Below are 67,343 nucleotides of genomic sequence, written 5' to 3'. Positions count from 1 at the left end.
TTGTCCACACTCTTTATTTAAAATGTTAAATGTCCATGTAAATATTATTTAATTAATTTTAAACTATTTTATGTAGCCTTAAGTGGTTCAGAATTAAGTAAACATTTTTCAAAGTAATTATTCTGTAGTAAACAGTGAGTTATAAATGATTACAAAACATTCAAAACTGATACAAATGAAGAGAGTGCTTGAAGCTGAACATATCCATCGAGTAAATTGATTCAGATTATACAGAAATAATGAATTGTTTAGAAAATATTTATAAACAAAATAATACAATGTGTAAAATTCCACAAAAAGTTTGATTAAGTTTTAATGTAGACTTTAGAAAAATAAACAATAGTGTTTTTTATAATATTTGAATATATTTTATTAATAAATAATGTTTTTGTTTTTTTAAGGAAATATTCAAATATATATTTTAAATATCTTATGGCAATGTGTTAACTAAATGCTTTACTATTGTTAAAAGGAATAATTTGATATATATATATATATATATATATATATGGAGCAACTAGAGGTTAAGTGTCTTGCTCAGGGACACATTGGTGTCTCACAGTGGATTCGAACCCGGGTCTCTCACACCAAAGGCGTGTGTCTTATCCACTGCGCCAACACCACCCCACATATATAATTTTTCCAAGCACACACACATTTTATTTTAAATAAAATGAAATAGTGTTTTTTTTATGGTATATTAACTGATGGAAATGTCTTTACTCAGTCTGTGTGCATCAGTGTGTGTTTCTCTCTTGGTTCTGTGTTAGATTGTGGATCGAGGGCTGAAGGCGTCTCTGCTGATCGAGGACGACCTGCGCTTTGAGGTTTTCTTTAAGCGTCGTCTGCAGAATCTGATGGAGGAGATCGAGTCTCAGCGGCTGGACTGGGATTTGATGTGAGTGAAGGAGTGTGTGTGTGTGTGTGTGTGTGTGTGTAGAGCGTCCTCTGCTGGACTCCTGACTCCAGCTGTCTGTCTCTGTCTCTGTCTCAGATACATCGGCCGCAAGCGGATGCAGGTGGACCGGCCGGAGAAATCTGTGCCCAGAATACACAACCTGGTGGAGGCGGATTACTCGTACTGGACGCTGGGATACATGATCTCCCTGCACGGCGCTCAGAAGCTGCTGCGGGCCGAACCGCTCCGAAACATGCTGCCGGTGGATGAGTTTCTGCCCGTCATGTACAACAAACACCCCATGTGAGAGAAGAGCTATCTCTACATATAGCCCTATCATTATCCCTAGTGTTCGCTTTGTCTGCTTCTATTTATTGTTCGTTCATTCATTCAGTGTAATGTTTTATCCTTCCGATCAGATACAAAAATATTTTATTATCTGCTATTGTGCAAAAGTCTCATATGAGCCATCAAATAACACACAATCTAATTAAACATCACAAAAATCACATAATAAACCTAAAACAAAATTGTGGAAAAAGAATGTATATTAAAAAAAAAAATCATAGTTTTTATAATTAATTATTGATAAGTTTGTGATAATAAACATAACAATGCTAATAAATAAGAAAATATATATTGTTAAAAATTTATTGTTATTTTTATTACTTGTGATGATGATGATAATAATAAATAACTATCCATTGACATTATTATAAATATTTTATATAATTCAATTTAGTTGGCATTTTTATTGATGGTCATAGTCATCACATTAAATGATTATTATTGATAATAATAATCATATTTATTTAAAATGAATACATTTTTAATTATGGTAATACAAATATAATATTTTTTTATATTTTGATTATTATTAATATTAACAGTTTATTGTTATTTTTAAATATAAAATGACTAATAATATTTTGTGCAAGTTATTAGGAAAAATCATTGTTTTATTGAAGCAGCATAACTAAAGTGGTTTGGTCTCTGTCTGTGCAGCGAGGACTACATGTCTCACTTCGAGCGGCGGGATCTGCGAGCGTTTTCGGCCGAGCCTCTGCTGGTTTACCCCACGCACTACACGGGCGACGAGGGCTACATCAGTGACACGGAGACCTCCAGCGTCTGGGACAACGAGACGGTCCTCACCGACTGGGACCGGGCGCGATCACGCAAGAGCAGCGAGCAGGAGGAGCTCAGCAGCGGGGCACAGAACTCAGACGTGCTTCAGTCTCCGCTGGACAGCACGGCCCGAGACGAGCTCTGAAACACTCGGACAAACTGCACACTCACGTCATCGAGGACAAGTGTTCATCAGATGCCACACTTCACCATCTACTTCAGATACTCCCTGATGATTTCCATGAAATGCTTGACTGGATGCAGGAATAGTAGAAATGATGCTAGTTACAGTTGAGGTCAAAAGTTTACAACCGGTTTTAGTTTTTAGTTTAGTTTTAACCTGATCTGATGGGTCTAGTTTAACGCTTGTCAGGAGTCCTGGCCGGTCCTTTGTGCTTCAGTTAAATTTGTTTGATTTTTAACATTTCATTCCTTTATTAGTTCACTTTGAACATGATTTAAGTGAGCGTAGACTTTTGCTTTGTACGTAAAGCTGTTGTTAAGCGTCCCATATTAAGGTCAGAATCAGATCGGCGTGTGTTTATCTGATAGTTTGCTTGCAGACGACTAATTTATTGCTTGTTGAGCTTGTTCGTAGTCTTCGATGTCAGTATTAACACAGAGCCGTCGGATCTGTTACCCCTGATGTGAACCGCACAGAAGTGTTTTACCTTTGTTTTTTTTCTTTCAGTTGCCATAAGAGATTTGTATGGGAAATAGTTACCAATTAAAATGAATCCATTTTAAAGCTAGCAAACGAATGCTTGTGTGGCAAACTAATGTTTACATGATGCTTAATGTGCTAACTCAAGAAATGGATGTTGTAATATTTAGTGAAATGAGATGAGTGAACATTGACTTTTTTATGTATCAATCCTTTCTGTTGCTTTCATCCTGAATGTGCCTTTTATACCAAAGAATAAAGAATGTTTCTTAAAGTCCGATGCTGTTGATCCAGTCTGATTTTCTGAGGCGTCTGCTGTGGTATACTGGTGCAGTGAATGGGTGCCGTCAAAATGAGAGTACAAACAGCTGATAAAAACATCACAGTAATCCATACCACTCCATTCACATCAGTGAATGTTTGAAAAAGAGAAAAGCTGCCTTTGTAAGAAAAAAAGACATTTATTTAGACGTGGTAACTTGCTTCCAGCTAGAATATGAGTCCATAATCCATAATAACACAACAAAAAATCCATCTCCAGCTGTCTCTCAGATCAAAATCCACTCACATATTTGTTTTGGCTCATTTCGGTGCTTGATCTGTGCAGGCTTCTTTCCTTCATTCATGAGATGACTTTTTCACTGGAGAAAGTTGATGGATAGACAGATTACGGCATAACAAGTCATTAACTAATGGACTGGAGTGGTGTGGATTACTTGTGGATTATTGTAATGTTTTTATCAGCTGTTTGGACTGAAGGCACCCAGTGGTTAGAGAGTTTGACTCCTAACCCTGGGGTTGTGGGTTCGAGTCTCAGGCCGGCAATACCACGACTGGGGTGCCCTTGAGAAAGGCACTGAACCCACAACTGCTCCCTGGGTGCCACAGCATAAATGATGCCCACTGCTCCAGGTGTGTGTTCACGGTGTGTGTGTGTTCACTGCTATGTGTGTGTGTGCACTTTGGATGGGTTAAATGCAGAGCACAGATTCTGAGTATGGGTCACCATACTTGGCTGAATGTCACACCCACTACGAGTGAGTACATTTACAACAAAACTTCATTTTCAAACTATTCCTTTAAAATGTACACTCTATGACAGAAACTTGAAAGCTCATGTTCTCACTCGGGTGAAATAAGATCTCCCTCTCATTATTGGATTAAGGCCTTGGTGTATTTTCAGCCAAGGTTTATGGGATTTCAGGCAAATTTATATGGTCATAATACTTCCAGACAGCAAAACAATATTTTCATGATTAGAGAAAAACCAAACTTAATACTTGAAACTTGGCCATGTGTTTGCATGCTTTGCTTATGGTAATTAGCTTAAGTAATATCAGCATCGTTTTGATGAAACACCTGCGGAAGACTTTTAGTGCTAAACCTCTCTCAACAAGCACTGACAGAAGGATATGAGACTGTGGGTTTAACCCTGTAATCTATGTGAACGCTGCATGTGGTGAACACAGCGATTCTGAGGACAGCGGCACTTCGTTACTGAAGTTCGTAGAATAAATTGTAATAAATTTGTTTTTAGGCGGTTGTTAGATGCGGCTCTACACATGTACACAGTTATGTCTGTGCAATGCATTAGCCTAATTCTATTATGGACCTTGTGTGCCTCGTCCAGATTTTTTTACATTTCAAACGAGACTCATGTTTTGCAAACGTTTTGCAAATGTTCTAATCAAGTAAATACATTACTTTTGAATGCCCAAATGTCCCACTGGGCAAAGTTACGTCCAGTGGACGTCTTTTTATGTCTTTGCAGACGTTGAAAGGACGTCCACTGAGGAGCCAGAATGAAAGTTTTTATGACGTCTTTTTTGACGTCTTCTGTACGTCCGATTTAGACGTTCACAGAACCTCCTTACAAGGTTAAAAACTAGTTCAAAAGTGGTCAGTGGAAATATTTTCAACATCATTTAAGGTTCATTTAGACACAATTTATACTGTTTCAGGACCAAATCAACAGTCTCAGGATGCATTAGATTTAGACTCATGTTATTTCAATGTAATTTCCAGACACTGTGTTTGTCCTAAAATCAAGAAAATAAAATAATATTTATGAAATAATGAGATAACTGATGATTGAGCATGTGGTGAAATCAACTGCAAATCAAAGACATTAAATCTCTGAAGATCTCAGCAGAGGAGGATCAAACATCTCCACAAACGGCTTCACTCATTACATTGACTTTATTTCTGTCAGACATCTAGAGAAGCACATATTGAGAATTAACAGAGGTTTAAATGTTGATACTTGAGTAATTTGAAGTCACCATTGTGGTGATCAATGTTTGGTTTATTGGGATCTTGGTCCTCATACTTCTTGTGTTAGCTTGTCTCTGACTGCTGTAACTGTGTTTTTGTGAAACACTGCAGTAAAGAGAAACAATATTAAGAGAGCTCAGGTGGTATCAGTTCTTTGTTGATGATGAAAAAAATCATTATGGTTATGAAGCTAGCTTTGTTTATTTTTTTTTTCATTCATAACCCCGAAGCCTTTTAAATCTACAGTACAGAAACCAAGAGCAAAACACTTGCTTATTTTGAAGATGGACACAATGCATGAAATTTAAATATTTTGATTAAAAGCATCATGTTCTTACACACAGACATCAAGATTCCAGATATGCATCACAACAATGGTGACAATCAAAACCGCTTCATAGCACAAACTCATCCTTATTTTCCAGCCTTTTTTTGTTTTGATTGTCACCATTTATATGGTGCATATCCAAAATCTTGCATTTTGTAAAAAAATATGTATATAATTTTTTCTACAAGATTTCTATCCAACAAAATAAATATAATTGCAAAAAATAACACTAATATAAGTTTTTGCTATAATTTTGTCAGCATTAACATTAAGACACTAGCACTTGAGCTCACTGCTCTCTGCCACAATAAGAGTGTTTTATAACACACAGTTACAACGGTCAGAGACAAGCTAACACAAGAAGTATGAGGACCAAGATCCCAACTAAACCAAACACTGTCCACCACAATGGTGACTTCAAATGAATCAAATATCAACATTTAAACCTCTGTTAATTCTCAATAAGAGCTTCTCTAGATGTCTGAAAGAAATAAAGTCAATGTAATGAGTGAAGCTGATGAAGCTGTTTGTGGAGATGTTTGATCCTCCTCTGCTGAGATCTTCAGAGATTTAATGTTTTTGATTTGCAGTTGATTTTACCACATGCTCAATCATCAGTTATCTCATTATTTCATAAATATTATTTTATTTTCTTGATTTTAGGACAAACACAGTGTCCGGAAATTACATTGAAATAACATGAGTCTAAATCGAATGCATCCTGAGACTGTTGATTTGGTCCAGAAACAGTATAAATTATGTCTAAATGAACGCTAAATTATGTTGAAAATATTTCCACTGACCACTTTTGAACTAGTTTTTAACCTTGTAAGGAGGTTCTGTGAACGTCTAAATCGGACGTACAGAAGACGTCAAAAAAATAAATCATAAAAACTTTCATTCTGGCTCCTCAGTGGACGTCTTTTCAACGTCTGCAAAGACATAAAAAGACGTCCACTGGACGTAACTTTGCCCAGTGGGGTCCGTTGTGTTCTTCTTCTTCTTCATCTTCTTCTTCTTCTTATTATTAATGTTATTGGAACATTTTATCATTTTGCAAACATTTTGTTACTATTGAATGATCTCTTTTTTTCTTGAATATGGGAACGTTAAGGGAACATTCCTTTTGTCATTTTTTGCAAATGTCATGCAAATGTTGCTTTTAAAAGTTCTCTGAGCATGCTGAAACAAATGGTAGCAATTTAAAAATGTTAGATGAACGTCCAACTAAAATGTTTTAGAAAAAAATATTAGCCTATATGAATGATGTTTTGTGCTTATGTTCAACATTTTAGAGATCAGACAACTTTTGAATAAATATATTAACTTTAATGGAAGAATGCTTGTTTATAACTTTGTCAGAATTTAAACAGAATTTAGAATGTTAGGGATGTTCTATGTTCCCTGTCAGATTTATACAATATTTTATAACAAAAACAATAATAGTCCTCTTGTTTAAATCGGTGAGCCTAACAGCATAATAATTTAAAAGTTGTTAAGGTTGGTCAGTTGTACTTTTAGATTTGCAGCAAAATAAACTAGTTCGACATACAAATTATCATAAAATTGATCTTATATTTTCTAGACTATTTTTATCAGTCTTATATGTTTTGAGATCTCTTTTATTTGAGGTTTAGTTTCAGTCCATGTCGAACACACAATCTGTGACCAGCATCTTCAATCTCATTGTTTGGATCCAAGATTATCTTTCTGTCCAGTTGTTTGTGGGGAAACTATTAGCTTATGCGATTGCATACTTGTTTTTTCCCCCATTTTATTAAAAGTTTTGTCTTTCCCTTCAACTTTATTATTAATCTTTATTCTTAGTACTTTTCCTCTATCTTAAGAGAGTGGTTCCCAACCTCGCTCATGGAGGCCCCCCCAACACTGCACATTTTGCATCTCTCCTTTGTCTGACACTCTGAGTCTCTGTCACTCTGATTTTAGGTCTTGGAGTCCCCACCAATAAGCTGATGATCTGAATCAGGTGTGTCTGATTAAGGAGACATGGAAAACCCGCAGTGTTTGGGGGGCTTATAACACTCATTATGTTTTCCTGCTGTATTCAGCGTCACTTACAAAACAGATTGACTTTATTTCTGTCAGCTAACACTGATCACCATAATAGAGACATCAAACCAAACTATTATTTTCAGTAATATCAGAAATAAAGTCAATCTGACAGAAATAAAGTCAATCTGGTTTAAAGTGAAGCTGTTAATGCTGTTTTTGGAGTTATTTACTCTGGAGCTTGACATCAATCAAAGGTTGGGTTTTCACTTTCAACCAGAAATTGAATTCTGAGCAATGTCAGTCCACATCTAGTGCGATGGGAAGCTTTATTAGAATGTTGTAACAATGTTATTAAAATATATTTTTAGAATGTTTTTAGAGAATGTTATCCTAACTTTTAGCAGAACATTCTGGGAACTAAAATAAAACTTTTAACTGAAAACTTTACCTGAACATGAAAAATCTCTAGATGGGTTTCAAACTGGCCTGCAAGCACCCCAAGCTCTCCCTGTATCTGACACACACACTTCAGGGTTGAATCAGGTGTGATAGATGAGGGAGACACAGAAAATGTCGGTTGAAACTGTTTGTCAAAATGTATAAACACAGGTGTCAGCCTTTAAGCGACTGTAATGTTTCTTATATCAATGAAGAAACTGTTTGTAATTAAACTTATCTTTTAATTCACTTTCAGGTTGCGAGCAGGAACAGCAACAACACATGTGATGGTCTAACTCTCTGTCTGTCTATATCACAGGTAAGTGTAATAGTACTGACACCTAGTGGTTAGTTTCTATATATACAACTATACTATCACTACAGCGACTGACTCCCAGTGGGCAGGGCCTATGGGGCGAGGATGTAAAATGATCCACCAATGTCTTGCTCTAGAATCAATTATATGCAAATGTATTTGCCCATTTGAAAAGGGGGGAAAAGATACGTTTTTAAGTTGGTGCAAAAGTATCATAATCATAATTAGTTATCTAATTTTGTGACTAACATCATGTTTGCTCTCAAGCGCTTTTAGTGAACAGGAATATTTTCGACAGAATTCACGGGAATACACTTTGAATAGCAAGTCCAATTGTTCTCACTAACTTGTTTCACTGGTCTTAGGTGTTTCACGTGACCTCCTTAAAAAGGACATATATTACACATCTCAATTATATATATATATATATATGTGTGTGTGTGTGTGTGTGTGTAATTTAAGCCCTTCTGTTTTTAGAAATGAGCAGATAACCATTATTACTGTACAGAGCTTTCAGATGTATCAAATATCTATAACTATAAATATTTTACGTTCAAAAAAGTAAAAAGTCCTGTCTATTCTTTGATCAAAACAGCAATTTTTTCTTCCTTCTTGGGCAGATGTTGTACACTGTTTTTCTTAAGACTGAACTAGGGCATTGCTTTTATCTACAGCAAAAAACAAAAGTGAAACTGACCGAGATAACGACATAACACGTACCGAAGGTTACATCTTTACATTCAACTTCGTAAGTACATCATTAACTTCATTTAACAAGTCTTTGGAAATAGTTTATATGTCACAAGTTCTCAGTGAATTCTTTAGTATAATTATACAAAGTGTGTGTTTTTACAGAAATGTTGGTTTTAAATGAAAGGTCTTTGACGTTTGTCTTTACACGTTTGAAACAAACATACAAACAACATTCTTTATACTGACAAATATTTGATCTGTAATTGAGGTATGACCCATTTAAATATGTACAAAAGATTTTACCTCACTCTTCAGGGTTAGTTTTTATGAATTTACGGATAAATAACAAACTCCCAATGCAGTCTTAGTCATCGAGGTCCAAGCACAACAAAGGTGATATTGTTTAGTGGTTAAGCTGCTATACGTCTTTCCAAATATTGTTATTCTTAAATCTGATTTATAATATGCAAATGTATTTGTAGTATACAAAAACACACCAGTTAAGAATAAAACATATATCCAGGAATAACAAATATATAGGATTCAAATCTTAACCTGAACCTAGTGGACTGCTCTGGAATTACAGTCTTGGCATGTTATGCACAGCTATGGTTGTCATGCTTGGGCAACTAAAATCGACAAAAATAACTCTTTGGTATTAAAAAAGTTACAAAGTAAACATTTTAGGAAATATGTCTCAAAATATTTTCTTCAATAAACTTGAAAGTGCAGTTCAATCAATTGATTCAAAACAATGGGGTTCAGTTCATTGGTTTCGGTTCAACTGGGTTCGAATCGATAGATTCACTGTGAGACAGGATTTGATTCCACTGTTCTAGAACACTCTGCGTGGTATGAAAATATACGGAAGAAAACAGTTGTGTCTTAAAGGATATTCATTGAGCATAAAGGGGGGAAAACGTGGTTCCGTTTATGCAAATTAACTGATAATCATTATTTCATACTGGCATGGGTTGGCTCGCCATCTTGCATCATCAACTAATTAAAATGCCAATATGAAAAAAAAGATCTGCATATATAGGCAATAAAGTTCACAATCATATCAAATACACTGTTCTAGTTTAATTACACTGTTTTTGTTCAATAACAGTTCAATAACATTTGTCAGCCAACTAATCAATGACATTTCCACTGCATTTGACTCTTATATTACACTTATAAACAAACAAATAATACTCATTACCATCATCACAAAATATGAACATATATGACTTAACACACGTTGTTGCACACAGTGTTTTAACTTATAATGCAGCACAGCTCATCAGAATCACATTGCTAAAGTCTTGAGATTGCATTTTCTCTGACTGAAATATCAGTACGCCTATACAACCAGTACACATTGTTGAATGTCTGCTCACCAAAATCCAGAGAAATAACATAGATGTAAGTGTTATCCTCCTTTTTCCTTTCTTTTGACCCTTGCTCAAAGCTATGCTGCTGCTCATCTGACGCAGAGAAGAAAAGGCCAAAATGGCAGGACTTTTACTTAAACTTAACCTGATTGGACAATCACTGCGATGTCAATCAAATGAAATACATACATTTTAAATGGATTTTATAAATTTTCTCACACTATTTACTCAAAAAGTTTATTTCTTTACCAAACTGTTTAATAATTCAATTATTGCTAATGGATTTTTCACGCTTTATTTATTTATTTATTTATTTTAAAGTATTCCATGTTATCAGAGCTCTGTAGAAAGATAAATATCTTTTTAGACATTATTATAATTAATTAAAATAAGAAATAATGCTATTTAGTATTAATATTATAAATGTTGCATTAGCAGTATGTTGTTTATAAATAATTGTATTTGTTAATTTTATCATTCATAGGTTACAGAATAAATAACCCTGTCATATATAATTCATGACATGAAAATAGTTACGAATTTACTAAGAAATGGGACAAATGTTTAAAATATAGTCCTGATTAAAAATGGATTCCATTCAGGTAATAGCGGCAGATTGTGCAGAATTGTCTAAAAAGTAATAATTGGTTCCAGAGATTTAAATGCACACAGGTAGCAAACAGGCAAATCCTGGAGGAATAGATAAAATAATCAACTGTGTTCTGTTGAGTTGTCAGGTGTTGAAATAATCAGTATGAATGTGTGTCTCTTATTTTGCCACACTGAAGGTGGCAACTCTATTCTCAGTCAATAAGGTTTATAAATGAAATGACAGCATACCGAATCCACTGCTAGGACCACAAAAACAAGTGAAACTATGCAAAGTCTTTGGGCTGGCAATGAGGCTGATCATGTTGTGTTCTTATATTTTGCCCATAGTGAAACGAAATGGCTACAGTGATTTATGATGCTCTTTCTGAGCTGCTGGAAGACGAGTTCACAGAATTCAAATGGCACCTGTCAAATAGCGGGACAGAAGACAACTCTATTGCTCGTGGAAAGCTGGAGAAAAAAAATCGGCATGAGGTCGTGGATCTCATAGTGCAGCAGTATGGCAGCTCAGACGCCGGGAAGGTTGCAATCAGAGCGCTGCGCAAAGTTAAGCAAAATGATCTGGCTGATCAGTTGAAGGGAAAACTTCAGGAAGGTATTTTTGACACTTGTTCATCTACATCTATTAATTTTTGATCTAAACTGTTATGCATTTTGATTTGATCTCTGTCTCTCCTTCAGTTTCAAAGGACGTTTCCGCTGAAGGCAGAGCTTCATCCGGTGCAGCGGCTGCAACAGATTCAAAGACAGGAGTTACAGTGACCATAAACTCTAGCAGTGGAGGAACCGTAAAGGCCCCTGTTCTTCAGGGTGGTGTTTTTCATGGTCCAATGACCTTTAACTAATGCTCAAGGATCTAACTGTCTTATAACAATGATTTTAAGGGCTCTAATAAAGAGTATCTGAAATTATTCAGATCTACTTTGTTTTCAAATGCATATTATGTTTACAGCTCTGTTAAATTTGAAAGCACATTTTTATTTAGTTTTACTCATAGTCTTTGGAGTAAAATGGCATTTAGTTTTAGTCATATTTAAGTAATCTAAATGGTTTTAGTCTTAGTCTAGTTTTAGTCAACTAAATCTACCATAGCTAGTCAAGGTTTAGTAAGAATTCCTCTAAGATTTCCAAACCCATTATATATTCTTGAAAAAAATATTTAATAAACTGGTAATATGAATGATTTGAAAATGCCTCAAACAGATTTAACTGCTGTGACACATAACATGTCTTCATCTCAAAATTAAATAAAACTACAAAGAAACAAGAACATGGTCCTCTTTTCAATAAAATAACAATTGTCATATTATATGCATTCTTCATAAAGAATTAACTCAATCATTATTAGAGTAACTAAAGTGATTCAGTCAAGAGCAGTGAGTGATTTTCTTTCTTTTGTTTGTTAATTAACAATCATGCAGAGGTGGAAAGTAACGAATTACATTTACTCGCGTTACTGTAATTGAGTAGCTTTTTTGTGTACTAATACTTTTTAAAGTAATTTTTTAAATCTGTAATTTTACTTTTACTTAAGTATATTTTGTTTGAAGTATTGTACTTCGCTACATTTTAAAACACATTAATTACCGAGTAAAAAAAAAATAAAAATACAAAAAATAAATCGCTCCCTGGAAACTACGTCAGTAAATAATGGGCAGGAGGGCAAACTGGCGCTAAAATCACAAGAAAGATGCAGACGGACAAAACAGGCGTTAGTGGTGCAGACACCGCTGAAAACGAAACCCCGTCATATTCTGAAGTTGAACTCGAAGGAAATGAAGTGAACCCCTGGTCATATGTAGGCTCTATTATGCAGTGTAAGCTGTACTTGCCTAAAACCAAACTAGCAGCTTATAAAATCTCGACAAGACATCAACCCTTCGCAAGAATGTAGAGGTAAGCTAAATAATTGCATCGTTGCATTGGTGGTTAAAATGAAGCTTTGACATTTTAGCAAGAGGTTTTGCACAAATTAGCCAAAAAGACAGTGGTGAGGAGTGTGCTATTTTTGTTTTAATGATGTGCGCGCGCATTTATATTGCGTTCTTTCACTGTGTGATTCAGTCTCCTAAAATGCATTTAGCATGATCACAAAATTGAAGATATAGGGGCAGAAAATTAACATATTTATATAATTTCATATATTAAATCAAAATCACACAAAGAATGCCATCTTTTCCTCCAAAAATCATCATGAATATATACATACATATATATATAACAGTTCAGTAAACAAGTTAATTAAGAGACTTGCGTTTTAGACACCATATTGCCTTTTTTAGCTCTATTTCTACAACAGAAAATAATTCCAAACACAGCCACCAAAGCACAGTTTTGCGTCTCTGAGCAACGTGACAGTGTTTCGTTCCTGAATGAATCAACCGTTTAAATGATTCGGTTCAATCGCAATGACTCACTTATTAACAGTGACTTGCTGACACATACTGGCCATTTTAATTTCACATTTAAAGTATCTTTTGATTTTTTTTAAATAATTAATTTCTTATCATTTCAAATAAATATTCAACATTTTATGTCTTGTATATCAAAACATTATTCATGCATTTGTAACTGCAGGTTAAATGCATTCTTGTCCTGCACTAAACAGTGTAATACATCTAAATGCCACTTCCAATGAATCTTCTGCATTTCCTCTGCATTAAAAGATGAGTTTGTTGATACTGATTTGCCTGGTAACAGCCCAAATGTTTTATTATTCTAAATAACTGATTCCTTTAATTAAAAACAACTAGTTTGAGATTAATAGACCTATCCCAGGGGTGTCAGACTCAGTTCCTGGAGGGCCGTAGCCCTAACCCTGCACCAGCACACATATCATGTAGTTTTCAAATAAACCTAAATGATTAGATTAGCTGGATCAGGTGTGTTTAATTAGGGTTATATCTAAACTGTGCAGGACTGTGGCCCTCCAGGAACTGAGTTTGACACCCTTGGCCTGTCCCATTTTTGACTCCCTCCCACTGTTAAAATGTAACTAAGTAATTTTTACTCTGAGTAAATTTTAAATGAGCTACTTTTTACTTTTACTTGAGTAGATTTTTAGACTGGTACTTTTACTTGTACTTAAGTAAAATTTCATTAATGTAATGGTACTTTTACTTGAGTAGAATATGTTTGTACTCTTTCCACCTCTGCAATCATGACACAGACAACAATAACTAAATTAGTCTGCTGTCCCTTTACAGCTGTCTGCAAGGATCCAATATGCTGGCAATATTAGAAAAAAATGAGAGGGCCTGTATTACTTACTATTGGAGAAAGCATAACGGCTGACTTGGATCACGTGTGATATAAAATAGCATTTTTTCAAACTCTAAAAATAGTTAAATACAAAAGTAGTGTTTAGTGTAAAACATGTTGAAAATCAGCAGTAATTAGCTCAGTTAATTAAATGATGAATGAATAATTCATTCAGTGTAGTGAAGCCACTCCTCCATTAACATCCATCAAAAACAAAACAAAAATTGCCTCTGGTTTCCGTTCCATTAGCATTAAATATTACGCTTTTTTGGCTACAATTTGCAGACTTGCCTTCTAGTGGCTTTGGCGATATTCTCCCAAGAGTTTACATTCGCTGAATATGTAACCAAGTGTGTTTACGCGACTACTCATCAAAACTGAGAATTTGACATAATTTAGTGTATATTTCTCCATTAAGACGGATTCAACTATTTATTCTTGTAATAGCTACAGTTTGCACCTTGTTGAATTCAACATCTACATAAATTAAGTGACTAGAACTAGTGTGCATGCAATTGCTGATAGAAAACAAAAACCCTTACATAGCAAGTCAAGGGGCAAGAGCCAAACAAAAGCAAATGCTGATCTCCATGATGGTGACTTTAAATGAAACATTTTCAACAAGAGGTCAACATTTAAACCTCTGATAATTATCATAAGAACTTCTGTAGAAATTAAGCAAACAGAAATAAAGCCAATCTGGGTAATAATAACTGTAGCTGGTAATGCTGTTTGTGGAGTTGTTTAATCAGATCTTGAGAGATTTAAAGTATTGGATCTTCAGTTCATCTAATGCTGTAGCTGAAGAAAGTTGTAGTTTGTATGCTTATTTCTCTTTCTATTTTTAGTGCTGAAAAATAACATTGTCGAAACTGGATATTTTTATGCTCCTGGAAAGTTACAATTCAATGTTCCAAGAATGTTGAATTTTAAATCAAAATTAAGTTGACAGAACGTTTGAGGAACATTATACCTTTTAAAAATATTCCTCTAACATCAAGAAAACTCAAAAAAAAAAAAAAAAAAATTATGTTCCTAGAACCAACACTGAATATTTGGAGAACATTCTTGTAACAAAATTATTTTAGCTGGGCTCTTTCCTTCCTGGGCAGATGGCCCAGGCCATAAAAGTTGACTTAGGGATATCAAGAACTCAGGTTACTATACAGCAAAATCTCACAGAAAAAAAGTTAAATACACTCTGCTCAAACTGCATATTGTCGCTAGTGATGTCGCGATGAAGCCTCATGAAGATTTAAAGGGGTCATATAATGCCCATTTTCCACAAGTTGATATGATTCTTTAGGGTCTTAATGAAAAGTCTGTAAAAGTTTGTTTAAAATTTCTCAATGTTAGTGTAAAAAACACCTTTTTTACCCTATCAAAAACAGCTCTTTTCAAAACAGGCTGGTTTGTAGGATTCTCCTTTAATGCTAATGAGCTCTGCTGACTCCGCCCCTTTCTTCTGATATCTCTGAGAGACTGTTTACTTTAGCCACATTCATAGTGAAACTTGCTAATCAGCACATTATTAGGAAAGGCAATTTGTATTAAAGGATTCATTTAAATACATCATACTCACTGCTGGAGGCTGGATCATGAAGGGTTCGCGCAAACATAAACACATTTAAGTAGATCAAGGGTGCATTTCTTTAATTTCTCCAAACGTAAGTTAATCCTCTGTGATTTCAGTTGCTCAGATGTCGGGAGTAAATAACTACTGCTATGTTCATAATGACATTCAACAACAAAACACCTCAATCACGTAAGAGTCATGCTCGTCTGCATCTCTGACTGATGACGGCTCACTCAGGGCAGGTCTGAGGTAAGAAACAAGTCCAGTCTGTGCTGAAACGCTGCTGTCAATCAAACAATCATGGGAGGGGCATCAGACCATGTTCGATTTGAGAAAAGGGAAAACATTTAAAGAGATTACAGAAAACAACACTTGGTGGATTTTTATCATTATAGGGAGGTTGTTATTGGCTGAAATATGTGCCACTAGAAACTGAATTTGAATTGGTAAACTTGAATAATTGCATTGAATAACTGAATTTGAATAACCTAATTTGAAAGTGTATTGTTTAATTTGAATCATTGCATTGAAAATCTGAATCTGAATTGTATAATTTGAAATTGTATTTATTCAAAAACTGAATCTGAATTGTAGCCGAATAAAATTTGTCCAATAAAATTTGATCCTCACTTAAAAATAAACTCTCTATATATCTTCACATTCACTTCTCACAATTCAGATTCAGTTCTCAAATTCAATTTCAAGTTACTGAGACAGACATCCGGGTAGTTGGAGGATGAAGGAAGAGCAATCGAGCACAGATCGATAGATCGCGTTCATTGGCGCACAGGAGCCAATCAGCACCTACGTTTTGAAGCATAGTACGTACCCACCATGAAACAAGGAAGAAGTGCTTGCCTTGCCGACTGACTTGACCACCATGGATCCGGTGTGATAAGAGATCACGAGGTCATTCCACCAGCTGGGCACAGTCTAGGAAAAGGTCAGTGAGAGTGATTTTGAACTTCTTTGGGATGGCACCACGAGGTGTCGTTCACTTGCAAAGCGCAAACTTCTGGAGGGCACATAAGATTTAACCAGTGAGTTTTGGTATGTTGGTGCCGTGCCAGTGGTCGTAATAAGTGTAATAATTAATTACGTTGTTATATATGGTTTTGCTTACAGGCAGTTAATGTACTGTAATTACTGATTGTCTATTATTTAAGAAACTATCATACAGTAATTATCACACTATTTAAATTATGATGACAGAAATTACAATTGTAATTGAGTTTAACACATATAACACAGTACATAAAAAGGACATTATAATAATAATTCTACTGATTTTATTTTTTTTTTACACATAAATTGTCAAGCAATATGCACACTATCAATGTAAGCCATTTATACAGTTTTCGAAATACATAACATTTCAAAGAATCTTTACAGAAAGACATACTGTTGTGTCTATATGGTCAAAAACACCCTCACTATTTTAATAGTTGGTGCTAAATGCTTTAGTCTTCATACATACAGCAAGCAAGCCATAGGCAACAGTGGTTAATAAAGAAAAATCTGCAAGATGTAGATAATGGAGTAAAAAACCTTTGGAGAAACCAGACTAATCAAAAACACTGGGGACCAGTTCTCCTCTGTATATTCAGTTTGAACATTTGGTACAATGTCAATAGTAGTTAACAGTGTTACTGCATTGATTCAGCTGTAAGGTTAAAGGTTAATTGTGCTATGTACAGGCAGTAACATTGTTTTCTCTGTGGCCCAGGTGATGCAGGCAGTGTTAGTGAAGAGTTCTAAGGTGCAGTCATCCATCAATGAATTCTTGCTGTTTTGCTGAAACTGGAAACAGTTCATCCTATGTGAAGTCCATTGTGGAAGATTGGGGAATCATCAGTCTCAACTAGCTCCAGAGTGTCTCGGGACAGAGCTTCTGTGGTAAAGAAAAATATAAAAATGTTTAGGAACTGTAATATAATAACAATAATTATTTCCTCTCTGCCGGTGTAATATACAGTACAGTATGCTGGAAGACTTTCTTGACATCATGCAGAACGGGGTCAGAAGACATCAGAAGCAGGAATCATCAAAAATCATTGTTAACCGTAGAGCATCGGTTTACAAATCTTTCAAAATCAAGTTATGATTTATGTGTATATGTTGTTACAAAAACAATTAAACAGACATAAATGTAATCTGTTCAACTCAGTCTATTTTGCATTCAAACATTGCTTTAAATTCTTTCACCTTCCTCTTGTTTCTCAGAAACTGTGGTGTATGTACGTGAATTATTCTTTCTCTTGTGTGTTAGTATTTGCATATTTTTGCCATTTACTTTTTTGTTGCTTCTGTAGGGTCATCGCTTACAGGTGATCCCTGGATTCTTTGACATGATATGAGGTACTTGGCCCCAAAAGTTTGAGAGGCTTAGGTTATTTACATTTGAAGGAGAATATAGAAGCGTACAAACCTAGAAATGCTCACTTTTGTTTTGAAGTTGAAGGAATGAAGTCAGCTTTGCTGAAATGACAAAACACAAGAATGAAATATAATGTGAAATTAAAATGTAAAAATGTGTACAATAAACTCAGTACAGAAGCCACATATAAAAGTTTAAGTTAAAAGGTGGACTTTTGAGAGAAAGTAATTTTGCTATGGTCAGGACAAACTGATCAATAATAATCATATGGGAACAGTGACAACCAAAAAAAAACCTTTGTACTGTTGAAAATAAATGTACATCACACAGCACAGTGAGCCTTTATGGTAACAGCTCAGTCAATTTAAAAAGCATTAAATCTAACTGGTCAATGCATTAATCCACTGGTGGGGAGACAGATGCTTGGAGGGATAGATCTAACTAAAATGCGACAATATATTGACTTTTTTTATTGACTAAAAAAATATACTAAAGTTTGATGTTGGGCACTGGGCCCAACAGGACCATGGGAAGGTATTGCATCTGTGAGCAAATATGTTGAATTGACTACTTCTGAGTTGTCTCCTTGTCAAAACATAGTGAGACATACAAGCTTACTACTCTCTCTCTCCCTCTTAGTAAGCAGTACCCTGACAATGACAATCACGAGGAGTAGTTATCGTAAATAATCACGCTGAAGACATGACCAGTCTACTTGGCGGCAACAACATTTTCACCGGAGGAAGAGGCAAATGCTTAGAAATAATAAACGCCAAGCAAAGATGTTGTTACCAGAGCTAGTACATAACCACAAAAACGTGGGATAATAGCTACTGTGTTTGCAACACATCGAGAAAGATGTAATTTCCCCCGTTTCTACAAAACAGCTACACCATTAAACTAAAGATCGTTAGATCGTGAAAAAAAAAATTGTCATTACCATATTTGTCCCAGGCGGATCCATGGTGGTCAAGTCAGTCGGCAAGGCAAGCACTTCTTCCTTGTTTCATGGTGGGTACGTACTATGCTTCAAAACGTAGGTGCTGATTGGCTCCTGTGCGCCAATGAACGCGATCTATCGATCTGGGCTGGATTGCTCTTCCTTCATCCTCCAACTACCCGGATGTCTGTCTCAGTAACTTGAAATTGAATTTGAGAACTGAATCTGAATTGTGAGAAGTGAATGTGAAGATATATAGAGAGTTTAACTTTAAGTGAGGATCAAATTTTGTTGGACAAATTTTATTCGACCACAATTCAGATTCTGTTTTTGAATAAATACAATTTCAAATTATACAATTCAGATTCAGATTTTCAATGCAATGATTCAAATTAAACAATACACTTTCAAATTATGTTATTCAAATTCAGTTATTCAATGCAATTATTCAAGTTTAGTAATTCAAATTCAGTTTCTAGTGGCACATATTTCAGCCCATAGGTTGTGTACACACACTGCCAACACACATTTCACTTCAAACAACTTGTAAGAGTGCATGTAGCATTATATGACCCCTTAAAGCTTTTCAGCGAAGGGGTTGAGAAAAGGGTTAATTTCTGGAGGCCTCATTTGCTCACAATACCACCTGGTGGCCAAAGAGTTTAAAACAAGCAGATATATTATAGGCAGAGGTGTAAAGTCCAGGGGTCCGAAAGTCCTGCCATATGTTTATTCCACCCATGAACTCAGCAGATGATTTCACCAGAGGAGGAACCAAGTCATTCCTTTCAAGTCACAAACGAGTCTCGTCAAATTCCAAGTCCTCAAAGAGTTAAAGTTAATGAGATAATTAAGAGACTAATTAAATGATGATTGTGCATTAGTGATGAACAGCTGCTGTTATTGTGTGTTACAGAGAATCGGATGCTGATGTTTTATTGGTTAAAATGATGCCACCATCATGGATAAAGTTATAGTAAAAAATATCTAATGCTTATAAAAATTTTAAGTCCGGCACTACGAAGACACACACAGACATCAAGAAAGAGCATATAAATGCTGCAATGCTGGGTAACACGGTCCATAGTAAAAAGTCCCATCATGCACTGCTGAGGATCATATGATAAGTGTTTATGTCTAAAACCCTGAGCTGTTTCAGTTTTCTTTTTTGGGATTATTATTTTTTTCAGATCAGTAACAGCTGATTAACAGACAGTAAACCAAAGAAAGAGACCCCTTAATTATGTTCATTTGTCACAAAAAGAGCAAGCTCAGCTGCTACTTAAAGGTTTGATTCAGCAAAGCACAAACATTCCACTGTGAAACATTGTAATTATTTAAAAGAAAATTACTTTGATTGAATAAAATGGCCAAGCAATACCTATAGCAAACCTTGACCACAATTATGATGGCATTGTTTTTTTTCTTGTGTTTCTCTTTCATTTAGTAATTCTGCTTGTTAAAAGCAGCTGTTCATCATTAACTCAATTGTGCCCATTCTAAGATTATTTGTACCAAGAATACTAATATAAAATGTTATAAAATTATAAATAAGTGCAGTTTAATGCACTTGACTGATTTGCTTAATTTTTAGATGATAATGTTTCGTTCTGGTTTGACTTGCCATTTCAAAGACTTAACAATACTACACTGTATTTTAAAATGTATGTGATCATTTAACCATTATCATGCAATATTGTATTTATCTTGTTTATGATGGGTCACATAATATGCTGCCAAATCTGGGCCACACTCCTCCCACCAACAATCGGCCCTCATGTTGTTTGCCGGATCCCCGCCGGGCCGTCATTGCCACACATAGCCCAGCTCTGGCTGAAAGGGTACATGCCATTGCCGACAGGAGGCCAGCAGTGCCACCTTGAGGCCACATGTGGGCCAAGTCCGTTTGCTATGTGAGACAGATTAATAAATGTAATGTTCCATGTTCGCTTGTACATCACGTGCAAGGTTTATGCGCATAGTTCATGTCTTCTTCTCTGTTTTAGTGTATTTCTGTGGCATGTATACTACATCGTTTTGTGTTGGTTTTGAGCCTCTGGCTTCGTGTGGACGTAGCCTCAGTGTTATTTTAACTCTCTGTAGATTGGGACAATATGCACTCTGAGCAGAGTTGATTTAATTCTGGAGATTTTGTTATATCATGCATTTACTATATCTTCAGAATCAATAAGCATAACCCTTTCATGTTTGGTATCAATTTTACAGTCTCTGGGCAGTTGGAAATATGATCACAGTCCCATATCAGTAGAACATACCAAAAATAAAGTTCGCTAATCTTTAGAAAATGATGTTCTTGGGTTGTGCCCCTGATAAGGTCCTTTCCAAATGTTTTTTCCTCAGGTTACCTCATGACCCAGCAAAAGCTCTGTGAAGCTTTTATTATGCAAAACTAATGATTGTTTTGTTCTGGTTATTTAAAGAGAATAGACGAAACATTAAAAGAAAGCATCTGTCAACAGATATTCCTGCATGATTGCCTTATGTCTCTCTATTTGCCAGGTATGCTGACTCTTTGAAATTATTTTGGTATTCTAGGTTTGTAGCTCACGCTGATTAGTTGTGTAGCCAAATTTGAACGAATTTCCTGTATACTGATGTATTCTCATTTTTTATTGATTGAATTTCTTCTTTATTGTTTTTTATTGTTGTTTGATTATGCATGGAAAAATAAATGTTCATTTAGATTTTTCCTGGGTTTCCCAGAAATCATTTTTCAAGTAGATTATTTTTTTACCTGCTTAAATTCAATGTTGACACACAGAGCAAAACAAGATGGCAATAAATGTGCACAATGTTAGGATAAAGAGGCTTGCAGGTTACATCTGGCAAAAGGACACAGAGCCACTGTCCACTTTGAATGCTGCATAGAGAGGATCTTTAAAAGCCGCGAGGAAGGTGTACAAGTGTTTGAGTGTGTCAGAGACACTGTAGAAAGACAAAACGCCAGCCATTGTGTCCACATACACACCAACTCTTTTAGATGAACAAGAGGATGAAGCCTTTATATTAATGTCTTCTTCATCGTGAGAAACATGTGGAATAGTTTCAAAGGTGATTTTCCATGACACATTATTGTTTCCAAGCTGACCGGTGGCCTCTACTATACAAAGATCATCATTTTTTCTCAGGATGTTTTTGAAGGTCACCCCGACTGTCCCCTCCAGACCCGTCCATTCGGCCTCCCAGTAACAGCGGCCGGACAGGCTCTCTCTAGACAGCACTTGTTGGACGGATTCAAATCTCTCTGGATGATCTGGATACGGCTGCTTCTGCATTACATATGCTGCTGTTCTGTCTCCATTGGAGAGACACAACTGAACATGAGCTGTGTTTGGATCCAGCGTGAGATTGCATGCATCTGTGAGACAGAAAACACATCCGTTAGTGCCTCAGAGGGAGACAGAGAGAGATGCAGAGTAAGAAACTTACACTTCCTTATCCCTGCTTTGATGAAGTGTTCACCCATAGGCTTAGTTCTGTAGAAATCAAGAAGATTTCAAGAAGAAGAAGAGAAAAGTAAGAAAAGGTTATAATAATGAAAGCAAATAATAACAGGAGGTCATGAGTTTGATTTACAGGGAATGAACTACAATACAAGAAGTAGCAGCACAAATGTATAATCGCTTCCTGTAAGTCACTTAAACAACATTAAAGGGATGGTTCACTTTGAAATACATTTTTTATAAGTTTTAGCTTACTTCAAGGGCATCCAAGATGTAGGTTTCTTTGTTTCCGCAGTATTTTCAATTTTGATATTTTTAGGTCAAACCGTTCTTCATCAAGAAGCACTCACGCGCTCAGATCAGTTGGACGTGATTGTGTACAAAAGGTAAAAAACAATATAAATACTGTTTGTTTTCTCACACAAACTGCTCGTTTCGTGTCTTAGGTCATAAATGTGTACTGACGATGGGGAATTGTTTAATTTGGACTCCTCTGTGCCTGCTCTTTGAGGTGGTGACCATAGACCTCCATTATATGAGTCACAGACAAGAACGGTTTGACCTAAAAATATCAAAATGGGAAATACTGCGGAAACAAAGACACCTAAATCTTGGATGTCCTTGAGGTAAGCTAAAACATACCAAAATTTAATTTGAAAGGGAATTATCTCTTTAACCCCATGTTTGATGTTTTGTCTTAATTCAAAACAGTTCTACAGCTAGATTTGTGTTACACAATTTATTGAGCCATTCTTCTATAACTTGTTGACCACAAAATTACTGACCAATTGAAAAACAAGACAGTGAATCATAAGTGATTCTGTAAGTCCTTTTCTGCCTACACAAGACCATTAAAAAAAGACACAGACACAAAGACATACTTGAATATCTGCAGTTTATATTCTGGATCCTCCAGTTTGTGTTTGAGCAGCTGGACTCCCGATGGTCCTGGGTGATTGTAGCTCAGATCCAGTTCTCTCAGGTGTGAGGGGTTTGAACTCAGAGCTGAAGACAAATAATCACAGCCTTCCTCTGTCACCATACAGCCTGACAACCTACAAATAAAAAAAAAACTGATGAGAATCAATTTGTCAAAGAAATAAACTAAAGCTCCTAGTTTTACCTCAGTATCTCCAGCTGACAGTTTGGACTCTTCAGTCCATCAGAGATCAGCTTCACTCCTGAATTCTGCAGGTCATTGTTACTCAGATCCAGCTCTCTCAGGGACGAATCTGAGCTGATGATCAAAGAAAGATGCTCACAACTCTTCGAAGTTAGGTTACACCAGCTCAGCCTGCAGGAAAATAATTTCATAACAATCTCTTATGATTCATCTGCCTCACACATTGTGTTAAATGCCAAGCATCATCAATACTTTCCTCAGAACCTGAAGTTTTCTCTTTGCATTTTCCATCTCATTTAGGAGCTTATAGAGCCCAGATTCCTGCAGGTCATTGCCGCTGAGGTCAAGCTCTCTTAGATGATGTGAGATATTCTTGAGAGCAGAGACCAGCTCCATACAGCTCTCCTCGTTGAAATGACAAGATGCCAACCTGAACAAGTACAATATCAGTATTACATTTCAGACAGCATGTTCACACAGAAATGGAAACACTAATGACCTGAGTGTCTCCAGATGACAGTGTGGGCTCTTCAGTCCAGCAGAAAGCATCTTCACTCCCGCCTCGATGCTGAAATTGTGACTCAGGTCCAGTCCGCTTAGAGGACAATCTTCTAGCTGAAGAGCCACAGCCACTGTTTCACAGCACTGTTGTGTCAGTCCACAGTCTGAAAACCTGGAAAGATGTTAGCTATTCATGAAGAGTTCACTTCTACACAGTTTCAAAAAACAGATTAGAAAAAATAATTGCCCCTGTTTAATACTCTAAAATTGCAGAAATAATAATGTAATATACTGCACATAAATATTGAAATCCAAATGTTGGATTACTCAAATTGAATCGGATAGAGTATGTTGAAAAATAAAACTGAATATGTTAAAAGAGGTTGTGAGGGAAATAATAATAATACAAAAAGCAATATGTTTTTTTTTTTGGGAGGGGGGGGGGCAAATTTGAATAAAGGGGAAAAAAATCTAGTTTTTGTACTTACAGGGCTTTTCTACAGCATCTCACGGCTGGGACAAGTCTCCTACATCCTGCATATGTTTTGTTGAACATCTTTGGGTCAAAGTTATCCAGTACTTCACCTGACATCAGAAGCACATAGACCAGTGCTGAGCAGTTGGAGTTGGACACTGCTTTCGGCTGGCCACTCTCTGACCTCAGATATTTCATTATTTGTTGGTACAGAGTTCTGTCCTGCAGCTCCAGGATGCAAAAGAAGTGGTTGATGGATTTATTTGGGCACGTGTCATTGTTTTGCAGTTGCTTGATGTATTGGATGGTTTTATTGATGCAGTTTTTACTGTTCAGCGTTTCATCCAGCAAGCCGATGAGGAGTTTCTGATTAGACTCAAGAGAAATACCCAGCAAGAACCGCAAAAATAGATCAAAATGCCCTCGGTCACTCTCCTTCGCTTTATCGATCGCCTTCCTCAGCAGAACATACAGCAGTTCTTTCTTATTAGGACGTGAATTCTCCAGGAAGAAAATCAGCTCATCTTTGTCCTGCTTCAAATAGCAGAGAAACACGTGCAACGCGGCCAGAAACTCCTGCACACTCAAATGTATGAAGTAATACACCTTCATCTCGTGCAAAACAGAGTCCTTCTTGAAGATTTCAGTGCACAATCCTGTGGACTCCTCACTTTCATCGATGCCGCATGCTTTCAGATCCTTCTCATAGAACATGATGTTATCCTCCTTCAGCTGTTCGAACGCCAGTTTAGCCAACTTAAAGATAATTTCTTTGTTTGAACTCAAAAGCTTTGTGCGATCTCTTTCCTGTTTCTTATCATACTTCTGGTTCTTCATGTTCATCTGTATCAGAAGGAAGTGGATGTACATTTCGGTGAGGGTCGAAGGAATGTCCTGTCCATTGTTTTTGACAAGAATATCCTGAAGAACAGTAGCTGTGATCCAGCAGAAGACGGGAATGTGGCACATGATGTAGAGACTACGAGACGTCCTGATGTGTGAGATTATTTTGGAGGCCTGAGCTTCATCTATGATTCGTTTTCTAAAATATTCCTCTTTCTGCTGGTCAGTGAATCCACGCACCTCCGTAAACAATCCTATGTACTCAGGAGGGATCAGATTGGCCGCTGCTGGTCGTGATGTCACCCAGACGAGAGCCGACGGAAGCAGCTTGCCTATAACTAGGCTTTTAAATAAAACATCAACAGAAGAACACGCATTGACACATTTTACTAATTTACAATCAAAATCCAATTCCAGGTGACTCTCGTCAAGTCCGTCAAAGATAAATGCCAGTTTACATTTTTTATAAAACTTGGTGTTTTTCACGTCATTCAAATCAGGATAAAATTCCAACAGAAGCTCGTGGAGACTGATCTCTTTATCATCTTTAATCAAGTTAATCTCTCTGAATGGTAGCAGAAACACACAATCCACATCCTGATTGGCTTTTCCTTCTGCCCAATCCAGAATGAACTTGTGCACGGAGAATGTCTTTCCAATGCCAGCGATGCCTTTGGTTAACACAATGTTTCCCTCCTCTTTTTGCTTCAGTAAGCTGAATATGTTGTTGCAGTCGATCGGTGTGTCCTCAAATTTGGGAGCTTTCAAGGCTCGGTCAAACTTCAGAACCTCATGTTCATCATAGACATCTGTGATGTCCCCTTCAGTGATGAAGAGTTCAGTGTACACTTTGCTGAAGTGTGTTCTGTTCTCCTTTTTGCCCTCAAACACACATCCCATTTTGGCCTTTATGTGTTCTTTGTGACTTTCCAGGATTTTTTGCAAGATGTCTTCCTCTAGAAAAAAAAGAAAAAAAAAGAGAACTGTTGTGACTTCTCCCTAAAATTACTGATATGTTGGGAATCATAACTTATAGACATTTAAACATGGATCTAAATACAATGTATTACAATTATAAGTTGAATGAAGAAGTGGCTATTGTTTCTGTACCTTGGTTCTGTAACATCTGTCCTTCAGGTGGATTTTGGGGCCCTTTTAAGTAAGCATCAGAAAAAAAGCCAGAAAAATACACATATTAAACACAAATTACTTAGCTACTGAAGTGGTAGCAAAGCATATTTATTCAAACCTTGCAAACTATTTGAGAGAGACATAAGCAACCTAGTCTCAAAAATTACAACCCAAAGTAGTGTAAGTGACCATTGGGAAGTTTGAAAAAAAAAAAAAAGATCTTACCCACAGCACCAGTGGTTGAGTTGAAACTGATTATTACTGGGCCTTGAATGACATTTCCAGTGAGTACAGGAACGTTTACAGTTGCACCTGCTTTAGCATTTAAATCAACACTGACTGAAGTCTGAGAGGGGCAGATCGTCTGTATTGATCCATCCTCTCCATCTGCCTTCTCCACTTCATCAGCCGTGACTGCACTTTTTAGTCTCTTTGGTTTGTTTTTATCCAACTCATCCACTGCTTCCAGAAGTTGCTCTGGAACAGACGCCATCTTGTCTACCTTGGTCTCGTATCCACCGTAATGTGCAAGACCTCCGGATCATTAGCCACTGTAAAATAATCAGTAGAATGATGAATTAAACTATCGGTAAGCCCCTCCCCTTGAACGCAGATGAGCCAAAGTCAGTTGAGTATCAGTTGCATGTGGAGTGAAACATCTTCACATATTTTGGTTTCAGCGCCATAGAGAAGCATGGGAAGATCTGAAACTTGCATCATTTTTACAATGTTTATGCTAAAAAAAATGGAAAAATTATGTGCCTGAGGTACTTGCAACACTAACTCCAGGTATCGTGGGTATCTTTTTTTTTTTAATGGTACCGGTGCCTAAACGGTGCAAGAACCAATACTTCAAAAAAAGAAAAAAAAAGCCACAAAAAAAATATGGATAACATTTAAAATAAATCCATAGCTTTCACATGCTCCTTAGATTCTCTCATTTCCTAAGTTGTGCTTTCCTTACTCTAAGGCTAATAAATTTATTTCATGACCTGGATAAAATTTTTAATACACAACCACACATAATGTTTATACTGTATCTCTGCCAGTTACTCTGATATTTAAATTGCAGATAAAATGAGTGCTGTCTGTCAGTGTCTTTAACAAGTTCAGTGAATGACTGTATGATCATTCTTTATAATGCAGACAAAATTCATTTGTAAAGTACAGTACTATGCACATTAGTATTTTCACCCCAAAAAGAGTTTTAAACCAGTTATTTATATCTTTTGCTGTAGTGTGTCATTTTCCAGTTTACATTTCCAAACAATCATTTTGCCATTAATTTTAATTATAATCTAGTGAGATTTTTGAATGCACAAGCAGTCTGACAATAGCCGGTCTGAGATCTGATCTCACCATCATAGAATCTGTCTGTGATTACATGAATAAACAGATGAAACTGAGACAAACTAAATCTGGAAGAACTGTAGCAACTTCTTCAAGACATTTTAAGAAAACGCCCTTCAAAGCTACAGTACTATGAGAAGTTTTAAGCACTTGTGTAAATATGCTGTAAAGTAAGGATGCTTTCAAAAATATTGTCATAAATAGATTTTATTTATCATTTAACTTATAACTAAATCAAATCAATATTTGGTGTGACCAACCTTTGCATTTAAAACACTTGCACATTGTTTTTCAGATAGCTTTGCAGAAAGGTTTCATCTTGGAGATACAACCACAGTTCTTCTGGATTTAGTTTGTATCAGTTTCATCTGTTTCTTCATGTAATAACAAACAGATTTGATGATGGTGGGATCATAGATCACAAAAAATCTCACTGAATTATTATTAAAATTAATTGCAAAATGAATGTTTGGAAATGTAAACTGATATCTTCTACTTACATACTACACCAAAAATATAAATACCTGGCTGAACACTTTTTTGGGGGTGAAAATACTAACGTGTTTAAGACTTTTGCACAGTAGTGCACGTATAAAGTATAATTAAATTAAGAATATTTAAATAAGCGTAATTATATAATAGCCCTTAATATGTGTTAAGGGCTAGATTATTATTTTTTTGTTTCTGTTTGAGTTCAAGCGTGCTGCTCCGCTGAAAGACGGGGAGGAGACAGGTCTAACGCCGTTTTCATATGAAATTTAAGAGGTCTAAATCTGAGACGATCGCGAATTTGTGTACAGTTTATGGAGCTTAATGCTATAGCCCTGCTAAAAAAGCCAAGCGATGCCCATGCTACTTGTGTACATTTCGTAGAACCAGGACAAATATTTCAATCGATCGCTCAGGCATTTAAGAGTCACCGAAATGAGGCACAGAAATTAACGTTCTGCTTTGGTTGGGTGCATTCCGGTTCCATAGGTACCAGTGCCATATTGGCACCGGGTCTCGGTACCCAACCCTACTCATGCAAGGGTAGGAAATGGGATTTATTTTACTATATTTTCTAAACCCAACCAAAACAGGGCAAAATGTCCATAAGCATTCAATCTCAATCCCAATGAAGACAAAAGTGTTTAATTATCTAGTTGTCCATATTAAACTGGCTGACTGGAAATTAAATTAACAGTACTGTGCGGTGTTGATCCTGGATGCTGTCACTGCAAACGTGAAGACTGAAACACGAGGCATCCCATTTGATCTGCATTTTTACATATTTATTTTAATATCTTTTATATCTCGTCATGGCATATTTAAGTCCCAATTGAATGATGGTCCTTCTATGTCCAAAATGTCACAAAAAAAACATCGCGAGACAAGGGTTTCACACTGATAGCTGTCATTGTGACAGCTAGGTACTGAGATTTGATTATCTCACTAACTAAGGAGACGCGGGGAGAGTAGAGAATTCAATGATGAACTGCCTTTAACTGAAAATGTAGTGTTTACTATTGTCCTGTTGAATTGATTCATGTTTTCCCCGTTTAATACTCTAAAACAATTTGCTTTGTTAAATGTGCTATATATAAATAAAGGTGACTTGACTTGACATAAGAAATCATCTATCATTATATGCTCTTGCATTTTTTGTTTTTATTTATTTTATTTTATAATTATGTATTTTAATATTTTTAACATGCTAGTTTTCATTGTACTGCAACAAGTTTACATGTAATGTGCTGCTGTGTTTGTGTTATATATGCAACCTCTGTGAAAATGAATTTCCTAAAAAATTGATAATTCATTTTCACAGAGGTTACATGCAGTATATGTTTCTCTCTCCTATTGTCCCCTTGTTTCTGGGTCAACATATCTGCATGGCCAACATGGCCTTTCTTCTCTAAATGTGGGTGCAATTTCTTATATATGACGCTTGTCAAAGTTTAAGTGGAAATATTACTGAAAGAATTCTATTTATAACAAAAATATGAGTTGTCATAGTTTTGGTAAGTAAATATTTATGGAAATCATGACTATTTTTATATTATATTATAGAAATGATAAATAATAATAAATGAAGTAAATAACAACCCTCTCACAAGTTTACAACCTCGTAACAGAGAAATACATATGTGTTGAGTCTAACGGGTTTGTGGTTTTTCTCCTCATTATTGCCACAAATGTATTATTGCCAGAAATCACAGACACTAAGCAAATTTTGTTAATAAACTACAAATTCAGTGAAGTGCCACAGGCATTACTTTATGTAAAAAAATAAAATAATAATATTCATTATAATAGCCATAATAATATGCATACCAAAGTATTGTGAAAAGCTTCTAACAATTATTTTTGGTAAATACCACTTTAAAACCTTTAGGGACAACTCAGTAAATGCATAGTAAAACTGTTTGGACTACAAACAAAAATGTGTTCAAGATAATACATTAAAATAACATGGCAAGAAACACCAGTTTGCAAAACAGTAAAACAATTGTTTTGTTCAGATAAAAATAGCTAGAAAGGACGGAAGCCAGACACACTAAATGTAGACGGATGTGCCCACAATTACAGGAAAAGGTAGATAAGCTCAGATGAGAAATTATATATAACAAATTGGGTTTGACTTAAACTAATTTCATATTTTTTTATATCTAATAATAATAATAATCCCAATTTGCCTTATGTAACTAGCTAAACATAAAGTAACATACAGATACAAAGAATGAGATATAAGCAGGTTTGTTAATGTTATAAATATCTAGGCTTTTTTTTTTTTACATAGCCTATATAGAACTCATAAACCTTTGTCTTATACAAACATGCTTATAGTCATGCAGACGAAAGTTCAAAGTCTTCAGGCCCATTCACATCAAGAGCGACAGAATATAATAAGAAACATCGACAGCTAAATAACCATGGTTTTATTATAGTAAAACTGTAGTAACCCATGGTTTTTTGGCGGGTTGACTACCATTTGTATAACCACAGATTTACTACAAATAGCATGGTTATACTATGGTTAATTTAGCAAAACCATGGTTAATTTGTGGTTACCATGGATTAACTATAGTAACCATGGTTTTTTTGGTTTTATTTGTAGTAAAACCATGGTTAATTTTTGTAAGGGTACGGACGATGTTTTTTCTTGACAAGCTTCCGTTAAGTTCCGTGAACAACTGCAGAGCGCTTGATGAGTTTGATGTGTAGCCTATTTATTTATTTATTTATTTTGCAGGTAAGTAACAGGTATATAAATATATATATATGAAAGTGAAAGTGAAAGTGAAGTGACATTCAGCCAAGTATGGTGACCAATACTCAGAATTTGTGCTCTGCATTTAACCCATCCGAAATGCACACACACACAGAGCAGTGAACACACACACACACACACTGTGAACACACACCCGGAGCAGTGGGCAGCCATTTATGGTGAGCAGTTGGGGGTTCGATGCCTTGCTCAAGGGCACCTAAGTCGTGGTATTGAAGGTGGATATATATATATATATAGGCTTTGGTTCTAAGAAGCATTTAGGCCTATTGGTTCAAACATTTATTGATACAAGTTACAAACAAGTTAGGAAACAATAAACACGCGGTACCTGTCTCTCAGCTCTCTGGTGCTTCTTCAACAAGCCACAACCTGCAACCATAGACAGTAAAAGAAATGGACACAGCGACCCCATTGGAACTCAATTGAGACAACACTTCCGTTTCTGACGCGCAGACTCAAACTAAGCTTGATGACGTCAGCAACCTGTCTGACAGATGTAAATCTTCTAGTAGCTGTGCGCATAGACATATAAATAACTAGACGCCTCATTGGCTGCTCTGAGCCGTTGCTGCGATACGTCAACGCGTCCGCCATGTTAGTGAGGGCAAGATTGCCTTAAAAATACATGGAAGTAAACGGGGAGCTGCGGTTTTTTTCTAAATAAAAGCACGATAACGTTCACATTTATCAACCGATTTCATGTTTGTGATCTACGTGCAGTTAAAAAAAAGCGTTGCCTCCAGTTATTTAGTTAGGTTTGGAAAATTATAAATTTTCGTAAGGAATTGTGAAAGCTCACTTTTGTCTCACTTGTTGATTTCGTTGATTATTTTCTGTTTACAATTCTAATGTTAATTTAGTATAACTGTGACATATGCATGTAATGTAATTTGAATGTGCATTCAATTAAATGTAGTTGTTTTATTGCTTTCTCTGTGTTCAATCCCAACATTTTTTTTCTTTCTTGTGTCTCAGGTCAAAACACAGCTCATTCCCTTTGAAATACTGGGAAAATCGAAATAATACATCTTTAAACACGAATAATTTGCTATTACTGAGAAAATTGAATAAAACATGTACATACAAATCAAAAAGTGTCACACTTGTAGTCTGCTTTTCATTTGATAGCACTTTAGCCTACAGATGAACTCCACAACAAATGATAACACGTGTAACTGATGAGGTTATGGATCAAGTGAAAATTAAAATATGCACTGATACAGTCCACAGTAGAAATATAGTAAAAGTGATATGTTATATTAAAAAGTATATGTAGTACAACTTGAAGTAAAGTGAATAATATGAAAAGCGATTACAATAACATACGTGATATAATAGATTTATAATAGCACAAATTATATGTATAATATGAATAATACCATAATAAATAACAGAACAACAATAGATTAATAATAGCAAGAAGAATATGTAATATCAAGGGTGGAATAAAACAGAATAGACAAAAATGAAGAATAAATTAATAGAGTAAAATAAATAATTGTGAAATGTAATTTTAAAATACTATTTTTGTAATAATTATTAAACAAATTAAGACACAAAACTAATGACAGTACACAAAAAATTGTGGACATGAGTTCCAAACTGTGTTTAATTAATGAGCTCCTTAAGTATAATATATACATGTACACACACACACACACACACACACACACACATATATATATATATATATATATATATACATATATATAATAAAAAATTCTCTGAGAAATCCTCAAGAAACACATTTTATTTCAGTTTTCAGTTTTGTCTCTCTCTGGGAATAGAGTGGTTTAGTTGTGAAGACAAAACCTGACAAATAAAGATTAATTCTTCACCGCTTCCCTCAAGATTTTCTATTTTATTCAATTAATTAGTCAAATAATGTAAAAGACTTGACGATGCTTGACATTTTGTTCTATAATGCACATTACACACACTCCTGCAGAAAACACACATTCTGAAACAGTGGTTTGTTTTTGTTAACACATGAATGTTCCTGTGTTTTTAATTTCTAGGCTATTTACATCATGTAGTTTTAGTGTAAAGACACACGCAGTACATGATCAGCATTAAACAGCCTGTGTAAAGCTTTTTAAATGCAGTCTATAGTATTGTGATCGACTGAGGAAACTAGTTATATTTAATTATTAATAACTAATATTTCCTTACATTTATATAGCGCTTTTCTGGGCACTCAAAGCACTTTACACAGAAGGATGAATCTCCTCAAACACCACCAGTGTGCACATCCACCTCCAAATATTGGACAAAAACTACAGAAACATTTAATAAGGTAATTATATTATTTATATTAAATTATATTGTTGTAAAAATTATCTTTACAGAGAGAAACAGAGAGGGGGGTGGTTGGACTATGAGCAGGAATTCATTCAGGGCTGCTCTGGGTTTAGTACAAACACAACATTAGTCTGTGGAGGTATAGTCTTGTCTCTTGGAAATGCAGAGAACAGCTTTCCTCAGCTTTCCTTGTCCTGTTTGCAACTGGCTAAAAGGGAAGAGAAAATAATAATAAAATACATAGAATCAGTTCACAGTTTTATGAAAAGCTATGAAATCCTTAAAATTGAGTGATGATAAACTTAATCGGTAACACTTTAGAATAATGGTCCATTAGTTAATGTTAGTTAACTACTTTAGTTAACATGATCTAAGCAAGAACAATACTTCTACAGCATTTATTAATCCTAGTTGATGTTAATTTCCACATTTACTAATGCATTTTTTAAATCAAAAGTTGTGCTTGGTAACATTAGTTAATGCACTGTGAATTAGCATGAACTAACAATGAATAACTGTATTTTCATTAACTAACATTAACAAAGATGAATAAATACAGTTATAAATGTACTGTTCATTGTTTGTTCATGTTAATTAATGGATTAACTAACATTAATGGACCATGATTCTAAAGTGTTACCACTTCATCTTTGTAAATAAGTAACGTTAACGGTAGTGATGCTTTAGCTCCATCACTAATCTAGACAGTCAAATTGCTCACTGTACATATTGTGCTCATAACACCATTTAGTTTATGATATAAACGTAAATAAGAAACTTTGAATTTTTATAAAGTCTCAGCTTTTACTGCTAACTACGTTAGCGATAGATACAGACGGTTGGTCTGGGAATGCCCCCGGGAATGCCCCGTCACGTGATGTGAATTTAGCCCGTGGGGGAAAACATTGCCTTGGCGCCAATTGAAATACATGGGACAATCACGCCGATGAGTGGCTGTGTCGTTTTCTGTACCTCCGATAAACTAACAAATTATGAATTGAAGTTCTACATCCTTTCTTATAAACATACAGAGCCGGAAAGGATGATAAAATGGCTACAAGCAATAAGTTGTGAGGATGATCAAGGGAAGTTGTGGAATCCCAAGACTAAGCATGTGTATGTGTGCAGTCGGCATTCATCACAGGCAGGCTATATTAACATTGTGTTCATTATTAACGCTATCAAAACTGTGTAAGGTTGTTTCAGAAAGTGGCATGCATATATAATTAGCCTTATCATTCTACCTGAAGCAAAACTATGTAACGTTAGCCTAGTGTCGAACATAAACCCACTTAAAAAAACGTGTGGACACGTAACAACTTAGTTTTGTGTCAGAACTCTTACACTTTCATTCATAAATTCACACCGTCTGTGTTTGCGAAACGATTGAATCGCGGAATCCAGTCAAAAATAGAACTTGCTGTATAAAGCAGAACGTCACGGAATTTGGCTATTTTTGAATGAATACATCTACATTAGGGCTGTAAAATGAATCAAATATCGATATGGACTTGTGATATGAATATTAAAGTTAAAAGAGACTACAATTGTTCTACGTGTCTCTGGGAATGAGTGCTCAATATGTGCATTTTTGTCATTCAGATACACACGATGTTCGCTGTGTTTTCCCCCACGCCGACTCCGCCCTCGCCACGCCCCCAGCTATGACTAGATGCCGACTATATGACACACACTAGTGGTTAATTAAGCTGTCAACATAATGTTAAAAATGACCAAAAAACATCGAGAAATAACGGTTGATTCTTACCTATGAAAGATAACACCCCGAGATCTGTTTTTATTATCGTGTGACGGTTTGTAGATGCCCAAGCTGCAGGTGAGTCAGGTATGTTTTCTTCTGTCCTGATGTGAGAGTTATGAGAGGTGCCCGCTCCAATATGGCGGCGACGTTGACGTGCGGTCGAGCGGCCAATGAGGCGTCTAGGTATTTGTATGTCTATGGCTGTGCGTGCAAACTGCCATCGTTAATCTTACAGAGACGGCGAGCTTGAGAATGAATGAGCTTTATTGCCAGGTATGTTCACACATACGAGGAATTTGTTTTCGTGACAGAGCTCCGCAGTGCAACATAACAGCGACAGAACAAAAAACACAATAAGGAATAAAAAATACAAAAAAATACAAATAGGTGGGTAAGGATTGACAATATACAAATTGACAATGTATGGCAGGTATATTAAAATGAGCATTTATGTATGTACATGTATATTATGTGGAAAAGTTTTAACTGTACGCTAAGTATGTGTGTTGGATAAATAAGTGTATGTGTATATAAATATAAATATTAGTAGTGTATTGTGTTCCATGTATGTACATGTATATTATGTGCAAAAGATTTAAGTGTACGCTAAGTATGTGTGTTGGATAAAAAGTGTAGTGTATATAAATATAAATAGTGTAGTGTGTCCCACAGTTATTATCAGCTGTTCATAAAGATGGATTGCCTGAGGGAAGAAACTGTTCCTGTGTCTGGTCGTTCTGGTGCTCAGTGCTCTGTAGCGTCGACCAGATGGCAACAGTTCAAAGAGGGAGTGTGCTGGATGTGAGGGGTCCAGAGTGATTTTAACAGCCCTTTTGCTCACTCTGGATAAGTACAGTTCTTGAATAGATGGGAGGGTTGTACCGATAATTCGCTCAGCAGTCCGGACTACCCTCTGTAGTCTTCTGAGGTCAGATTTAGAAGCTGAGCTGAACCAGACAGTTACTGAAGTGCAGAGGATGGATTCGATGATGGTGGAGTAGAACTGTTTCAGCAGATCCTGTGGCAGGATAAACTTCCTCAGCTGGCGAAGGAAGTACAACCACTGCTGGGCCTTTTTCACAATGGAGTCAATGTGAATGTCCCACTTCAGGTCCTGAGAGATAGTGGTGCCCAGGAACCTGAATGACTCCACTGCAGTCACAGTGCTGTTCATGATGGTGAGTGGGGGGAGTGCAGGGGGGTTTCTCCTGAAGTCCACGATCATCTCCACTGTTTTGAGCGTGTTAAGCTCCAGGTTGTTGAGAGTGCACCAGACAGCCAGCTCTTTAACCTCCTGTCTGTAAGCAGACTCGTCACCGTCCTGAATGAGGCCGATGAGTGTGGTGTCATCTGCAAACTTCAGGAGCTTGACAGAGGGGTCCTTAGATGTGCAGTCATTAGTGTACAGGGAGAAGAGCAGTGGGGAGAGAACACAGCCCTGGGGAGCTCCGGTGCTGATTGTACGGGTACTGGATGTGTATTTTCCTAGTCTCACTAGCTGCTGCCTGTCTGTCAGGAAGCTGTTGATCCACTGACAGACGGAGGTGGGCACGGAGAGCTGAGTTAGTTTGGGCAAGAGGAGGTTTGGGATGATCGTGTTGAAGGCAGAGCTGAAGTCCACAAACAGGATCCTCACATAGGTCCCCGGTCAGTCTAGGTGTTGCAGAACATAATGCAGTCCAATGTTTACTGCATCGTCCACAGACCTGTTTGCTCTGTAGGCAAACTGAAGAGGATCTAGCAAGGGTCCAGTGATGTCCTTCAGGTGGGCCAGCACCAGTTTTTCAAATGACTTCATGACTACGGATGTTAAAGCCACAGGCCTGTAGTCATTTAGTCCTGTAATTTTGGGTTTCTTTGGGATGGGGATGATGGTGGAGCGTTTGAAGCATGAAGGGACTTCGCACAGCTCCAGCGATCTGTTGAAAATCTTTGTGAAGATGGGGGCCAGCTGGTCAGCACAGGATTTCAGACAGGCTGGTGTAACACAATCTGGGCCTGGTGCTTTTTTCCTTTTCTGCTTCCTGAAGACCTGGCGCACCGCATCCTCGCTGATCTGTATTGCAGGTGTGGGGGAGAGGGGGAATGCAGGAAGTGTGAATGGTGAGAGTGCTTGATTGGAGAGGTGTTCAGGATGGGTTGCAGGAGTTGTGAGTGGTGTGAACAGTTGTTTGGAGAGGCATTCAGGGTTGGTTGCAGGAGTTGTGAATGGTGAGAGCGGTTGATTGGAGAGGTGATCAGGATGGGTTGCAGGAGCTGTGAATGGTGTGAACGGTTGTTTGGAGAGGCATTCAGGGTGGGTTGCAGGAGTTGTGAATGGTGTGAATGGTTGTGTGGGGAGGTGTTCAGGGCAGGTGATGGGTGTTCTTTCAAACCTGCAGTAAAACTCGTTCAGATCGTCTGCCAGTCGTTGATTCTCCACAGTGCTGGGGGGTGGTGTCTTGTAATTGGTGATCTTCTTTAGGCTTTTCCACACTGATGCGGAGTCGTTCAAAGTGAACTGAGTCCTTATTTTTTCAGAATAATTTTTTCAGCGGGGAGTTCTTTGGCGTGAGTGAGCAGGAGTAAGTATTCTGATTAATTCTTTTGTATAGTATTTTAAAATGTAACGCCAGTATGCCATATTAAGTTAATGCATTCTATTAAGAAGTTATGTAAAATGATGTTCAAGAACTGATATGAATTCATACCCGATAGTTATTTAACGGCCCAGGGATCAAATATTTTAAATATAATTTACTTTTTGATGCACATGATGTTGTATAACGTTAATGGGCGCCGAATATAATCACAAAATGGCGTTAACTGTTATCTACACATCTACATCGCAAGAGAAATGGACGAATCAGTCATATAAAAAAGTTATTCAGTAAATCGCTTGGACAAAAGCGTCTGCTTTGGCCTGTTAAATAACATATAGATAATAAATGGACAATAACGAATGTCACCAATAACATCTATAACTAATGGTTGCCCTTTTCACTTTTCTTTCCTCATAAAAATACAAACTTTAATTTCGGCTAACACCAGAAAAAGAAGAACCATGGCTAACTATGCTACCAACAAAGGTAAACCATATTAATATAGTATCATTTAGAATATATAGTATAAAATATGGAAAGCAACACTGTAAGAGAGAATAATAAATTAACCTTGTGTAATACCTATATTGTTATTATTATTTTAATGAACAGATAAGAGCAATTAATTTGTTTTATTGTATATTTGCATAGACTTTTTTTCTGCTTTGTTCAGATATAAATAAATCAATGGCCAGAGACAAGTTACTTGTGTGTTAAAATCTGTTTACTCATACTAACAAAACTGTGTTTTGATTGTGATTGCTGTATGCATTGAATTGGATCATCGGGAGTAGCTACATTCGTCGTGGGGAAGAGAGGGCCAGAAAGACCATCGGGGCCAATCTCGGCCTAGGGGCCAAGGTTTACTGGTTTGGCTGGGGTGGACTTCGATGGCACGGACTCCTTCCTTTCTTCTACCGGTCCCTCAGAGGAAGAGCAGCCCCGGATGTCCTGCTGATTCACTGCGGCGGGAACGACTTGGGATACAGGAAGAGCATCGATCTCGTTGCAGCGATGAAGCAGAATCTGCAACATCTCTATCTGAGTTTCCCTCAGATGACCATTGTGCTGTCTGACATCACCCAGAGACGTCGGTGGAGATCGGGCCTTCCGGGGAAAATTGACAAGTCCCGTAAATGGGTGAACAGTGTCATGGCTACCTTTGTCTTGGGAATGCAGGGGGGTATTGTGCATCACCCTCAAATTGTATTTAACAAGCCTCAACTGTTTCTAAGAGACGAAGTTCATTTATCACCTAGGGGTAATGATATTTTTTTAAACAATTTAGCAGAAGGCTTGAGAGTCTTAATCCAGTAGGGGTGATGCTGGATTAAACCTCTCAACATGTTTTAAACATGAAACAGTTGAAGACTGTTAAATTGTTTTGGGGTTGTGTATGTGCCTTTTGTATATAGCTTAATACATGTTCACATTGGTAGACATAACACTGTTCAATAGTCACTGCTCTTTCTCCCCCCACCCTTCTTTCTCCCCTCCGTGCCATTCATGTGTCACCCTAGCAATCCACCCCATGGCCTCTCACTTTTCTTCCCCATGACGAATGTACCTAGAGAGGGATTGTTTTTGTGTTTCAATAAATAAATATTTATTAATGAAATGATTGAATATGTATTATCAAAACACACAGTAGACACTTCAAGTAGACATACTTTGACAGAAATGTCATGTGGTTTTATTACTTATGGTTTAGAATTTCGTAATGATACATATTCAGTCAGTAGCCTTCACAGTGAATATTGATAAGGGAGATGTCAAGACACCTTTAGATTACATTAGATTTATCTTTTATTGTCAATGTGTAGAGTACAAGTACAGAGACAATTCAATGCAGTTAGTGTCTAACCATATAAGGCCCTAAATGGTTTAGCTCCTGCGTACCTAACTAGCCTTCTACCACGCTACAACCCATCACGCACCCTAAGGTCACAAAACGCTGGACTTTTGGTAGTTCCTAGGATAGCAAAGTCCACTAAAGGAGGTAGAGCTTTCTCACATTTGGCTCCCAAACTCTGGAATAGCCTTCCTGATAATGTTCGGGGTTCAGACACACTCTCTCTGTTTAAATCTAGATTAAAAACGCATCTCTTTCGCCAAGCATTCGAATAATGTATCTTTTAAATTGTGAGTGTAGTTGTATCTGATCAAATGTGCATTTTTATTCTTTAGCTTGGGTTAAACTAATTTTACTTTGTTGGATCAGCAGCTATGCTAATGATGTCTCTATTTTGTTTCTATGTTTTATTTACATCCCGTGGTAACTAGGATTTACACAAGCTCCAGTCTGGATCCAGAACACCTGAGAAGAGATGATGCTGACCCCTCAGAGGACCCCAGATGATGCTAACCTTGAATCAACAAACAGAACTAACAAATATCGCTACAAGTGTGACTGCATCTTATAATAACTATTAATTAATAATATTGATAATGTTCATCATCTAGCTGACTACGTCTTGTATTATTATTATTATTATTATTATTATTATAATCATTTTTATTTTTTTTTAAATCCTGTCAAACATGCACAAATTACTAGCTACTACTAAATATTGTAGAAACATAATTTTATGTAAAGTTGCTTTTTAACGATTTGTATTGTAAAAAGCACTATACAAATAAACTTGAATTGAATTGAATTAACCAGAAGTGCAAAAAAAGTGTGGTATAGACGTAGAGTAAATGACATGAAAGTAGTATAAAGTTAACCTAGTGGTACGGTTTACAGTAAGGATGTTCTTTTCAAATTTATTTGTATAGCGCTTTTCACAATACATATTGTTTCAAAGCAGCTTTACAGAAAATGCATTTCAGAAATGTATTAATTTAGTGCATAACATATCGCTGGCGTCGAGTCGTCTCTTCACAGGCATCGAGTCGTCTCTTCACAGGTGTTGGGGCATCTGAAGTTTCCATGATAGGCTGGATACAAACTGGAGCTGACATAGTCTATAACAAAAAGCAGATGGGAAATAATTAGCATAGCTGCTTTTCATAATATTAATGCATTTGGTCTAATTTAACTGTAGTATAAAAGGTATGAGATGCATTATGTGAACGCTTGGCTAAAGAGATGCGTCTTTTATCTAGTTTTAAACTGGGACAGCAAGTCTGAGCCTCGAACAATATCAGGAAGGACACACAACACCCTCACTCCTTTAGTGGACTTAGATATCCTAGTAATGACCAGAAGCCTCACATTTAGTGATCTTAAAGAGCGCGATGGATTGCAGGGCGATAGAAGATCCGTTAAATACACAGGAGCTAAACCATTTAGGGCTTTATAAGTCAGTAGTAATTCTTTGTAATTGTTACAGAACTTAATAGGTAACCAGTGTTGTGATGATAAAATCGGTGTTATATGATCATATTTCCTTGACCTAGTGAGAAATCTAGCAGCTGCATTTTGGACTAACTATAGCTTGTTTATTGAGGATGCAGGACAACCAGCTAATAAAGCATTACAGTAATAACAATTGTGTTTCTGAAGCAATGATATTTAGATTTTATGGTTTAATCACAATTCGATTTTTCATAGATCCCACAGTGGATTTATTGTTTGACCTAACTAAACGAGGAATAGACACAGTTTCTATAATGTTCTACACTGGTACTTATATCAATTAAGTTGGGAAAGCAAAGAGTGTGATTTGGACTTTGACTTACTAGTCATATTGTGCGTAATGCCTTGGAGATGTTGTCCAAGAGAAGAGCCGCTCCGATTCTGCTGGGGTGAAGGCCATCAGCACGGAAGAGACTAGGTCGCTCCCAGAACAGATTCCAATTATTTACAAAGGGCAGTCTCTGTTCATTACACCATGACAATAGCCATTCATTTAGAGCAAATAATCTACTGAACCTTTCTTGTCCTAGTCGGTACGTGGGAAGCGGTCCATACACGATGATCGTTGTCTCAATCAGGCTCCTGTAGTCCTTCTTCAGAACCTCTATCTGCCGCAGCCTGATGTCGTTCGTTCCCGCGTGCAGCACAACAGCTCCAACGCGCTCGTCACCGTTCAGGATCTCGGGAACCTGGCAAGCAATATCTAGAACATGAGCACCAGGAAAGCAGTGACTGCGCACCTTACCTTTACCTGAGGTAGCGTGGACGTGCCGGACGATGGAATGGATATGTAAAGTATATTAACGGTAGCATAAGAGCAGAACATTGGGTATGCACTGCAGTATGAACAATATAGACAAATACAAATAATACAATATAAACTACAAATGTTGTCTGAGTTATCTAAGTTAACTTGGCTTAACAGCCAGGTGACTAATTATAACTAAACTATGTATGTGTGCTTTGTATGTGTGTTGCTCTTCACTGTCCTCAATCTAAGTTAAAGTTATTTCATACTTAGCAGTGTTCGTTACCGGAAAAACTTGGAAACAGCAATCACCAGCATGTCTGAAAAAGAGAACGGATGAACAGCATCTTGGCTTTAATTCTCAACATCTAGCCTGGCTCAGAGTGGGTACACAGGACGAGACAAACGTAACAAACAGACGCCACAAACAGATAACACTGAAATATATTTATTGGGCCAATTTCAAATATTTACATATATTTTAAAAATATATTTCAAATATATTTATTTTGTGTATGGGATATGACACACACCCATATGAATATGCACATACAGACATGTGCATGCACAAACACACACACATTATGCACATACACTCCCTATATTAACAAATATATATGATTGACACAGCCATTCATTTAAAATAAACCTGTTGTCGTGATATATCACTTAGAGTACAATTCGTTTTTGGGCTTGGTTTCTGAATTGCAGGTGTTTGAGTTCGTGACCTATGGTCATGACTGCAGCTGGCTTCTGATGAGGCCGAAACCAGCACATCCAGTGCATTTAATTTTAATTTACACTATTTTATATATCCTCTATATTGACAAAATATAATCTTTATTTTAATTATAGCATTTTATAGAAAATACACATGATTGAAATCAGATACTCTTACTGTACTTTTACTACGTTATGGTTTTCAGGTAACGTTACTCTATGCTTAGGCCTATATAATAATGATTCAAAAATTCATAATCTTGCATTATACAGATGGAGAAAGTGTACTTACCTGAAAAAGCTTAACTCGGAAGAAGAGACTTGCCTCTTAGAACACATGTATGCTACACAGCAAGACATTTTCGCACGAGGGAAAATATGCTAGCAACAAGTAAATTGAAGTAAATGGGAAGATGAAATCACGAAAAAAGCAACAAACAGTTAACACACTGAATTAACAAAATACCACCTATAACACAATCCTTAGATGTCTTGAATGATGATCAGAAGTTTCTAAGGTCGAAGTATCACGTTTTTCCAGAAATAAGGGCTCAGACTAGCCAGGTGTATATAAAGTTACGTTAAGTGCAAGCAAGCTGAACTCGAACGCTCAATGACGCATCAGAATAAACTCATGTCTGTATGTGTGTGATTTTGGAAATCAAATCGTATTGTATAGTAATAACATAATATAATAATATTATAATAATTATATATCATATCATATTACGCTATATATAATTACAATATGACGTCTTACATTAAAACATTATAGGCCTGACAAAAGAAGTGGCTAAAATCGACTTTTATTATTATTATCGACTCTGAAATTATAGCCTATTTTTGGATTGTAATCGTTTGCCTTTCTGCAGTACTTAGTCATTTTAGTTAGTTTAATTAGCTTATTTTGAACACACACACACACACACACATATTATATATATATAATGCCCAGCCCCCCTAAAAAAATATTTGATTAATACATTTTTTTATCGCTTCAGTCCCCTTTAAAAAAAACTCATTTGAAACGGCTGTAAGCTGCGTCAAGTTTCTGCTCCTCCACTTATCTGAGTCTGCTTGGATTTAGCGCATTTTTCAATCTTCAGTGGCGCCGAGCAGCGCGAACATCAGAGAGCACAAGGTGTGTCGTGAGTGCATTTATTGATAGATTGCTAATGCTATGATATTACATCTGCATCGGTGCAGTTCTTTGTCATAAATGCATTGCAGTTTACATAATGTAATGTTACTGGAGCATTGGGAGCAACACGGGACGGTTCGGTTTCTCATCCAATAGCAATACGTTTCGCTGCGTTCACCTTCAGCCCTATCACACAGTGTGATAGTTGTTTTTTATTCCTACAGCGATTAACACCCATGAAAACATACTTTAGAAAACGATCGTGATTTATTTTATTTATTTACTTTTTAAACTTTAAAACATATTATTATGTATTTTGGCATTACATTATGCTGCCATGCACAGAAATGATTAAAGACACACATCATTATCTGAAAGCACTAGATGGCCCAGAGAGAGAGAACATCATTATTATTTTGGAGTTTTTTTGTTTTGTATTAATAAATATAGTTTTGTATTAAGTAATACTGAATCAGGAGTGTACATACATATATTAGAGTAAGAGTAAAAGGGATTTGTGATTTTCTTTTAAGTACTTGATTTAGAAGTGGCAAATTGATCATTCATGTTGTTATTTTTAATAAATAGAAATAAATATAGAACAGATTAATCATATTGCCAATAGACAGTTACATTAATACACGTTTAGCTGGTTAGTTAAATGATTTGAAATTAAATAGATTTTCATGGGGTGACTTGGTGAATAACCAACCGTATTGTTGATTACAAAGGCTAAAAAGCTTAAAAAATAAAATAATATATATTTCAGTGTTGATGGACTTAGTTACCTAGCTTTCCTGGTAGGTTTGTCTGAGAAAATGATTCATAAATCAACCTATCAGTTGACCCTATGTTTTCTTTCTTCATTGACAGACAAAAATAAAAAGCCTATATCAGTCAAAGCTCAGCTTTACGAGGGAAAAGACAGAGCAAGATAAAAACCAAGAGAAAAAGAGTGTGATGCTGATGAGGTAAGAAAAAAAACAGCTGCCCGCACATGGTTTTAAAGCTATTGTCATCCAATTTTTTTGGCCTTCAAAACATCTTAAAATGCACATATGTAGATCAGAGAAATCAAAATTTTCGCGGGGGAGCATGCCCCCGAACCCCCCTAAATACCTCACATTCGGTACCTCAGTGATTATAAAACTGTGCCATACGCATGTTACTGGATGATTGAATGAAACTAGTTAATAATGAGCATTAGAGCATAAACAAATTTTTTTTTTTTTTTTTTTTTTTTACATCATACCCTCATTGGGGGCTGAGCCCCCCTAAAATAAAAATCCTAGAATCGCCCCTGCAGATAACAAAGAACATGTACAACCATCCAAAATTATTAAAATTGATTCAAATAGCACATGCACACATACATGCCTAAACGCCCACATTAAAAAATGTTCGTTTCCTTCTACCTACATCAAACCGAATAGTAACCCATCCAAAACAGACATATATAATCCAGTAACCATACTGTCAGTATACAATATCCCCTCGAGTCATTTTCGTATCGATTCAATATAGGCTATTCATTTATAGTCTCTTAAATTGCTTATTGTTCTACATGATTTCATCTCTTCACGTAAAACATTTTCCCATAGGCTAATATTCAAATAATTGTGAGCTAGGTGTTAAATCATGCAGTTTTGGCTAATAAATCATGGTCAAAAACACTTGAACAAAAAACTTTTTTCTTTATTTCACATTAAGTAGGCTATGACATTTTGTAGATGGCTTCCGACCAGGATCAAAGGGATCACATTCATCTTCAAGCGTAGATCTGTAAATAAATAAAAGAACGTTAACCGCGACTGACATGGAGATTTTTCTTACACTGCCTGTATAATTTCCTGATAATTTCTCCATTCCCGTCAATATACCGGCCGTTACCCATACTTCATTATTTAATTAAGTAGATAAATTATTAAAGTTCGTGGATAAAAACTACTTCATATGTATTCACTTGCCACGTACCGAATTATTTCCAATTCCCCAAAAACGTTGTTTAAATATTTTGTCCCGTTGCTTTTATGGACTCTATATCTATGGGCTTCTCTCTTGACGTCTCCCCGATTGCCTGCGAGCTTCTCCTCCTGTCTGTACGGTAATTTCTCTACTGTGCGACAGAGAGTCGCGTGGTTATGATGCAATCGTTAGCCTATTTTTACAAAAACTGTTTGTACGGGGCCATAATGTAACATAGAAGGTAATGGAGCACTTTATACATTGTCGTGTATTTATAGAAATAAATAATGGACAAATGGAGTCTTTAAACGTCTCAGATGTAAAGTTATTCGCTGTTAAAGTGACGCCAAAATGAATGGGAGTCAATGGGATGCTAACGCAAGTGAAGTTCTGCTACAAGATGGCGGCCCCCAGTCGACTTCAACTTCCGGTCGACTTCCTTGCCGCCTGGCCTGCAACCTCCCACATTCCCCGTTCAGACAGGAAATCCCGTCAAGAACTGCGCTTTCGCTTTAGACCTGCAGGGGGCACCGGTACCCCATTATACTGAGAGGGTGCACAGGGGGGGGGTACATTATACACAAAATATGATTCTATCTTTCTTGCTGGCAAATTAAATTAATAAAGAAAACGAGGTGGAAATATTAGCTGGATCTGATTTTTGAGGGGTCATGACCCCCGTAACCCCCGCATGCTGACACTGCAGAGCAATATCGGGATCTAAGGATACACATCAGTAAATACTCAACAAGAAATGGAGTCTTATCTTGCTATGCCTTCTTTCTAAATGCTGGTGAAATGAGGACCTTATATAATAGTGATGTGTGAGATTACTGACTACAGCAATATCTTAATCAGTCTAAATGTAACATATGTATTCAAATAGTATTCACATACTGTATTGTTGTTGTTTTTTTAACCATTAAATGAGACAACAAGCTATGGCTTTAAAACTCTTATGCTTTATCTATCTCCTTGTTCTTACATGTCACATGCTTTCTTACGTTACACTCTTACATCACAACGTATCACACTTGAATACATTACACATACTTAGGTGAAAAATTAGATTACACACACACACACACACACACACACACACACACACACACACACACACACACACACATAAATATATAGTTTACATTTCAATAATTTTGCAATATCAGTATATATATATATTTATACAACCACAAGACTGCTTCTCTCCACTCATTTAATTCTTCACTATGTACTGTAATACTAAAGGACTTGTGAGTATGAATAATAAATAACAGACAATCAGTAATAACCAAACATACTTCAAACAATCTTATGTCTCAAATACTGACTTATCCAAAATAATGTTAAGGCCACATGTTTAAAATCACAAAGTAAGTGAGAATCATTCTCAGTTTGGAGTGATTCAGGATTAGCCATGGTCTCCGTGAGTGCCCTCAGTCTATTCTGGTCTAACAGTTGCAATAGATGCGTAGTTGCATGTCTCCTGGCCGTCAGAAGCCCTGTCTGAAGGATGTGCTGCTGTAAATTTGATGCTGGAGTAGAGAATATCAGAGGGGATGCTGGGTAATTGTGCTAAAGCATAAACAGAGGCGTCACTTTTAGCAAATGCTGGAAGGACCAGACTATAGTCAGGATGATCTATAGTGCTAATGATGTCTCCATAATCATAGACTGTATGTGTGGCCTGAAGAGAAGAAGAAAAAGAAATGGTTTAAGAGTGGGAAAGATGATTCGAATCCACTGATCGATACAGACACATGATGAAGCTCACTTCGCTAGTTTCTCCCGTATCTCCACTGGGCAGATTGTTAGTCGGGCCATGAACGACATCTTTGGGCTGCGTTCCTGTTTAGTGACACCAGATTTTGGGATATGTGACCAAATTTATTAAAGACCTTTCTTTTGACACAGTAAGCAAGTGTGAGACTGAAGTCTGGATGAACATGCTGAGGTTTTATATCAAGTAAACTGATGCGAGAAAGACCGTTACCTTCTTCCTTTTGCCTCCGTCTTAAATAAATGAACATTGAGAATCCTAACCCTGTCAGTATCCCTAGGACCACCACCATGATGATTGGTGCAAAACCTTTAAAAACAGATAAAAACAGCTAATAAATGTCTCTAAATGTTTTAATGAAACTTGAGAAACAGATGTCTCTGCACATATAATCAGACTCTCTGAGCAACAGAACTGATCGCACCTGGCTGTGGTTTTGGTGACATCCCATTAGCAGTCGATGAGAAAAGCATTAACACTGATGATGATGATGATGAAGATGATGATGAAGATGTGACGGTTCGGTCAGACTCAGTGTCTTCTGCCACTGGTGAGCTGGTGTGAAATGAAGCTGTTGTTGTCTCTGATGTAAATGAACCACAAATAATCACCGGATTTAATGCATGACAGCCCATGCAGTTATTTTATATATTTAGCATGCATTTTCAGAATACATATACAGAGTTGAATTTCTAAGGTATTATTGTGGCTAAAGGTCACATGACATGTACTTCCCCCTGACACAGCTGTTAGTGGCGCTTCACTAATGTGGAGGGTATGGGGAAAATTCAGCGGCTTCTGTGTGACCAGTGATACGTGTTTAGCATTCTCACTACTTCTGTAAATTATTATTTATACACACAAAACATATGATTTAGTTTTCAGATGAATTTGACATCATTCTTCAGTTTATTTTCATAATCGCAGGTGATTTTCGCAGAGGCTCTCCAGTCACACCAGACACTCGGGTCACTAAATCAGAGCCAATATTGGTGATTTAATCAGAAGCGAGTTGGGTTAGTGTCTCTCTTTTCACTGCCTTCTGCTTACAAACACTGATTATGTCATGAATGTGAAACAAAAAAGAAGACCCCGATCTTTAGAATCACTAAATGTTAAGAGATAACACAAAAGTTAAAAAATCTGCCAAATGTAACTGATTTTAAAGAATATAAGGCTGATGGCTGAAATATATATTTGAAAAAAAAAAAACAGCTGAGAGTATGTAATTATTATTTCTGTTTTTGAAAGTTTTTAATCTTTTTTTCTTCTCAGAGAAACAGGAAGTGATGTGGGTCAGTATTTTTGTTGTGTGTGGTGAACATTCGCTCATCATCTGCAGAGGATACTGTGGTTTCTGTTATCTCTCATCTCTTCATCTTTCAGCACATGATACAACACTGTCACACGCCAACAGACCTCGCTTATATTATTTTATTTTAGTCTTATATATATGAGTACATATACAGTATATTCTGACTTACCATGTTTAATTTCCAGGTAAATCTCTCTCTTATAATCATAAGATCCAAATCCAGTCTTTACTCCACACCAGTATTGACCTCGATCCTCTGTTCTCAGATCAGTGATGGCGACGGTGAAGATGTGGGTTGTTTTATTGTCACTCAGAGAGAATCTCTTGTCTTTTGCTGCTGATTCAGATTCAATAAGCTTGTCTTTAATCACTATTGGACATTCTCCTCTGCAGAGATACTTCTTATATTCTTCATATTTAGCCTCATATGGACACTGTATCTCAACTTTTCCTCCTTCATGTGCAGTGAAAGTCAATATCTCACTCGTCTCACATGCCATAACTATAAAATCATGAAGAGAGAGAAACAGCTCAGTGCAAACATGGACCTGATTGAGAACAGGCAGACAGAATAACTCTCACCTGACACGAGGAGCAGCAGCTGAAATATGAGGAGTTTATCATCACAGATCTGCATCGTTCTGCTTCATCTGTGTGCAGCTGCTGGGCTCTCAATGAAGAGCTCAAGCTCTTGCCCCCCCCCCCTCTCTCATTTGCTCCTCCTATGAGATACAGTGTCAGCAGCAGGAAGTCCCTCTATTGCTATCTTAAGTTTGGTCCAATTATTACTTTGACATTGTATACTACCAAAGTGCATACTTTAGTCATTTACTTATTCATTTAATTGATCATACAAAAATGACTTTTGAATTAAAAGTTACTTTTATGATTATGGTTTAATTAAATCTGTATATCGACTTTTCATGAGGAATTTACTGGAAAAAGCGAGACAATGTTATTCCACAGTGTACAGATGTACAGGGTGCAGGGATGAGTCTATTTTAAAACCATCACTTTCATTTACAGAAAAAATCGATTAAAAGACCAAACTCTGTGGGAAAGAAACTTGGATGAACATCAACTCAACACTGACTCAAACAGCCGTCATCAGGCTCCAAGCTCCAGTAGATGTGATGATGATTGGCCTATATCTTTCCAAATACAATGGCATACTTTCACACAGCAGCATAATATGTTATCGGTCCTGTATTTAAGTCCTTGATATGGTTATGTGCATTTTGAATCTTCAAAACTAGTGAATTGGAGCATGTATGAAAGTGTGAAACTTGATTTCAGTAAATAAGCCTTAGTTACGGTATAATTGTGTCGAAATGTTTTCCAGTTTTAAATGTTCAGCACTAAGAGCCGATGATATCTGTGAATCCATGATCCAGTGTTTGTAGTTTTTATCTGATCTTATATACATTTTATACATATATATATTAATGGCACATTTTTATAACGAAAAGTACGATTAGCCGTTAATAGTCTCTGACCATCTGTTTAGCGACCCCCAGCAATCCAGTAAAAGTACACATATTATAAATCTCACATTTAACAGTGTTACATGATTTGTTAATTGCATTTAATAGATTTCACTTCCAATAAAACATTAGGTTTTAAAGGTGTTTTATGGCATTTTATTGCATTTTATTGCATTCACACGGTTTTGAACAGTAGGCATCATTTCAAAACATTGAATCATTTTGTATAGCAATTAGTTCAACTGATTCAAAATCTAAAAAAAGTTCATTTGTCTAATCACGATGGTTACATTCACAAACAATTCAGTTATTTACAGAAGTGATAACCTGACAGAAGGCATTTGCTTTCTTCACTTACTGATTTCTTCTTAATGTACTTGGTTTGGTTCATTGTTCTGCAAGACTCGAAGACTCATCAATATGGAATAAATAAAAGTCCATCAGATTCAGATATATAGCCAAACAGTTCAACTGTTAATCAACCCGGTGTCCATGAAGCTTCACAGTCTTTTATGGACTGAGAGTTACAGAGCCCATACTCTGATATATGACTGTGGAATAGGCGAGAGTATTATTAGAGTCACGTTCATCAAAAACAGGAAGACCCAAACTGTAGCCAGAATGATTATCTGTGCAAACAATCTCTTCATAATGACAGACAGCATGAGTGGCCTGAAATAAGAGAAGAAAGAAAACACACTTGAGATAAGCAACATTATGGTCAGCAGAGTTAAAGATGATAAGAATCCACAAATAAGTGATTAGAGAGAGAGCGAGAGATTGAGATATACCTCAGACGGACACATGATGAAACTCACTTCTTTAGTGGACAGATATTCAGCCAAGACAAGAACGTCGCCTTTCAGCCGCTCTGCTGTTTGGTGACACCAGATTGAGATTAAATGAATCATAGGCCTTTAATTTGACAAGATGTCCAGTCATGAAAATGCCATATTGTGGCAAATGAAAACAGATAGTCTTTCTTTAATATGTAATATGATGTGTGCGTCTGAGAGAGAAAGACAGTGTTACCTTCTTTCTTTCGTCTGAATCTGTTGTAAATTAACAAAAGGAATCCAAACACCATCAATATCCCCATAACTGACATATTAACGATTGATGTGAAATCTTGAAAAATGGACAAAAACAGCAAATAAATGTCTCTAAATGTCTTATCTTTAGTGAAACTTGAGAAACAAATGTCTTTGCACATTTAATCAGACTCTCTAAGCCACAGAACTGATTGAGTTCGCACCTGAGAAAAGCATTAACACTGATGATGATGATGATGATGAAGATGTGACGGTTCTGTCAGACTCAGTATCTGCTGTCACTGGTTTGTTGGTGTGAAATGAAGCTGTTGTTGCTGATGGCTTGGGTGACATCCTCTCTGATGTGATTAAAACACAAATCATTAGGTTTAATTCATGTCACATTCACATAAAAAATGATGAAATCCACATAATCAGTGTGACAGTCCTTAGTGTATACAGATATTGTGGGAATAAAAAAATACTTTTGGCATTATAAAAGCAATGCTTTTGTATATTTCAACAGAAATAAATATATGCAGTTTCATTTTACAGTGGCACGAGGTCACACCAGACACTCGGGACACTGAATCAGAGTTTAAAATAAAAAAAAATAATAATCAAGTACGTTCGATGCCAATATTGGTGGTTTAATCAGAGGCGAGTTGGATAAATGTCAGCTCTTTTTGCTTTATGTTCATTGACGCTGTTTTCATGGGCTGTCTGCTTACAAACTCTGAATGTGAGAAATATAAGAAAAATAAAAACCTTACCCTTTAGAATCACTGCATGTCAAGAGAACTTGGAAAGCTGCCAAATGTAAGTAAGTAAGGCTGATGGCTGAATATATATTTTACAAACACATAAACCTGAGAGTTTGAGTCGTGTACTTATTCTTTCTATTTTTGAATCAATTTTTTTCTTCTCAGAGAAACAGGAAGTGATGTGGGTCAGTATTTTTGTTGTGTGTGGTGAACATTCGCTCATCATCTGCAGAGGATACTGTGGTTTCTGTTATCTCTCATCTCTTCATCTTTCAGCACATGATACAACACTGTCACACGCCAACAGACCTCGCTTATATTATTTTATTTTAGTCTTATATATATGAGTACATATACAGTATATTCTGACTTACCATGTTTAATTTCCAGGTAAATCTCTCTCTTATAATCATAAGATCCAAATCCAGTCTTTACTCCACACCAGTATTGACCTCGATCCTCTGTTCTCAGATCAGTGATGGTGACGGTGAAGATGTGGGTTGTTTTATTGTCACTCAGAGAGAATCTCTTGTCTTTTGCTGCTGATTCAGATTCAATAAGCTTGTCTTTAATCACTATTGGACATTCTCCTCTGCAGAGATACTTCTTATATTCTTCATATTTAGCCTCATATGGACACTGTATCTCAACTTTTCCTCCTTCATGTGCAGTGAAAGTCAATATCTCACTCGTCTCACATGCCATAACTATAAAATCATGAAGAGAGAGAAACAGCTCAGTGCAAACATGGACCTGATTGAGAACAGGCAGACAGAATAACTCTCACCTGACACGAGGAGCAGCAGCTGAAATATGAGGAGTTTATCATCACAGATCTGCATCGTTCTGCTTCATCTGTGTGCAGCTGCTGGGCTCTCAATGAAGAGCTCAAGCTCTCGCCCCCCCCCCCCCTCTCTCATTTGCTCCTCCTATGAGATACAGTGTCAGCAGCAGGAAGTCCCTCTATTGCTATCTTAAGTTTGGTCCAATTATTACTTTGACATTGTATACTACCAAAGTGCATACTTTAGTCATTTACTTATTCATTTAATTGATCATACAAAAATGACTTTTGAATTAAAAGTTACTTTTATGATTATGGTTTAATTAAATCTGTATATCGACTTTTCATGAGGAATTTACTGGAAAAAGCGAGACAATGTTATTCCACAGTGTACAGATGTACAGGGTGCAGGGATGAGTCTATTTTAAAACCATCACTTTCATTTACAGAAAAAATCGATTAAAAGACCAAACTCTGTGGGAAAGAAACTTGGATGAACATCAACTCAACACTGACTCAAACAGCCGTCATCAGGCTCCAAGCTCCAGTAGATGTGATGATGATTGGCCTATATCTTTCCAAATACAATGGCATACTTTCACACAGCAGCATAATATGTTATCGGTCCTGTATTTAAGTCCTTGATATGGTTATGTGCATTTTGAATCTTCAAAACTAGTGAATTGGAGCATGTATGAAAGTGTGAAACTTGATTTCAGTAAATAAGCCTTAGTTACGGTATAATTGTGTCGAAATGTTTTCCAGTTTTAAATGTTCAGCACTAAGAGTCGATGATATCTGTGAATCCATGATCCAGTGTTTGTAGTTTTTATCTGATCTTATATACATTTTATACATATATATATTAATGGCACATTTTTATAACGAAAAGTACGATTAGCCGTTAATAGTCTCTGACCATCTGTTTAGCGACCCCCAGCAATCCAGTAAAAGTACACATATTATAAATCTCACATTTAACAGTGTTACATGATTTGTTAATTGCATTTAATAGATTTCACTTCCAATAAAACATTAGGTTTTAAAGGTGTTTTATGGCATTTTATTGCATTTTATTGCATTCACACGGTTTTGAACAGTAGGCATCATTTCAAAACATTGAATCATTTTGTATAGCAATTAGTTCAACTGATTCAAAATCTAAAAAAAGTTCATTTGTCTAATCACGATGGTTACATTCACAAACAATTCAGTTATTTACAGAAGTGATAACCTGACAGAAGGCATTTGCTTTCTTCACTTACTGATTTCTTCTTAATGTACTTGGTTTGGTTCATTGTTCTGCAAGACTCGAAGACTCATCAATATGGAATAAATAAAAGTCCATCAGATTCAGATATATAGCCAAACAGTTCAACTGTTAATCAACCCGGTGTCCATGAAGCTTCACAGTCTTTTATGGACTGAGAGTTACAGAGCCCATACTCTGATATATGACTGTGGAATAGGCGAGAGTATTATTAGAGTCACGTTCATCAAAAACAGGAAGACCCAAACTGTAGCCAGAATGATTATCTGTGCAAACAATCTCTTCATAATGACAGACAGCATGAGTGGCCTGAAATAAGAGAAGAAAGAAAACACACTTGAGATAAGCAACATTATGGTCAGCAGAGTTAAAGATGATAAGAATCCACAAATAAGTGATTAGAGAGAGAGCGAGAGATTGAGATATACCTCAGACGGACACATGATGAAACTCACTTCTTTAGTGGACAGATATTCAGCCAAGACAAGAACGTCGCCTTTCAGCCGCTCTGCTGTTTGGTGACACCAGATTGAGATTAAATGAATCATAGGCCTTTAATTTGACAAGATGTCCAGTCATGAAAATGCCATATTGTGGCAAATGAAAACAGATAGTCTTTCTTTAATATGTAATATGATGTGTGCGTCTGAGAGAGAAAGACAGTGTTACCTTCTTTCTTTCGTCTGAATCTGTTGTAAATTAACAAAAGGAATCCAAACACCATCAATATCCCCATAACTGACATATTAACGATTGATGTGAAATCTTGAAAAATGGACAAAAACAGCAAATAAATGTCTCTAAATGTCTTATCTTTAGTGAAACTTGAGAAACAAATGTCTTTGCACATTTAATCAGACTCTCTAAGCCACAGAACTGATTGAGTTCGCACCTGAGAAAAGCATTAACACTGATGATGATGATGATGATGAAGATGTGACGGTTCTGTCAGACTCAGTATCTGCTGTCACTGGTTTGTTGGTGTGAAATGAAGCTGTTGTTGCTGATGGCTTGGGTGACATCCTCTCTGATGTGATTAAAACACAAATCATTAGGTTTAATTCATGTCACATTCACATAAAAAATGATGAAATCCACATAATCAGTGTGACAGTCCTTAGTGTATACAGATATTGTGGGAATAAAAAAATACTTCTGGCATTATAAAAGCAATGCTTTTGTATATTTCAACAGAAATAAATATATGCAGTTTCATTTTACAGTGGCACGAGGTCACACCAGACACTCGGGACACTGAATCAGAGTTTAAAATAAAAAAAATAATAATAATCAAGTACGTTCGATGCCAATATTGGTGGTTTAATCAGAGGCGAGTTGGATAAATGTCAGCTCTTTTTGCTTTATGTTCATTGACGCTGTTTTCATGGGCTGTCTGCTTACAAACTCTGAATGTGAGAAATATAAGAAAAATAAAAACCTTACCCTTTAGAATCACTGCATGTCAAGAGAACTTGGAAAGCTGCCAAATGTAAGTAAGTAAGGCTGATGGCTGAATATATATTTTACAAACACATAAACCTGAGAGTTTGAGTCGTGTACTTATTCTTTCTATTTTTGAATCAATTTTTTTCTTCTCAGAGAAACAGGAAGTGATGTGGGTCAGTATTTTTGTTGTGTGTGGTGAACATTCGCTCATCATCTGCAGAGGATACTGTGGTTTCTGTTATCTCTCATCTCTTCATCTTTCAGCACATGATACAACACTGTCACACGCCAACAGACCTCGCTTATATTATTTTATTTTAGTCTTATATATATGAGTACATATACAGTATATTCTGACTTACCATGTTTAATTTTCAGGTAAATCTCTCTCTTATAATCATAAGATCCAAATCCAGTCTTTACTCCACACCAGTATTGACCTCGATCCTCTGTTCTCAGATCAGTGATGGTGACGGTGAAGATGTGGGTTGTTTTATTGTCACTCAGAGAGAATCTCTTGTCTTTTGCTGCTGATTCAGATTCAATAAGCTTGTCTTTATTCACTATTGGACATTCTCCAGCACGAATGCAGTTCATGCCAACAACCTATAGTATAACTGCATATTTAAGAAATCAGGTGTTAAACATATTTATCTGTCTTGATCAGAGGTGGACGAAGTACACAAATCAAGTACTTGAGTAAAAGTACAGATACGAATAATTAAATATTACTCCAGTAAAAGTAAAAATACTCCTTTTTCAGTTTTACTCAAGTGAAACTTGATTTTTTTTATATTAGCAAACATTTTTTATAATCCTACTACTCAAAATACCTGTTTTTTTGCTGTTGTATAAAATAACCACTATATGGAGTCAAGATATATTTTTGTTGTTGATATGGACTACGCTGACGAGAGTAATGTTCACTGTGAAGCTCACACTGGGATGTACCTGAGAGAAAACAGAGATGACCATCTGAGGTTCACCAGGAAGAAAAAAGTGTTTCAAAGTTTGTTGTTTTGCGAAACATCACGGCTATATACTGTATGACATGAGAATGAGGCCTGAAGTTAGGAAGAACATTTTAAGGAAAATATATTTCATAATGATTTTTTTCTTCTCAAACCTTGTCTGTGGTCTAATGCCCCCAGAGGACATCACTTCTCAATCTGATAATTACTGTGTGTTCTGAACATCACAGTCTAGATGGTTGAATAAAAATATTTGGTCTTTATATCTAAAAATTACTTCAACAAACGTAAATGTAGCACCAGCATTCTTGTTAGCTAGGCAGTTAGCATCAGCTAACAATATTTACTTATTTCCCATATGGTTATGAATAAACATTCATAACTCTCTACTCGGCAAAGGATAGTTAATCCAAACAATATAAAAATGTGTACTGTTGATATTCAATATAAAAACAGAGGTCACATAGGGCATGCAGAGTATTTTAATAAAACTGTTAACATTACAACAGCGGGGAATTCGAATGTGCACGAGTTTTTTTTTCTTCCTAAAACATAGAGACACTGATTGATGTGTCTGCAAGCTCATGCGAACACATCAGTAACTTGTGCTCTTCCCCTGATTAAGCTGTTATTAACTCTTCACTGATGTCTGGTGTGTGGTGGAAATAAAGTGGTCTGTGTGTGACCAGACGTGTTTGTTCAAATGAATTGTTATTGAACTGATTTTACATTGAGATTCTGCTTTAAATAAAACATAAAACTTGTACTACCTGTACTTTTGAATTGCTAAATGTAGACAGATAAAGTGACTCTCTTACATGTAACTGGATTTAACTGACATTTACAGAGGCTACATGTGGCAGGAAGTGATGTGGGTCAGTATTTTTGTTGTGTGTTGTGAACACTCGCTCTTCACCATCTGCAGAGGATACTGTGGTTAATTTTATCTCTCATCTCTACATCTTTCAGCACATACAATACTGACACACATGCAAACAGACCTCTCTTTTATTTATTTTGAGTATATTTTTACACACAGTACATATGAACACATTCAGTATATTCTGACTTACCATGTTTAATTTCCAGGTAAATCTCTCTGTAATAATCAAGATTAAACCATCCAGTCTTTACTCCACACCAGTATTGACCTCGATCCTCTGTCCTCAGATCAGTGATGGTGACGTTGAAGATGTGGGCTGTTTTATTGTCAGTCAGAGACAATCTGATATATCAGAATCTGATCATATTCCAGCAGCTGAAATATGAGGAGTTTCTCATCACAGATCTGCCTTGTTCTGCTTCATCTGTGTGCAGCTGCTGGTCTCTCAATGAAGAGCTCAAGCTCTCTTCCTCTATTCTCTGAATCTTCATTCAGTAAATGCAATCTTGATCTTAGAACAGAATATGTGCCGCGGACCACACAAGATGAACATGATTGAACTTGTCTCTAATGAGAAGGACTACAATATAATAATAGCTGAGAGACAACCGGCATCGTTCATATTGGACAGTGTGTAACCTGCGTGTGACCACTTGGTGTCAGTATGATCTAATAATGACATTACAGCCCATAATGCACTGTAAAAAAACCAACTAACAAAAAGTTAGACTAATGATTATATTTTAGTTAACTGGACAATTAAATGCAAAAATGTTGGCACAACTAGTGAAAAGACGTTGGTTCAACAATCATTGAACCAACATAGAATTGATTGTAAATTCAATTTGTAAGTTCAAGTTAACAAACATTCAAGTTGGGTTGTAGGTTGGAGCATGCGCACTGTAACAATCATGAAATTGGCGCATGTGCAAAGAAGTGCGCCAACACCGAACAGACAAATGAGCCTCACCTTAACTGTGGTGGATACGGTGAATAAGCTAAAGCCCCAAAACGTCACCGTGCTCCTTTAACTTGCACTTTTATTGCTCGTTTTGTAACATGTTTTGTGTTAACAATTTAAAATGTTAAACATAGAACATTTAAAGTATTTAGGACCGGTTCAATGAGATAGCACTTTGCATGTTTTTTTTTTTTGCTTACTCATTTAATTACTTTTTTTAAGAATGAGTATGGCTAAAGTCACATAAAATGTGTTGCTGCTGGTTTGAAATAAAACCTGGACCAAAATATCAAGCATGTAGTAGTTTTTTTAACCTTGTGATACTGATATTTTTAGTCAACTGAACGTACTTTATTAAGTCAAGTGAAAATAACATTAAAAGTTGAAATTACATAACAAAAGTTTTTTCAACTATAAAAACTCAATCAGCTGAACAAAAGATCTTAAGTTGGGAGACATGTGACCTTACTCAGTGAATTGAGTTAAGTGAACTAATTCGTTTAAAAGTCGAGTAAACTCAAAAAAGCTGTGCAGCAAATTACCTTGTAACTTTAAGTTAAGTCAACTTTTCTTTTTTTACAGTGTGAGAGGATGAGCCTTTTTCAGTTACTTTAACATAAAATCCAAATGCACATTCATTTATTCAGCTTTTCTGGTAAATATGTGTCAAAAAGGGAAACAAAAACGCATGTGTTTATTTTTTTGTTTCCCCCTTTTTATGAATCCAAGCTAAAAGAGCCAATAAACTGAGATTTGGACAATTTGATCTTACTGTGTATATTCATACCAATACATTTATATGACAGTGGAGCACTGTTGATTATTTTATTGAACCAAACAGATCATCCGAAATTACAAAAAAAAAAAAAAAAACACTGGCAAAATAGTTACAAACAGTATTCATATAAAGTCATATTTTGGTCTGTTCAGCCAATGAGTAGAAGTCACTGTCAGAGGGGTTTGTGGGTAAATGTGCCGTGTCATAAACTGTGTTTAATCTGAGAGGTTTCTGAGCAGATGGGTGTAATGATGTGTTCCCAGAGTCTGCGATCGTTGCATAATAAACAGAAGAAACTACCTGAAAGGGACAGATTTATTATTTTAATCAAATAACATCTGTGATTAGTTCTATTATGTTTTTTTATCATTTGTATTACTTCTGTAATTGAACACCAATATAGTTTTACACGGTTTAAGCAATACTGTAATCATGCTGATAGATAAACATTGTAGATGCTCTCTTACCTCATCATTATCTCCTGTGCTCCTCTGATCTGACGAGCCTGAGCCTGAGGATGGACAAAATGATGAAAGTGAACACAAGAAATCAGAAGTTAAAAACATTTTAGCATCCGGTTTGAATTCAGAGCGTTTGTTTCCGTACCTTGTGTTTTCTTACACCTCCGCTTGAGCAACAACACACTCAGTCCTCCGGCTAACACCAGAACCAAACACACACACACTGTAATGATGATGACGTGGAGATCTGGAAACACACACCCCACATTAAAAATGATATTCAAGAAGTCTAATATACAGCATTATCATGGCCAGCAGGAAATCTCTGCCCACTGAATGCCATGACTGACAAATCAGAATCAAGTGTTATACAGAGCCATATAATAAGATGCATTATACAAGACTTTCCCAACCAGAATGTCAATTTTCCATTTCCATTTTTTTCAGCACAAAACTTTGTGCTTTTTTTTTTTTTTTTAATCTGCTTGTCTGTATGAATAATGTTTGTATACTAACTTTGGTTGTCTAATTTCACTATCCTAGTGCATTAAGCCACACACAAACACACGCACACACACACAAAAACCATAATGGATTTCTATGGAAAACACTTACTGTAAAATTTAGCGTGTTTTATTCAGATTCCGTGCTCATCTATTCATCTGTATATGGTTTGCATCATCACTGAGGTGTATACTGAGTTTGGTGTTTTAATATCACTGTATTACTACATTAGCGCTATTATATATTTGTGTGTGTGTGTGAGAGAGTGAGTGTTAATAATGAACTCACCAGACAGGACTGAAGCATCTCTTTGCTCTTGATTTTCATTGTTTTCCGTAGATGATACAGACATTTAAATGCCATTGTATATCTGACATTATGTGTGTATGTTCTATTTAATTTGTTGTTAATTGTTTCTCACCTGTGACATGAAGCTGAATCTCAGTGAGAAGTGGACTGTAGCTGATCTTTGTAGGATCGTTGTTTGTGACGTGTGCTCCACAGAAATAAACCCCATCATCATGTCTGCTCACGTTCACGATAGTCACAGTAAAGACTTGCTCCTGTTTGTTCTCATCCAGAGAGAATCTAGGATCGATTACACTTCGAGGTGTGAAACAAGACTGCAGTGATCCATTCTGGAGTTTAAACAGCTGCTTGATATGATCGTTATATATCTCTGGATATCTACAGCGGATGACAGCAGTCCCTCCTAAATAAGCAGTCTGTTCCTCTGACGTCCCACAACACGACTCTGAATCATGTAACATTGTGTTGGTGAATATTAAGTCTCAGGATAAAGATGTAGAACGTAAAGGTGTGACAGATGAAATAATGTGAATGTTCATTCTTACCTTCTGTCACTTCTAATTTCTTCTCCTGAATGGATTTACTGTCAGCTTCACATCTGTACGTCCCGCTGTCGTTTACAGTCAGGTTTCTAATGAGCACACTAATCAAACCCAGAGTTTTATCATCAGTCAGAGAGAATCTCTCTCCTGGGATCCATAAATCAATCTTTTCTTCTGTCATGGTTGTACATCTACTGCCTGACACTTTGCAAAATCTTTTTGCACTTTCTTTAGTTTTTTCAGGGTTATATTTACAGTGGATGATGACACTTCCTCTTGAGATGCCAGTCACAGCGTCAGCATCATCACCCATGTGACCTGTCAATCAAAATTCACTTCCTCTTTTAATAAGGGTCTTATGATCAGAAACTGACAGCAAACTCAAGCATGCACAAATAAAGAGAAAAGACCTACACATAAATGCTCTCTCTCTCTCTCACACACACACACACACACACACACAGAAACACACACTTCTTGAATTTGATCTCAGCTGAGTAAATAATAAAACACAACTGTCACACACAGACTGATACTGTAAAGAAAGCAGCATCATACCTATAATCAGGCAGATTGTGAAGAAGAGAAGGGTCTTCATCATCTTCACTGATGATAAATCTCTCGCTCCTGTGAATCTGTACATTCTTCAGCGGTCAGAGACGCAGTGAGATCTTCTGTTGTGTCTGATTTTGTGTCTCTATCTTGTGCTCTTAAAGAGCTTTTAAAAGATAAACAGCTCCACCTCTTCCTTTTCCTCTTTGCTAAACTCTTCTGGCTCACAGTGTTGAAATACAGTCCTGCTGTCACTGACTCACAGTGGAGTTAAACCAAAGAGACTGAACACGAGTATCTTCATGTCTGTTAACTCCTGTGCAGGTCTGAACGCTTCTGCCACACACATATTAGCACACATTTACAGAGAGAAGGGAAACAAAAAACAGTTTGTAGAAAAAAAAAAAAAAAAAACCTTGACATCTGATGCTTGCATCTATGTGTGGCCTGAAATCATGATGCCACTAATCACTGACTGTTACCTAATACATGATCGGGTCAAACCACTGATGTTTAAACTGCATGTTTAAAGCTTGAACAGCAGAGGGTGGCAAACTCAAACAGAAGATAAGAAGTATATAAAGAAAATAATCTGTCAAACATTGACAAGTTAAAGGTTACTCTGTGGATTAGTGTTTCCTTTAAGATCACTGAATATAAACCTAAAACCTACTGTATATTAAATATGTTATTCGTGTACCTGCATGTCATGTGATCACTAAAGGGTTAGTTCAGCCAAAAATTAAAATCAGCCCATGTTTTACTCACCCTCAAAGCATCCTATGTGTATGAGCAGGGCTGGGGAGTAACAAAATACATGTAACACGTTACGTATTTAAAATACAAAATATGAATAACTGTACTTCATTATAATTACATTTTAAATAAGGGGTAATCAGATTACAGTTACATCTGAGAAGTATTTTAGGACACCAGTGATTACTTTTAATGTCATTTCATGATTTAATACTTAAGTAAATAGTCTGGGGATTTTAACCAATACGGTGACTGATTTGCCGTTGGGAAAAAAAAAAATGCGTGCAGCAGCTGTACATTTATCAACTCTTAGTGAGCGTGCACATGCTCATCACGACACAAACATTCTCCTAGAACTCACACTTTGCATTCAGTTAACAGATCCATATGAATCATGCATGAAATAAAAGTTTATAAAGTCAAACGATAGCTTTATTTGCTTTACAGATGAACTTGAAGTCTTTATTCATTCGAAATGTTCAATAATAGATCATCTTTGGCATGGAAACGTGAGTTCATGATCCGATTCGTGAACAGATTATTCTTTTGAGTCAAAATAATCATTTATTTTGTTTAATGAAACCAGTGTGGAAACCAATGTAATTGAATGGAAACCGATCTGTTGTGTGTTTTCCAAAAGCATCGTTAGCGAACTGTGGTTGTTAAATATTGAACTATAAAGACATTGCTTGCGACGTGGAAAACGAGCCCTGACAATTTTGATTCAGTGATTCTTTTGTTGTCCGATTGCTTCTCCATAGAGAGGATTATCATCACTTAAAGTTTGGTCCTTTCATTAAAAACATTTATTGTATAACTTGGACAACTGTGCCAGTTGTTTTGGCTACTTTTATTATGTGTTTGTCACAGGCCCACCCACTCTGATGACAGGCCCCCCAGTTTATTATACAAATATAATATCTGTTAAATACTGTTTCATCTATTTTAACACAATTGAGAACAATTATAACATCTAAAATAAATAAAATAAATAAAATGTGTTTTTGCATTATTCTTCATGAGTTTGACTGAGGGCAGTGTTTTAATAAAATGAAAACTAAAGGAATTTCAAATCACATGAGCCAATATTTTATTCACAATAGAACATAGATAACGTAGCAAATGTTTAAACTGAGAAATTTTACACTTTTATCCACTTAATTAGCTCATTTAAAATTTAATGCCTGCTACAGGTCTCAAAAAAGTTGGCACGGGGGCAACAAATGGCTAAAAAAGCAAGCAGTTTTGAAAAGATTCAGCTGGGAGAACATCTAGTGATTAATTAAGTTAATTGATATCAGGTCTGTAACATGATTAGCTATAAAAGCTTTGTCTTAGAGAAGCAGAGTCTCTCAGAAGTAAAGATGGGCAGAGGCTCTCCAATCTGTGAAAGACTGCGTAAAAAAATTGTGGAAAACTTTAAAAACAATGTTCCTCAACGTCAAATTGCAAAGGCTTTGCAAATCTCATCATCTACAGTGCATAACATCATCAAAAGATTCAGAGAAACTGGAGAAATCTCTGTGCGTAAGGGACAAGGCCGGAGACCTTTATTGGATGCCCGTGGTCTTCGGGCTCTCAGACGACACTGCATCACTCATCGGCATGATTGTGTCAATGACATTACTAAATGGGCCCAGGAACACTTTCAGAAACCACTGTCGGAAAAACACAATCGGCCGTGCCATCAGCAGATGCCAACTAAAGCTCTATCATGCAAAAAGGAAGCCATATGTGAACATGGTCCAGAAGCGCCGTCGTGTCCTGTGGGCCAAGGCTCATTTAAAATGGACTATTTCAAAGTGGAATAGTGTTTTATGGTCAGACGAGTCCAAATTTGACATTCTTGTTGGAAATCACGGACGCCGTGTCCTCCGGGCTAAAGAGGAGGGAGACCTTCCAGCATGTTATCAGCGTTCAGTTCAAAAGCCATAAGTGCATACGGTATGGGCAGCTTGCATGTTTTGGAAGGCTCTGTGAATGCTGAAAGGTATATAAAGGTTTTAGAGCAACATATGCTTCCCTCCAATCAACGTCTATTTCAGGGAAGGCCTTGTTTATTTCAGCAGGACAATGCAAAACCACATACTGCAGCTATAACAACAGCATGGCTTCGTCGTAGAAGAGTCCGGGTGCTAACCTGGCCTGCCTGCAGTCCAGATCTTTCACCTATAGAGAACATTTGGCACATCATTAAACGAAAAATACGTCAAAGACGACCACGAACTCTTCAGCAGCTGGAAATCTATATAAGGCAAGAATGGGACCAAATTCCAACAGCAAAACTCCAGCAACTCATAGCCTCAATGCCCAGACGTCTTCAAACTGTTTTGAATAGAAAAGGAGATGCTACACCATGGTAAACATGCCCCGTCCCAACTATTTTGAGACCTGTAGCAGAAATCAAAATTGAAATGAGCTCATTTTGTGCATAAAATTGTAAACTTTCTCAGTTTAAACATTTGCTATGTTATCTATGTTCTATTGTGAATAAAATATTGGCTCATGTGATTTGAAAGTCTTTTAGTTTTCATTTTATTAAAATTTAAAAAACGTCCCAACTTTTCCGGAATTCGGGTTGTATATATATATATATATATATATATATATATATATATATATATACATATATAACTTTTGTGACTTATGCCAGTTATTAACTGCACCGGTTCCCTTATTTAAAGACCATTTAAATAACGAACTGAAAATAATAAAATTAAATAAAAAAATTACCGCAAAACTGACACTTTGAGGTAAAAATTAGGCTAGCTTACTAATTATTGATAAAGTTTTGTCTTTCAAAACAGGATCATTCTTTACAGGCCTATAATTACAATTATTAACACAGCAATCATCAAAAAAAAAAAAAAAGCACCGACTTGAAAAAGAAAAAAAAAACTTTTTTTCTTCTCTTTTTATTCATTTTTAGTTATTTATATTTATTTACTTTACTTGCCACAAGAGTTATATTAAGAAAGTAAATTAAAACATTTAGCTACTGTATATACCATTATATACTTTAGTTGTCTCTGTGCGCTTTTAATGCAGTTTCAGATGCTGAAAGCACCGTCAGTTTTTACTTTCACTTTCTAGTGAATCGAGTGAGATTAAGAGATACACCGCATAATTATTGTGCAAAGTTTGCACATTGCTTGTGTGATGTCCATTGAGTCGTCTTCATGGTTTTAAACAAATATTTACAATATTGCAACATAACCAGCCCCCTCCCGTCCCCCACCATTGAGTTTGTGGTTGGGGGCAACGGATTTGTGTTATGCCACTGGATTCTGGAGTCTTCACTTTTGCCCATGTCCACCCAAAAATAACATTCTGGCTACACGCTGCTGGTCTGGATTCATTTTGAAGCTTGGAATGCAGTATGAAACAGCACTGAATTGAATCTCTATTGGAAGATTTAAATGATATAATAATTTTTTGTTGCTGTTGTTCATAGAAATTCTATGGAAAACTATTGTTGTTAAATAATAAAATGCAAACAATTTTATTATTTTATTTATTTTATTATTATTATTATTATTATTATTATTATTATTATTATTATTATTATTATTATTATTATTATTATTATTATTATTTTGTCATGATCAGGTCGTTGAACTTCCATAATAACCACCAGAGGTCATCATCCACAACACAGACTCTCAAACTACACAGTACACCCTGGACTACATTTCCCATGCTCCATTGCACTGATCACATTCACCTGTTAACTATTACACACACAGCACAATCATCAAACATGCTTTTTTAAGCATTGGACTTCCTCTCACACACTGCCGAGTATTGTTAAAGACTCTCCCAGTGTTAGCTGTGATACAGAGCCATATCTTGTTGTCTTAGTCTTTTCTTGTCTCATTGTTACCTGTTTCCTGATTCCTGCCTGTGTACCTGCATTACCTCTCTTTGCCTTGCCCTTTTGGATTACATTTGCCACTGATTTACCTCTGCCTGTTTCTGGATTTGTCTTGTGTCTTTCCCTCTATGTACCTGTTTGCCACTGTTTGACCGATGCCTGTTATGACCACGTATCTGTGTAATAAAAGCTCGCACATGGCTCCGCATGTCTCACAACTCCTCAGCCCAGTTACAAATTTATATAAAAAAATATTTTACAAAATATTTTTAAATCTGAAATTGTTATAATATTAAAGCCATATGTCTAGATAAGTTATGTTCCTAATTTTAATTTTATTTAAAATGATCTTTATATTTCTGCGATGACAGCAGTTCCTCTTAAATAAGCAGTCTGATCTTCTGATGTCCCACAACACGACTCTGATAGCAAAACAAACTAATTTCTAAATTGAATTAAACATTTTATATAAATAGTATAACATTATATCTGTGTCGTTTTAACTCTCAAGATTAAATATATTAAATGTAAATGCCTGACGGAGAAAATTATGTGAATATGTGAATATTATTCTGTGATCTTCACACCTGTACGTCCCGCTGTCATTTACGGTTTCTAATGAGCACACTAATCAAACCCAGAGGTTCATTAGTTATAGATAATCTCTCTTCTGGGATCCATAAATAATTTTTTTTCATTGTTGTACATTTACTGCCTGACATTTTGCTCTGGTTTTCACATTTTCATTATCATATATAAAGTGGAAGATGACACTTTCTCTCCACCTCTTCCTTTTCCTCTTTGCTAAACTCTTCTGGCTCACAGTGATGAAATACAGTCCTGCTGTCACTGACTCACAGTGGAGTTAAACCAAAGAGACTGACCACGAGCAACTTCCTGTTTATTATATATATATATATATATATAAGAGTAAAAAAGTACTAAAAGAGTAATAAAACACACAAGTACTTGATTTTTTCGTCTTTTTATTGTTTTCATCAGTCATGATGCTGTTCACTGACCGGTACCCAATAAATAATCGAGTTATTTCGAGTGTTCCTGTAGGATTATCACTTTGATAAATGAAAAAACAAAAACTGTATATAACAAACACACACACAACCTCAGGTGATGACCTGTACAATATACATGATATAAACAAGGCACATATTTAATTTAGCATGTATTAATACCTCAGTCTCATAACTGGTACGTCTCTTAAACACACTGCTTTATTTCATAT

At 36.3% G+C, this 67,343-nt stretch overlaps 6 protein-coding genes across 7 annotated transcripts in view; 2 read left to right on the top strand and 4 right to left on the bottom strand.

Annotated features, from left to right (window-relative positions):
• The window catches only part of LOC132144282 (procollagen galactosyltransferase 1), a 15,360-nt gene extending 12,393 nt beyond the window's left edge, over nucleotides 1-2,967 (top strand). Inside the window, exons 6-8 of the mRNA XM_059555062.1 lie at nucleotides 771-898; nucleotides 995-1,201; nucleotides 1,904-2,967. Coding sequence (XP_059411045.1) covers nucleotides 771-898; nucleotides 995-1,201; nucleotides 1,904-2,171 — 603 coding nt within the window. The 3' untranslated portion in view covers nucleotides 2,172-2,967. The remainder of the gene's footprint in view (nucleotides 1-770; nucleotides 899-994; nucleotides 1,202-1,903) is intronic.
• A 5,712-nt stretch (nucleotides 2,968-8,679) lies between these two features.
• On the top strand, nucleotides 8,680-12,002 carry si:ch211-114l13.9 (uncharacterized protein LOC796649 homolog). The gene is made up of 3 exons (XM_059553361.1): nucleotides 8,680-8,807; nucleotides 11,068-11,335; nucleotides 11,422-12,002. The coding sequence occupies exons 2-3, from the start codon at nucleotides 11,077-11,079 to the stop codon at nucleotides 11,583-11,585; spliced, it is 423 nt and encodes a 140-aa protein (XP_059409344.1). The 5' UTR covers nucleotides 8,680-8,807; nucleotides 11,068-11,076; the 3' UTR covers nucleotides 11,586-12,002.
• Nucleotides 12,003-21,649: 9,647 nt separating this feature from the next.
• nlrp3 (NLR family pyrin domain containing 3) lies at nucleotides 21,650-31,432 on the bottom strand. The gene is made up of 10 exons (XM_059554897.1): nucleotides 31,384-31,432; nucleotides 26,657-26,982; nucleotides 26,411-26,452; nucleotides 24,471-26,256; nucleotides 23,981-24,154; nucleotides 23,740-23,911; nucleotides 23,482-23,654; nucleotides 23,240-23,413; nucleotides 22,345-22,391; nucleotides 21,650-22,273 (listed from the first exon to the last, which is right to left on the bottom strand). Exons 2-10 carry the CDS (start codon nucleotides 26,922-26,924, stop codon nucleotides 21,732-21,734), a joined length of 3,378 nt encoding a protein of 1,125 aa, XP_059410880.1. The 5' UTR covers nucleotides 26,925-26,982; nucleotides 31,384-31,432; the 3' UTR covers nucleotides 21,650-21,731.
• A 9,171-nt stretch (nucleotides 31,433-40,603) lies between these two features.
• LOC132144281 (CMRF35-like molecule 5) lies at nucleotides 40,604-49,419 on the bottom strand. Its single transcript, XM_059555061.1, has 8 exons — nucleotides 49,313-49,419; nucleotides 48,900-49,232; nucleotides 47,840-47,998; nucleotides 47,629-47,724; nucleotides 47,410-47,483; nucleotides 47,092-47,322; nucleotides 41,578-41,750; nucleotides 40,604-40,667 (listed from the first exon to the last, which is right to left on the bottom strand). Exons 1-8 carry the CDS (start codon nucleotides 49,365-49,367, stop codon nucleotides 40,604-40,606), a joined length of 1,185 nt encoding a protein of 394 aa, XP_059411044.1. The 5' UTR covers nucleotides 49,368-49,419.
• A 793-nt stretch (nucleotides 49,420-50,212) lies between these two features.
• LOC132143222 (CMRF35-like molecule 5) lies at nucleotides 50,213-52,907 on the bottom strand. Its single transcript, XM_059553360.1, has 6 exons — nucleotides 52,797-52,907; nucleotides 52,384-52,716; nucleotides 51,470-51,604; nucleotides 51,247-51,342; nucleotides 51,033-51,088; nucleotides 50,213-50,886 (listed from the first exon to the last, which is right to left on the bottom strand). The coding sequence occupies exons 1-6, from the start codon at nucleotides 52,849-52,851 to the stop codon at nucleotides 50,725-50,727; spliced, it is 837 nt and encodes a 278-aa protein (XP_059409343.1). The 5' UTR covers nucleotides 52,852-52,907; the 3' UTR covers nucleotides 50,213-50,724.
• Nucleotides 52,908-59,135: 6,228 nt separating this feature from the next.
• LOC132144144 (polymeric immunoglobulin receptor) lies at nucleotides 59,136-61,826 on the bottom strand. Of its 2 annotated transcripts, XM_059554892.1 has the most exons (7): nucleotides 61,477-61,826; nucleotides 60,922-61,236; nucleotides 60,489-60,821; nucleotides 60,356-60,388; nucleotides 59,709-59,810; nucleotides 59,570-59,613; nucleotides 59,136-59,402 (listed from the first exon to the last, which is right to left on the bottom strand). In XM_059554892.1, the coding sequence occupies exons 1-7, from the start codon at nucleotides 61,559-61,561 to the stop codon at nucleotides 59,235-59,237; spliced, it is 1,080 nt and encodes a 359-aa protein (XP_059410875.1). In that variant the 5' UTR covers nucleotides 61,562-61,826; the 3' UTR covers nucleotides 59,136-59,234. The 2 variants fall into 2 exon arrangements, with proteins under 2 accessions (XP_059410875.1, XP_059410876.1); XM_059554893.1 differs by lacking the exon at nucleotides 60,356-60,388.
• Between the last annotated feature and the right edge of the window lie 5,517 nt (nucleotides 61,827-67,343).

Source organism: Carassius carassius, chromosome 7, assembly GCF_963082965.1.
Source record: "Carassius carassius chromosome 7, fCarCar2.1, whole genome shotgun sequence".
Lineage (NCBI taxonomy): Eukaryota > Metazoa > Chordata > Actinopteri > Cypriniformes > Cyprinidae > Carassius > Carassius carassius.
Note: the sequence above shows the minus strand (reverse complement) of the source record. Positions and strands in the feature narration are given on the sequence as shown.

Excerpts from the sequence above, each read along its gene's own strand:
- LOC132144281 (XM_059555061.1), bottom strand. The coding sequence starts at position 49,367 with ATGCAGATCTGTGATGATAAACTCCTCATATTTCAGCTGCTGCTCCTC. Across the intron at positions 47,725-47,839 it reads GTCACCAAAACCACAGCCAG|GTTTTGCACCAATCATCATG; the intron begins GTGCGATCAGTT and ends CTGTTTTTAAAG. Across the intron at positions 41,751-47,091 it reads ACTACGCATCTATTGCAACT|GTTCCCGAGATCCTGAACGG; the intron begins GTTAGACCAGAA and ends ATTGCTTGCCAG.
- LOC132143222 (XM_059553360.1), bottom strand. The coding sequence starts at position 52,851 with ATGCAGATCTGTGATGATAAACTCCTCATATTTCAGCTGCTGCTCCTC. Across the intron at positions 51,605-52,383 it reads TTACCTGGAAATTAAACATG|AGAGGATGTCACCCAAGCCA; the intron begins GTAAGTCAGAAT and ends TAATCACATCAG. Across the intron at positions 51,343-51,469 it reads AGTGTTAATGCTTTTCTCAG|ATTTCACATCAATCGTTAAT; the intron begins GTGCGAACTCAA and ends CCATTTTTCAAG.
- si:ch211-114l13.9 (XM_059553361.1), top strand. The coding sequence starts at position 11,077 with ATGGCTACAGTGATTTATGATGCTCTTTCTGAGCTGCTGGAAGACGAG. Across the intron at positions 11,336-11,421 it reads GAAGGGAAAACTTCAGGAAG|TTTCAAAGGACGTTTCCGCT; the intron begins GTATTTTTGACA and ends TCTCTCCTTCAG.
- LOC132144144 (XM_059554892.1), bottom strand. The coding sequence starts at position 61,561 with ATGTACAGATTCACAGGAGCGAGAGATTTATCATCAGTGAAGATGATG. Across the intron at positions 61,237-61,476 it reads CACAATCTGCCTGATTATAG|GTCACATGGGTGATGATGCT; the intron begins GTATGATGCTGC and ends TTTGATTGACAG. Across the intron at positions 59,403-59,569 it reads GCACAGGAGATAATGATGAG|GTAGTTTCTTCTGTTTATTA; the intron begins GTAAGAGAGCAT and ends TGTCCCTTTCAG.
- nlrp3 (XM_059554897.1), bottom strand. The coding sequence starts at position 26,924 with ATGGCGTCTGTTCCAGAGCAACTTCTGGAAGCAGTGGATGAGTTGGAT. Across the intron at positions 26,453-26,656 it reads CTCAACCACTGGTGCTGTGG|GGCCCCAAAATCCACCTGAA; the intron begins GTAAGATCTTTT and ends CTTACTTAAAAG. Across the intron at positions 23,912-23,980 it reads TGTCATCTGGAGACACTCAG|GTTGGCATCTTGTCATTTCA; the intron begins GTCATTAGTGTT and ends GTACTTGTTCAG.